At 33.4% G+C, this 72,089-nt stretch overlaps 1 protein-coding gene and 2 long non-coding RNA genes across 7 annotated transcripts; 1 reads left to right on the top strand and 2 right to left on the bottom strand.

The window, feature by feature from the left end:
• Positions 1 to 36,172: 36,172 nt before the first annotated feature.
• On the bottom strand, positions 36,173 to 46,053 carry LOC106797818 (uncharacterized). 5 transcript variants are annotated; one of them, XR_005890227.1, is made up of 5 exons: positions 45,860 to 46,053; positions 45,281 to 45,470; positions 44,979 to 45,104; positions 44,751 to 44,841; positions 36,173 to 36,187 (listed from the first exon to the last, which is right to left on the bottom strand). It is a non-coding gene; the product is annotated as an uncharacterized lncRNA (long non-coding RNA). The 5 variants fall into 5 exon arrangements; XR_001387069.3 differs by lacking the exon at positions 36,173 to 36,187 and adding an exon at positions 43,132 to 43,148; XR_001387070.3 differs by lacking the exon at positions 36,173 to 36,187 and adding an exon at positions 43,516 to 43,534.
• Positions 46,054 to 46,623: 570 nt separating this feature from the next.
• Positions 46,624 to 48,449, bottom strand: LOC100820551 (uncharacterized). Its single transcript, XR_005890229.1, has 2 exons — positions 47,778 to 48,449; positions 46,624 to 46,792 (listed from the first exon to the last, which is right to left on the bottom strand). It is a non-coding gene; the product is annotated as an uncharacterized lncRNA (long non-coding RNA).
• A 4,476-nt stretch (positions 48,450 to 52,925) lies between these two features.
• Positions 52,926 to 53,687, top strand: LOC102670527 (AT-hook motif nuclear-localized protein 16). The gene has a single exon (XM_006606644.1). It carries the CDS (start codon positions 52,926 to 52,928, stop codon positions 53,685 to 53,687), a length of 762 nt encoding a protein of 253 aa, XP_006606707.1.
• Positions 53,688 to 72,089: the final 18,402 nt, after the last annotated feature.

Here is a 72,089-nt window from a genome sequence, read left to right as displayed (position 1 = left end):
GCACTGCCGTCTTGGTCGTTCTTTCTCCCTTTTCTTTTTAACTTTCCCTTGCCTAAGTCATTTTACTTTTTTTTTCTTTTTTCACTTTAAACATCTCCTAAAACATTTCTCCCTTACATTTCTTTGTCCTTCTCTAATTCCATACACCTCTGTGTCACAATAACAAACAATTCCTTTGCAATTTCCCACACCCAAAACTCCTCCTTTAACTCAAGATCAACATCATTTTGGGACAACCACACTGACTCCTCCTCTTAATGCCCCCACCATACACCACCACTTGTTGGTACAAACCAGCCCCAAGAGAATCTCCTTCTCCCAACCCCACCTCCTAAGAAGTGACATGGCAGGCCACCAGGCTCCAAGAACAAGCAAAAGACCATTTCCTTCCTTGTGGCCCAACCTAGTGAGCCATTTGTGAGGATCGTCATCATCAATGTGGACTCGGGTATGAACATCAAGGAGTTCATTCTTGGCGTTGCTTGCCAAGGTCACATCAAGCTCACTATCCTTAGCACCTTTGGCACAGTCACCAAGGTGACCCATCATAACTCGCTCCATGGCGCTGCCGCCCTAACACTCCATGGACCCTTCTCCTTGCTTTCCCTCAATGGCTCATACTTATTCAACAACCACCATAACCTCAACTTGTTTTGCTAATGGACTTGTCTTGATTGTGAAACTGAAAATACTTGTTAGTGTTAGTGGGTTCTTAAGGGCTCAACTAATTTACTATCTCTAATTTCAAAAAGATGATGGTACTCACAAACCGAGAGGGGGGGGGGGGAGGGTGAATTGGTTTTCAAAACAAAATGAACTATTAAATCTACAAGGTAATCGATTAATTGAATGAAGTAATCGATTAAATTATCTTTTTAATCAACTAAAGTGTTCTTCCTAAGAATTACAAACAACTCATGAACAATGTAATCGATTAGATATTAAAAGTAATCGATTAAAGTGTTCTTGTTTACTTCTGAAACACTTATAGAAAGAGAACTAATCGATTATATCACATGGTTTCAGACCCCAATTCTGTTCGCACAAGTTATTCAGATAAATAAATGAAAAACAAAAAACGGAAAAAATAAGAAAATAATAAAAAATGAAAAAAAAATTAACGAAAAAAGAAGAAGAAGAAGAAGAAAAAAATAAAATAGGAAAAAAAGAAAAAAGGAAATAAAAAATAAAAAAGGAAAGAAAGAAAACAAAAAAAAGGGGAATGGAAAAATAAAAAGAAACGGGAAAAAGGAAAAAAAGAAAGGTAACCAAAAAAAGGGAAATAAAGAAAACAAAAAAAAGAAACAAAAAGAAAATGAAAAAAAAAACAAAGAAAGAACATAAAAAAGAAAAGGAAGAACAAAAATAAAACATGAAAAAGGAAAGGAAGAACGAAAATAAAACGAAAAAAATATTAATAAAAAACAAAGAAGAAAAGAATTATACAAAAACACATAGAGAACAGGTAGAAAATAAGAAGAAGAGGCATGAATCCTGAGGATGCAAAAGAAGCTCACAACATCTTGTAGTTTGGCACTACAATCAGGAAAGGGGGAGGGATCTCCAGGTATCCCCTTATTCCTTTCATCTCATCTTTCTTTTTCTTTCCCTCACTCGTTATCCCCTCCATTCTCCTCTTTCTTTTGGTCTCCTACTTGATTTGTTTCAACTCGTCGGTGAACACTTGGCCTCTGGCGAGACTGTTCAATTTTTTTTTTGTAAATATTTGTTGTCCATCTTTTTTTATAACAAAAAGCAAAAAAAAAAAGAAAGAAAAAGAAATAATAAAAACAAAATAAAAATTTCTATTAACACCACCTTTTTCACATATATAGTTTTTCATTCATTTTGGGCCTGGTCCATTTTTTTCAAAAACAATTGTACATAAAATAAATACCACTAGTCATACCTCCATTTACATACACACCTCCACTCCTTTCAGGCATAGCCCAAATGAAGTAAAAACCACTTTTTACACCACCCTTTTTCCAGTTTGGCTCTATTATTCTTCTTTTATTTATCATTGTTTGGTTAGTTTGTTAGGTATTATAAATATTTTGTTGCTTATTTATTTCCCCCATGTTTTAACCCCGCACCCTTAATTACTAAGTGTATTCTCCACTTCTATTCTATCCTTTTTATTCTCATTTGATTTAATTGTGCGTGTCTCGTCTATTGATTACTTAATGCTACGTTAATCATTTTGAAATTCTATGTTAGTACCCTTTAGTACACACTTACATTTCGTGCACTCCATGTTGGGTCTCCGACTTGCTTGGCGGTGTTTTAATAAACATGTGGGAAATTTAGTGAATGTCATGTTGGGTCTCCGACATGCTTGACTTCGCAAAGTTTACCGCAAATCCAAAATCTTTTTTCACATTTTGTGCACTCCATGCTGGCCCTTTGACTTGCTTGGTAGTGTTTCATTAAAGTGTGAGTAAATTTTGTGAATGTCATGTTGAGTCTCCGACTTGCTTGACTTCACAAATTTTACCACAAAACCAAAATCTTTCAAAAAAATAATAAAATAAAATCGACCCAACACAAATTGTTTTCTACCAAAAGAATTATGTAAGTCTAATTTCCTCATTGCACCGGAGGATATGCAGGAGCGAGGGACATCCCCTTGTCGACCTAAAAAACTAAAAAAGACATAAAATTCCCTTTGTTTCCTAAAAATTAAAAATTTGCTTTCTTTCTCTAAATAAACAAAAAATATGATAAACATAACTCATGTTCTCAAGGGAAAATAAATGATTAAAAAGTTGCATTATTTTTAGTACACCCAATTAAAGGTTGTTGTCTACATGATGGACACGTGGGGTGCTAACACTTTCCCTGTGCATAAACAACTCCCGAATCCTTTTTCTCAAACTGTAGACTATTCCTTATCCTTTTTGGTTTTCCCGACATTTTCCTGAAATAAATGTTGGTAGCGATTCCCCTAGTTTTCCTTTTTGGAAGACCTCTTTTTATCTTTTTTTATCGTCGTCCCATCATGGCCCATGTTGCGACACATGGCGGCTCCATCGGGGAAAAATTAGATTTTTGAGCCATTTAATTGAGCATGCAATTTTATCGTGACTTTTTCTTTATTTATTTTTCCTTTTTCTTTTATCTTTTCGTTGAGCTCCCATTCTTTGTCGTTTCATTCTACTACCATTCTTTTCATGGTTTTACTTTGATCTTGTTTCCGTTTTTCTTTGTTTCGCTTATGCTTGTATATAGCCTTCGCTACATTGTTACTTCTTTATGTCTTTTTATCACTTTCGTAGTTAGAAGTAAATTGTGCCATTGAATCCTAGGATAGATGACATGTGCTATATTTGTTGTATCTGCCTTGGAATTTTCTAGTCGTTTTGTAGGTGGGGTTGGGTAGTTCTTAGGTTTTTTTGTTTACATACGACACCTACACATTTTGCACACACTTTGAGATATTGGGCACTATACCCAGGTCTGTGTGAGCCATAGGTAGTGGAGGTTGATCTGTGGTCATGTAGGTTCTCCGACTTGCTTGACGACAGTGAAACCTCATTTAGAGTTTTTCTCTTTTTGTGATGCATTGCCACTAGTAGTCCCTATCACTGCAATGTTGTTACTCAAGAGAATGATATCTCTAGAGGCCAGTGAGGTTACATGAAACTACCCTTGGAAGTTGTCATTTGATAGTGAAATTTTAGACCCTTTTTCGCCAGGTTCCTGAATTAAAAGCATGGTGCAGACTCACCCCACCTTGTTTCCTTGATCACATCATGTGTCTCTTCATAGAATTGCGATGGACATATCATTTACACATTCATCATTCATCATAATCATGCACTGCATTCGCATAAGTCATTGCATTTTCATACATATCCATTTTGCATGTTTTTTTAGACAATCATCATACATTATGTCGTCATCATTCACATGCCATGTTCACTCATATCATACATTTTGTCATCATCATTCACATGCCATGTTCACTCATGCATGATCCTAACATATATTTTCTCATGCCTTGCATTCTCCTCTGTATCTCCAAAGTCACAATGAAGCGCAAAAGATTACACTGCATTCTTGGTTACATGCGTTGGGTACTATGCTGAAAGCTATAAACAAACCATGTTGTGGTTATAAACTCATCTATCCTACAAATGATAAAAAATCATGTGAACATGGTACCCAACACATGGTCTTTCGAGCATCTCGTGTCGATCTCATAAATACATTTGTCATGCATCACGTAAGTATATCTTGCTTATTCATCATATCTCCTTTATGATAGATTGTCAAAGTATTGATGATCAAAATTTCTATTCTTTGGAACATGGGTTTGAACCAAGTGCAGTCTTTTAAGAAAAAGGTTTTACCCAGTCAAGGTCAAAAGTTTGGAAGTAACCACCTTGCAAAAACTTGGGGCAGCGAATGGAGCTAATTGTGGAAGCAATGCTTTCCAAGTTTATTTTGATGATACCAAATACTCAAGTCAAGAATCAAGAGTCAAGCAAGTTTCAAGAATTAAGAGTCGTTCAATCAAGAATCAAGATTCAAGTGAAGATTCAAGAGAAGACTCAAGATATGCAAGAACTTCAAGAAAAGCATCAAGATAAGTATAAAAATATTTTTTCAAAAGAAAAGATTGAATAGCACAATTTTGTTCAAGAGAATTTTTCAAAGAAAAATATTTTACCAAGAGTTTTACCCTCTGGTAATCGATTACCAGAAGGCAGTAATTCATTACCAGTAGCCAACATTCTTTTCAAACTGATTTATAAAGCACTAATCAATTACCAATGTTTTTGAACATTGAGATTTCAAATTTCAAGAGTCACAACTTGTGATAAAACATTTTCAAACTTGTGTAATCGATTACACAATATATGTAATCGATTACCAGCGTTTCTATATGTTTTTGATTTTTAAATTTAAATATGAAGAGTCATATCTGTTGATGTGTAATCGATTACACTATAATGGTAATCGATTACCAGTGACTTATTTTTGAAAATTAAATTACCAAAAGTCACAACTCTTAAAGTGATTAGTTTCTGAAGATTTTTTCAAAAGTGACTTGTTTTCAAAAGAGTCACAATTTTTAAAGTGACTAGTTTTAAAAAAAAAGTCACAACTTTTAGAGTGATTAGTTTTGAAGAAATTGCCAAGAGTCACAAACTTTAACTTGAGTCATCAAATGAATATAAATATGTGACCATTGCACGAATTTAAACAGAGGTTCTTTGAAAGAGATTTCTTTCATTCATTCAAAGCATTCTTCTAAGTTTCTGTTTAATACTTTCTTTATTCAAGAAAATTTCATTGGCAAAAAACTTGTGCTATTCTTCTTCTTTATTCCTTCTCCCTCTTGCCAAAAGAATTTAAAGAACTAACCATCTGAGAATTCTTTTGGTTCTTTCCTTCTCCCTGTTGCCAAAAGAATTCAAAGAACTAACCGTCTCAGAATTCTTTTGATTCCCTAAACAAAGAATTCAAAGAACTAATTGTCTGAGAATTCTTTATCCAAACACTGAATTCAAAGAACTAACCGTCTGAGAATTCTGTGTAAGAAGCGGGTAGCTTATTGATTGTAATAGTGAACACAAGGGAGGGTACATCCCTTGTGGTTCGCTTCAAGTAGAGGATACATCTACTTGGTTGTTCATTTTGGACAAGTGGCCTCAGATATCTAAGAAGGGGGGGTTGAATTAAGATATCACAAACTTTTCCTAATTAAAAAATCTATTTTGATTTTAACCCAAATCCCAAGATTCCTTTCAAAATGAACTCCTAAATAATTATGCAAATTAAACTTACTGAATAGAAGCAATAAGCAATAAACAATAAAAGAGTTTAAGGGAAGAAAGATTGCAAACTCAGATTTATACTAGTTCAGCCACACCCTTGTGCCTACGTCCAGTCCCCAAGCAACCCACTTGAGAGTTCCACTATCTTGCAAAAGCCCTTTACAAGTTCTGAACCACACAAGGACAACCCTTCCTTTGTGTTCAAATTGCTTTACAACAAGAGACCCTCGGTTTCTTAATCCCTTTTCAGAAATAAGATGAAGAGAAGAAGAAATCTCTCTTGAAAGAGATAGATTGAACAATTGAGCACTCAAATAATTCCTTATTCAATTGCAAGTGTATTGGCCAAGGAATTCTTTAAGAGGATAAGATGATTTTGCTTTTGAGAGGATAAGACCTTTTTGTTTTGAAAAACTCTAAGCAAATTCGTGTTCCAAGTCACATATAAATAGACCTTTGATGGCCATTAGAAAATCATTTGAACAGATGTGACTCTTGGAAATTATTTTCTGAAATTCTCCTCTGGTAATCGATTACAAGATTTGTGTAATCGATTATAGGCTTTAAAATTTGAATCAAAGCGTTCAATAACTGCTGGTAATCGATTACCATCCAAGTGTAATCAATTACACATTATAAAATTTGAATTCAAATTTCTAATAGTTGTTATAAATAGTTTTAAATCATTTTGGCCACTGGTAATCGATTACATCCTCTGGTAATCGATTACCAGAGAGTAAATATCTTGAAAAAATATTTTAACTCATATTCTTTGGCCAAACCTCTTGTTGTTTCAACTTGGAATTCCCTTCCTAAGTCTCTAGAGATTTTCTTGATGATGTATCTTGAATTTCTTGGATTCCTGTCTTGAATTAAACTTGAGAAGCACATGATCCTCTGGAATTAATCTTGAGAAGCACATGATCACATGGCATCATCGAAATATCAAAGTCTTTGCTTCTACAATCTCCCCCTTTTTGATGATGACAATTTAATTCCTGAAATCAAGATACAAGATAGAATATATGCAAGATATAACGTTATGTTCACTCATTCCATACTCCCCCTATGTTTTGGAATTAATGATCTCTTGATTTCTAAGCTTTCTAAGCTTCTAAACTACCCCGTTTCTCTCCCCCTTTGGCAAAATCAAAAAGCCAAAGTACGTGGTAAGCAACACAAGGCGAAAGAATAATAATCAAATATAACTAAAGTTCACATAATCATTCATAAGTCAAAACCAAATATAATCTAGTCATAAAAGACTAAGTGCTAAATACTGAAATGTAACTAAAGTTCAGAAAATGATAACTAAAAAGGCATAGCCAAATACACGACTTAAAATAAAAGATAATAATAATCTAAAACTAGGAAGTTGGTGGAAGGTCGAAGCACCGATGAAGATAACTCACATCCTCTTCAAGCTGCGTGATACGGGTATCCATTCCTTCAAAGCGACCATCCAAAGAATCAAAGCATTCGCCAACATAGGTGCGGAGGCCCCGTAATTTCGAAAGAACTTCATTCATAAAGGTTGAGGAATAATCTTGTTGAGGCGGAGGAGAGGGAGTACGCTCGTCTTACAGAGGTTGCATGTCCTTCTTCAGCCACTGTCCATCACGATCCTTATGGTAACCAAATGAATTTATTGCACCAACACCAATGGCAAAAGATCTCTTGACTTGAACGAAAGGTTCACCATCAAGAGGAATTTGAAAATGACGGAGAAAAAGGGTGACCAATTAAGGATACGGAAGATGTGCATTGGCCTGTAATGCCTTATGCATTCAATACCTAACCAAGTGAGCCCAGTTGATCTGAAGATCGGTAAGGAAAGCCCACATCAAAATCAAGTCCTCCTCAAAGGCTTGATATAATGCATGATGCGACAATCAAAGGTTAATGATCCGACCAGCAATCTACCGGTCATATCAGCCTGGTCATTACAGACCATATGACGAGCATCATGACTAGAATAGTCAAACTTCCAGTCATCAACAATGGTGCCCTCAAAAGGTGCACCTTGACTGGGTAATTTAGTTAATGAAAAGAACAGAGATTGATCAATAATCATAGAAATACCATGCACCTCAGAGCGAATTGTACCATCCTAAATTTTTAAATTACTGTAAAAGACTCTAACTAGTTCAGGATAATAAGGCAATTTTAAGGACATAAAATCAACTAATCCAAAGTTTTGAAACACTTGATAACAGTCAAATGTCTCATCGTTAAAGAAGTCTATGTCTAGGTACTTAGGGTCTAAGATGATCCTAGAAGAAAATTGAGAAGTGTACCGTAGACGTTGATCATCTGAAGAAAATATAGTAGATGATAATGGAGATGACAAGGAAGGGGGAAGTGGTGCTGTGGGTGCTTCAGATGGTCTGTGGTGTCGATGGGCGGCAGCGGCGGAGGAAGTGGATGAACCCTTTTTCTTTTTCAATGATTCATCCATTTGAGGAAGTTTTTGCAGATTTCAATCGTTTGAATCAAAGGAGGATTGAAAATGATGAAGTTTGGGCTTTGTGGGACGTGATTTGGTTAAGAATTGAGGGAGTTATGAAGACTTGAAGAATTTAGGAGAAGGGCGCCGTCAAGGTCGAGAATGTCGCAGTTTGCAGCTGCTGAGGCGCAATATATATAGAGGATGACCTGTTGTAATCGATTACAAGGCATGGTAATCGATTACAGGAGTACTTAGCCTTCTGGTAATCGATTATAGGATGTTGTAATCGATTACAGGCTATCTGTTCTTGTGTAATCGATTACACGTAATGGTAATCGATTACCAGAACACTATCTAGGTTGTTTCCTCAATGAATAGCTATGTCTATGCTAAAATCATCTATCTATGTTAATTATCAATACTAATATTCATTTAATTCAATCAAAAAGCATCAATCACACAATAACACTAATCAAACACAATCAAAATCTTAGAATCATATACAATCAATCAATCATTATGCATAAATGTTTCAATCAATCAAACAATCCTTATTTATACAAATTACTAACATCAAAGAGGCCTAATTCTCTTCTAATGGCAAAGAATGTTTCTTTGGGGAGAGGTTTTGTAAAGATATCAGCAAGGTGGTTCTTTGTATCAACAAATTCTAGCACACAATCTCCCTTTAGAACATGATCTCTTAAAAAATGGTGTCTAATTTCTATATGCTTGGTTCTAGAATGTTGAACTGGATTTTTGGAAAGATTGATTGCACTTGTATTATCACACCTAATAGGTATATGGTCAAGAAAGATTCCATAATCAAAGAGTTGTTGCTTCATCCATAAAATCCGTGCACAACAATAGCCAACAGAAATATATTCCGCTTCTGTAGTGGATAAAGCAACACTATTTTGTTTCTTACTATGCCAAGAGACTAGAGCAGATCCAATAAATTGACAAGTTCCACTTGTGCTCTTTCTATCTGTTTTAGAACTGGCAAAGTCTGAATCAGAGTATCCTATTAAGGTGCATGTGGAATTCCTAGGATACCATAAACCTATATTCATAGTGCCTAATAAATATCTCATAATTCTTTTAATGGCACTAAGATGTGATTGTTTAGGATTTGATTGAAATCTAGCACACATACACACACTAAACATTATATCAGGTCTGCTAGCAGATAAGTAAAGAAGAGATCCGATCATACCTCAATATTGCTTAACATCTATTGACTGACCGATTTCATCTTTATCTAAATAACAAGCAGTGCTCATTGGTGTAGCCATGTGCTTAGCATTTTCCATGCCGAATCTGTGAATTAACTCTTTGCAGTACTTAGATTGATTGACAAAAATTCCAGCCTTGGTTTGTTTAATTTGTAATCCAAGAAAAAAATTAAGTTCTCCCATCATTGACATTTCAAACTCACTTTGCATGTCATGAGAGAATTCCTTGCACAATAATTCATTAGTAGATCCAAAAATAATATCATCAACATAAATTTGAACCAATAAAATATCATGTGATTTTCTCTTTATGAAAAGAGTAGTATCTACTTTGCCTCTAGAGAAGTCCTTTTCTAAAAGGAACTTACTCAGACGCTCATACCAAGCCCTAGGGGCTTGCTTTAAGCCATATAAAGCCTTTTTTTAATTTAAAAACATGATTAGGCTTGTCTGAGTTTTCAAATCCAGGGGGTTGATCAACATATACTTCCTCTTGAATAAAGCCATTTAAGAATGCACTTTTTACATCCATTTGATAAAGCTTAAAATTCATTATGTATGCATAGGCTAATAGCATTCTGATAGCTTCTAATCTAGCAACTGGAGCATATGTCTCCTCATAATCTATTTCCTCTTCTTGATTATATCCTTTGGCGACTAATCTAGCCTTATTCCTTATAACTATGCTATTTTCATCTAATTTATTTCTAAAAACCCATTTTGTTCCAATGATAGGGTAGTTTTCAGGTTTCTCAACTAACTCCCAAACATCATTCCTTTCAAATTGGTTTAGTTCTTCCTGCATAGCTATTATCCAATTTTCATCCATTATGGCTTCATTTAAATTTTTAGGTTCTATCATAGATACAAAAGCCATGTTATTGCATAAATATTTGAGAGGGTGTCTAGTTGTTACCCCTTTTGAGATGTCACCATTGATGTTGTCAAGGGGATGATCGCTTGAAGTTTTCCACTCTCTTGGAAAATCATTATTTGCTTTGACTTCTACTGGTGGATCTTCATTGCTTCCTTCTCCTTTTCCTTTAGAATCTTGTCCATGAATGTGCATTTGTTCTAAAGATTCTGCAATATCATCTAAAATATTCTTTCTTGGAGAAATAGCATTAGACTCATCAAAGGAAACATGAATTGATTCTCAATTGTCATTGTTCTCTTATTATATATTCTATAAGCTTTACTATGCAAAGAATATCCAAGGAAAATTCCTTCATCTGACTTAGCATCAAATTTTCCTAAGTTTTCTTTTCCATTGTTTAATACAAAACATTTACAACAAAAAACATGAAGATGTGAGATGTTTGGTTTTCTACCATTGAACAGTTCTTATGGGGTTTTCTTTAAAATGGGTCTTATTAAAGCCTTATTCATGATATAGCATGTAGTATTAACGGCTTCAGCCCAAAAATATTTTGGAAGATGAGAATCATTTAATAAGGTTCTAGCAATTTCTTCCAAAGACCTATTTTTACTTTCAACAACTCCATTTTGTTGAGGGGTTCTAGGTGCAGAAAAGTTATGTTCAATGCCATGCTTTTCACAAAATAAATCAAATTCTTTATTTTATAACTCACCCCCATGATCACTCCTAATAGATATGATTTTGATATTTTTCTTATTTTGAATAACTTTTGCAAGTTTCTTAAATGCTTGAAATGCATCATTCTTATGAGTGATAAATAGTGTCCAAGTATATCTAGAATAATCATCAACAATGACAAGTGAATAATAGCTTCCACCAAAACTCATAATTCTAGAGGGACCAAACAAATCCATATGTAACAATTGTAATGGTTGAGTAGTAGAAACAATGTTTTTGGATTTGAAAGAAACTCTAGTTTGTTTTCCCTTTAGACATGCATCACACAGTCTATCTTTTTCAAATTTCAGTTTAGGCAAACCAACAACTAAATCTTTAGAAATTAATTTATTTAAGTGTTCCATGTTTATGTGAGCAATATGTTTATGCCATAGCCATGGATCATCATCTTTGCTAAGAAAACATTTATTATTATCTAATTTTTGGCTTAAGTCTATCATATAAACATTGTTGACTCAATACCCTATATGCTTTATATTAGTATCATGTTTATGTTCAATGAGACATTTTTGAGAATCAAATGATACTAGATAGCCTTTATCACATAATTGACTAACACTAAGCAAGTTGTGCTTAAGGCCTTCAACAAGTAGAACATTTTCAATGGAGTTTGAAGAATTCATACCTATTTTTCCAACTCCAAGAATTCTACCTTTGTTGTTGTTACCGTAAGTTACATGCCCGCTTTTCTTGGGAGAGATATGTGTGAACTTTGATGAATCTCCCATCATATGTTTTGAACAACCGCTGTCTATGTACCATTTCTTCTTCAAAGATACCTATATGATCAAGTTTGTGACTTAGGTACCCAAACTTTATTGGGTCCTTGTGTGTTAGTGTTAACTAAAGATCCTTTTAGGACCCATATCATTTTGATATTGTTGCAATATTTCTTAAAATAACATGTAGATGTGCCATGCCCTTTTCTTCCACAATAAAAACAAGTGATGAAAGAAGAATTATATTTTTGTGTGGAGGCAAAGAAATTTTTGTAAAATTTTTGTTGTTTTTCAAGTTTATATCCTATTCCTGCCTTATCAAAGACACATCTTTGTTTTCCTGATATGACATCTAGATTATTTTTACCAATAGAAAATTTAGCAAGTGAGTTTTACAAATCTTTAATTTCTTTTTCATACTTGCTACAACATTTACATGAATCAGATATTACTTTTTCATCAGGAATAGTAGAGACATAAACTTTATCATTTGATTTAGAAATTGAAACTTCTATTTTAAGATGATCTAATTCTTTATTTAATTTTGAAATTTCATTTTCTAAATTTGAAATTGTTTTCTTAGAAGATGAAACTAACTTTGCAAGTTTAATTGATTCTCTATGCAAATTAGCAAATGCATCTTGTAATTCATCAAAAGAAATGGATAAATTGTTATTTGAAGATGTTACCTCTTCATCGCTTTTATAAATTTTAGCCATTAGACAAAGGTTTATCTCTTTATTTTCTGAATCCTCAGATGATTCCATATCATTGTCATCCCATGTGATGTAGGCCTTTTTCATCTTCTTTTCACTAAAATTTTTCTTTTCAAATTTCTCCATTCTTTCCTTGAAGATTAGGCAATCGACCCTCAGATGTCCATGTTGATTTCATTCAAAGAATTTTGGAGTAGAGGATGAATCTTCTATCTTTCTTTTAGGTTTAAAATTTGGTCTCCTTTGGTTTCCTCTGAATTTCAAGAACTTGTTGAACCTTTTTACAAAAAGGCTAAGATCATCATCTTCATTCAAATCAATTAAGTCTTCTTTATCACTTTCTTCTTGGATTGAAGATGAAGCTTTAAGAGCAATTCCCTTCTTTTTCTTATCATTTTCTTCGTGTTGATTTAGTCTCAATAGTTCCATTTCGTGTTCTTGTAACTTTCCAAATAGTGTAGCAAGAGACATTTTAGATAAATCCCGTGATTTAGTAATGGCTGTTACCTTAGGTTTCCATTCTCTGCTTAATCATCTCAATACTTTATTTATGAGATCTTCATTTTGAAAATTTTTCCCTAAGGATGCAAGATGATTTACTATGTGTGTGAACCTCTTTTGCATGTATTGTATACTTTCATTTGCAATCATCCTAAATAGTTCATATTCATGAGTTAATGTGTTTATCCTAGATCTTTTAACATTTTTTGTGCCTTCATGTGTTACTTGTAGGGTATCCCACATATCCTTTGCACTTTTACAGTTTGATACCCTAAAGTATTCATCCATTCCTAGGGCAGATGTAATTATGTTTTTGGCTTTTAAGTTGTATTGTACTAGTCTTCTTTCTTCCTCACTCCAATCTTCCCTAGGCTTTTCTATTGTTGTATTCCCAGCAACCATGGTGGGAATATAAGGCCCTACTTCTATTGCATCCCAAACATTTAAATCTATTGCCTCTGTAAAAATTTGCATACGGGTTTTCTAGTAATGGTAACCCACTCCATTAAAAATAGGAGCCCTATTTATTGAATTCCCTTCAGAAAATAAATAGTTTGATGAGGCAATTATTCTTGAAGCTTCTAAACTTTATACAAGAATGAAGCTCTGATACCACTTGTTGGACAAGTGGCCTCAGATATCTTAAGAAGAAGGGGGGTTGAATTAAGATATCACAAACTTTTCCTAATTAAAAATTCTATTTTGATTTTAACCCAAATCCCAAGATTTCTTTCAAAATGAACTCCTAAATAATTATGCAAATTAAACTTATTGAATAGAAGCAATAAGCAATAAACAACAAAAGACTTTAAGGGAAGAAAGATTGCAAACTAAGATTTATACTAGTTCGGCCACATCCTTGTGCCTAAGTCCAGTCCCCAAGCAACCCGCTTGAGAGTTCCACTATCTTGCAAAAGCCCTTTACAAGTTCTGAACCACACAAGGACAACCCTTCCTTGGTGTTCAGATTGCTTTACAACAAGAGACCCTCGGTCTCTTAATCCCTTTTCATAAATAAGATGAAGAGAAGAAGAAATCTCTCTTGAAAGAGATAGATTGAACAATTGAGCACTCAAATAATTCCATATTGAATTGCAAGTGTATTGGCCAAGGAATTCTTTAAGAGGATAAGATGATTTTTCTTTTAAGAGGATAAGACCTTTCTATTCTGAAAAACTCTAAGCAAATTCATGTTCCAAGTCACATATAAATAGACCTTTGATGGCCAATAGAAAATCATTTGAACAGATGTGACTCTTGGAAATTATTTTCTGAAATTCTCCTCTGGTAATCGATTACAAGGTTTGTGTAATCGATTACAGGCTTTAAAATTTGAATCAAAACATTCAATAACTGCTGGTAATCGATTACCATCCAAGTGTAATCGATTACACATTGTAAAATTTGAATTCAAATTTCTAATAGTTGTTATAAATAGTTTTAAATCATTTTGGTCACTGGTAATCGATTACATCCTCTGGTAATCGATTACCAGAGAGTAAATATCTTGAAAAAACATTTTAACTCATATTCTTTGGCCAAACCTCTTGATGTTTCAACTTGGAATTCCCTTCCTAAGTCTCTAGAGATTTTCTTGATGATGTATCTTGAATTTCTTGGATTCCTGTCTTGAATTAAACTTGAGAAACACATGATCCTCTTGAATTAATCTTGAGAAGCACATGATCACATGGCATCATCAAAACATCAAAGTCTTTGCTTCTACAGTTCAAAGAGAACAAGGGAGGGTACATCCCTTGTGGATCTTTGCTTGTAAAGGATTTTACAAGGTTATTGGAAATCTCAAGAACCGTGGGTTGCTTGGGGACTGGACGTAGGCACGGGTTGTGGCCGAACCAGTATAAATCTTGTGTTTGCTTTCTTCTTCCCTACACTCTTTACTTTTCCGCTATGCACTTTTTATTTCCGCTTTACTTTTGTTTAAGTTATTGTTTCTATTCTTTACTTTCTCATAACTTTGTAGTAAAGCCTAATTGAATCTAGTAATATTAAGAAGGATAAATTTTTAATTAGTCAAGACACATTAATAATTAATTCAACCTCCCCCCCTTCTTAATTATTCCGAGGCCACTTGATCCAACACTAATGACTTACATAATCAAGGACTGTTGATGTGCCTGCGTTTTATTTCCATTTGTATTTTGACCTTGACATGATGTGATATTGTTTTAATAAAAATTTGAGTTGATTTGACCTATGTTCTATTGAACTTTCTGTGTAAAACTCGCAATACTTTAGCAACTTATAATTTACATAAATTCATGCATATTTGTTTTGTTGCATTGTTATGCATTGCTCATTACATTCTTTCCTTTATATAAAAAAAGTAATCATTGTGCTAAGAAAGAAAGACTATTCTTTACAACACCCATACCAGATGCATGCCAAGGCTAAGATAATGAATGACTAGAGCAGATAAAGGTCGATATAGAGGACATGAAGGGGCAGATGACAACGATGATGTAAGCAATGATGAGCATGAACAAGATGATGAAGGAGTTGTGTGAGGATTTCAAGATCCAACACCATGATTTGACACCTTATTGACCGAAGATGAATGGTGTAGTTGAGGCTGCCAATAAGAAAATCAAGAAGATCATTCAAAAGATGACAGTGACTTATAGAGACTGGCATGAAATGCTATTGTTCGCATTGCACGATTATCGAACTTATGTGTGCACTTCTACTGGGGAAACCATGTTTTCGTTGGTGTACAGGATGGAAGCTGTCATTACTTTCGAAGTAAAGATTCCTTCTTTGAGGGTTCTTTCGGAAGCGGAGTTGGAGGAAGTGGAATGGGCCCATGCATGTTTTGACCAATTGAATCTTATTGAGGGAAAGAGATTGGATGCTATCAATCATGGGAAGTAAAGAAGAGTGAAGAACATTTTTGACAAAAGGGTGTGCTCGAATAAATTCAACAAGGGAAACCTTGTTTTGAAGAAGGTGTCACATGTTCAGAAAGATCTTCGAGGGAAATATGAAGGACCTTTTATGGTGAAGAAGGCTTTCTCGGATGGAACATTGATACTCACAAAAATGAATTGTGAAAAGCTACCTCCGCTTGTGAATTCTGATGACGTCAAGCGATACTATGCATGATGCTTGGGGCAATTTGAAGGTTCGCTGCTGTACATTCCAGGGACGCATTAGGATTTTCATGTTGATGCTTTGCAACATTGATAATACAAATGAATTTGATGCCATCATCTTTCATTCTCCCATTATTTAACTTTCACTGGAATTGTGATAATAGGGTACATCCAACATCAGTCGCTCACACAGAATCCCTGGGGATCCTTTCAAATCCAAGGGCAACCTTTGTTACATAAATTCTTTCGGGATCAACCCATATCATCAAGCTTCAATGGGATTTCTGAACCCATGGCATCCCTTTATGATCTTAAATCAGGAAAGTTTCATTTGGTCATATACCAAAGTGTAACAATCCATTGCCATCAATGGTTCACGCGGTCGGTCTCAAAGCCTTGCAATTACTTGTTGTGCAGAGTAGTCAAAGTTTTAAACAAAAAGAAAGGGACGAACTCTAGAATCAATATTTTAGTTGATTGGTTATATGTCAAATGGCTCCACTAACGTCATCCAAAATTGCCAAGCAGTTGAATCGAACAAAAGACAAGATGAGGTTGCATGAGTCATCACATCTTTTAGAAAGAGACAGTTAATCTGGGTTTTTCAAAAAAAGAAACCCAGAAAAGTATAACAAGAAATAAAGAATGTCATGAACATTGCATATTTTTCATGACTCAAAACCTTTTGCATTGCATTGTTGGCTACAAAGCCTGCATTCACTACGAAGTTCGCATGCCTGTTTTCATTCATTATAATGCATTCCAAAACTCATATGCTCTATATCAGGCTTTAAAAGCATAGCCTTCTCTACATATGCTAGTTTCCGAGATCCAGTATTTTCCCTTTTGAGTTTGGGATGATTACCCCTTTTAAAGAGTCAACCTCTCACCTTCTTACAAGTTTAAGCCTCTGTGTACCAGTAACCGTTGGCATGTTCATTGGACTCAGTGTCCTCTGTCTTTAGTTTCATAGGACTCAACGTCCTCTACTTTATGTTTCATAGGAGTCAATGCCCTTTGTTTTTAATTTCAAAGGACTCAACATCCTCTATTTTTAATTTCATAGGACTCAACGTCCTCCATTATTATTTTCATAGGACTCAACATCCCCCTTTTAAGTTTCATAGGACTCAACATCCTCTATTTTTTATTTCATAGGACTCAACATCCTTTGTTTTTAATTTCAAAGGACTCAACGTCCTACATTTTTAGTTTCAAAGATCTCAACATCCTCCATTTAAGGTTCATAGGACTCAATGTCCTCCTTTTTAGTTTCATAATACTCAACGCCCTCTACTTTATGTTTCATAGGACTCAACGTCCTTCTTTCTAGTTTTATATGACTCAACGTCCTCTTTTCTAGTTTCATAGGACTCAACGTCCTCCTTTTTACTTCCATATCATAGGACTCAACATCCTCCTTTTTACTTTCATAGGACTCTACCTCCTCCTTTTTAGTTTCGTAGGATTTAACGTCCTCCGTTTTTAGTTTCATAGGACTCAATTTCCTCGTTTTTAGTTTCGTAGGACTCAATGTCCTCCTTTTTAGTTTCATAGGACTAAATGTCCTTTGCTTTATGTTTCATAGGACTCAACGTCCTCTTTTTTGACTTTATGTTTCCTAGGACTCAACGTCCTTTGTTTTTAGTTTCATAAGACTCAATTTCCTCCGTTTTAGTTTCATAGGACTCATCGTCATCTCTTATTTTGTTTCATAGGACTCAACATCCTCTGTTTTATGTTTCATAGGACTCAACGTCCTCTTTTTCGACTTTATGTTTTATAGGACTCAACATCCTTTGTTTTTGTTTCATAGGACTCAACATCCTCCTTTTTAGTTTCATATAGGACACAACGTCCTCTACTTTATGTTTCATAGATTCAAAGTCCTCAATTGTGATCTTTCCGAAGACTCTTCATTCTCATGTTTTGATCTTGCGAAGGATCACTCAAACAAAATTAGTGTCATCGTCTTTACTTGTCTTTTATTTTAATATTTATTTTAGTAAAAGACAAGTAAAGAGGGCTAACTGTCAGACCCTAATTCTGTCTGAACAAGTTATAAAAAAAATAAAAAAAAAAAAAAAAGAAGAAGAAAAACAGAAAAAGAAAATAGGAAAAAAAAATAAAAAAAAGGAAACAAAAAATAAAAGAAGGAAAGAAAGAAAACAAAAAAAGGGGGATGAAGAATAAAAAGAAACGAGAAAAAGAAAAAAAGGAAAACCAAAAAAAAGGGAAAGAAACTAAACAAAAAAACAAATAAAAAGAAAAAAGGAAAAAGAAAAAAGAAAAGAAAGAAAGAACATAAAAAGAAAAAAAGGAAAGAAAGAAAATGAAAAAAAGGAAAAGAAAGAAAAAAATGAAAAAAGGAAACGAAGAACAAAAATTAAATGGAAAAAATAATAATAAAAAGGGAAAGAATAAGGAGAATGAACACAAAGGAGGAAGTACACACACAATTATAGATAAGAAAAGAATTACATAGAAACGCATAGAGAACACGCAGAAAATAAGAAGAGGCACAAATCCTGAGGACGCGAAAGAGGCTCACTGCATCACGTTGTTTAACACTATAGTTAGGAAAAGGGCAAGGACCTACAGGTATCCCCTTATATATTCCTTTCATCTCATCTCATCTCTTTCTTTCTTTCTCTTTAGTTTTTTTTTCCTTCAATCTTCGTCCCTTCCCTTCTCCTATTTTTTTTTTGTCTACTCCTTGATTCGTTTCAACTCGTCGGTGAACCATTGGCCACTGATGAGACTCTTAGAAATTTTTCCTTTTTTTGGTAAATATTTGTTGTCCATATGTTTTTACATATTAATAAAAGAAAAAATAAAAAATAAAAACAAAATAAAAATTGCTATTAACACCACCTGTTCACATATACAGTTTTTATTTCATTTTGGGCCTGCCCCATTTATTTCAAAAAACAATTGTACATAAAATAAATACCACTAGTCACACCTTCATTTACATACATACCTCCACTCCTTTCGGGCATAGCCCAAATGAAGTAAAAATTTCTATTTACCCCACCCTTTTCCGGTTTGGCTCTATTATTCTTTTTTTTTTATCATTGTCTGGTTAGTTCGTAGTGTATTGTAAATATTTTGTCACTTATTTATTTCCCCCATTTTTATCCCCACACCCTTAATTACTAAGTGTATTCCCCACTTCTATTTTATCACTTTCTATTCTCATTCCATTTATTTGTGCATGTCTCGTCTATCGATTATTTAATGGTACGTTAATCATTTTGAAATTCTATGTTAGTACCCTTTAGTTCACACTTACATTCCGTGCACTCCATGCTAGGTCTCCGACTTGCTTGGCGGTGTTTTATTAAATGTGTGGGAAATTTAGCGAATTTCATGTTGTGCTTGACTTCGCAAAGTTTACCGCAAATCCAAAGTCTTTTTTCACATTTTGTGCACTCTGTGTTGGGTCGTGCTAAGTCTTCGACTTGCTTGGTAGTGTTTTAATAAAGTGAGTAAATTTTGTGAATGCCATGTTGAGTCTCCGACTTGCTTGACTTCACAAAGTTTACCACAAAACCAAAATCTTTCAAAAAAAATAATAAAATAAAATAAAATCAACCCAACACACAAATTTTTTTCTACCCAAAGAACTATGTCAGTCTGATTTCCTCATTGCACCTAAGGATATGTAGGAGTGAGCACAAACCCCTTGTCAACCTAAAAAACTAAAAAAACATAAAATTCCCTTTTTTCCTAAAAAATAAAAATTCGCTTTCTTTTTCTAAATAAACAAAAAATATAACGAACATAACTCATGTTATCAAGGGAAAATAAATATTTAAAAAGTCATTTTATTTTTAGCACACTCGATTAAAGGTTGCCGTCTAGTTGACGGGCGTGTGGGGTGCTAACACCTTCCTCGTGCGTAAACGACTCCTGAATCCTTTTTGTCAAACCATAGACCATTCCTTATCCTTTTTGGTTTTTTCAATGTTTTCCTTCAATAAACATTGGTGGTGACTCCCCTAGATTTCCTTTTTGGAAGACCTCTTTTTATCTTTTTTTATCACCTTCCAGTCATGGCCCACGTTGCGACACATGGTAATCGATTAAAGCAGATTCTCTTGAATAAATCAATCATTGTCTAAAAACCAACTGTGTAATCAACTATGATAAGGATGTAATCGATTAAAGCGATACGAGATATAACTTTGTAAACGTAAGACAACTTGTGTAATCGATTACGATAAGGCTGTAATCGAGTAAAACAGAGAGTTTTTCCTTCTGAAGAAATTTTCTAACTTTAGAAATTCTCTTCTCACTCTCATGATGATGCATGATGCACAAAAGATATGATATGGACTAAGATGCAATATTCGATATAACAACCAATACAAATGCCACTCAAAAGAGTTAGGCATGTAAAAGACAAAACTTCTTCAAGCTCTTCTTCAAGCTTCAAGCTTAAGTCTTCATGTTGCTCATGTTGCTCCCCCTATCTCTAACATAATGTTGAGCATGATGACAAATGAAAGAGAAAAAAGCTAAGTCATAAGTACATGGTGGTTTGAAGTTTAATTCAAGTTGTTAATTTCATTATTGGGTTATGGATAGTCCATGGAAATTCTCCTTCATTTTTTCCTTATTTACACACCACTACGTCATTTTTGTTATAAAGTGTCAAGCATTTCATAAATATTCAATTCTATGTTACTTTTATGAATTATTTAATTAATTCCTAATTTATTAATATTCAAATTTATTTTAGTAAAAAATCAGATGCATTTATTAGATTTAATGACATCATTCACAATAAATAGATTTATATATTATAAATTTATGTTGTCGCCTTTCATATACTACATTGATCTGATTAATCAAACTTCGGACACAAATCTCGCATTTCATATATTTTCTAGTTCATGGTCTAATTAGATACCTACACGTTGGTTTCTTGAAATGGGATTTATTTTAATTTATTTTTTGGTTGAAACATTATAAACCATTAGAATAACATTGATCAACGGTTTAGATTTGGTGTAAGTCTAATGAATTACACCTAATGTAAATGGATCTTTTATATATATATATATGGGACTACTAACGTAGACCCACTTAAAATTTATAAGGTGTATATTAGCATCCAACACCATTTCATTTTCACAAAATACTTTTCTTCTTTTGCTTAAATCAATAAATTTGAAGGATAATTATGTAGTTTTAATTTTATTTAAATTTTAAAAAAACTTCAAATCCCTTTTTATTTGAAATTATTTCAAAAAATAAAATACAATAGCATTATGTTAAAATACATTTATGTCATAAAACAAATCAGAACTCCTAATTATTTTGATTATATGCAAATAAATAGAAATGTAAAAAATTAGGTCTTGTGTGCTATCCGATTTTGCTTTGCGAGTCTATGTTTGAACTATCAGACGATAACAAGCTAGAACCATGATTTGATACAACATTGAAGAGTTGGTATTTAAGATTTCATTTATCATTCTGTGTCTGAGATTTATTTTGTAGAGACATTCTCCTAGGATATGTCAAATCCTATGAAGAAAAAATGAAGCTCAAGATCTAAAAGTGTCAAATTTCATCAAAAGATGTGCTCTGTTGTGTAGACATGCTTTGACGAATGAGAACTAACTTTCTGCTGAAGTGCTCAACACAAAACTCAACTAGAATGGACTCTCTATATATGAAGAAAGGACGCACATATAATGCAAGAATTAAATGCTCCGATGACCATTATCATCAAACGAAGAACAAGTGAAGAAATCTACCCGTTGTGAGACAATGTACTCTTGAAGATGAAAGCTATAAATACCATAAGCTTCGAAGAACAAGGACATGAATCTTGCGTGCAAACATTCAATATTTGTTTTTAAGATTATATAACAAAATTTGTTTCCGAGAGTGTGATGTGGTGGTGATAAATTAGTTTCTTGAAGATGAAAAATACAAATATAGTCATTGAATGTGTGAGAAGTGCACCAAATTAGTCATGTCGTTAAATTTGTGAGATCATTTTGTCGGTAGTTTTAATATTCAAATGTTTTTTTTTCACCCAAAAAAATTGAAATGTTGAAAGACAAATTTGACAATAAGTTGTATTTTTCAATGAACAATATGACATTTGTGACACCCTCTACCCCTCACATATATACTAACAAAGGAAAAAAATTCAAATATTAATTAAAAGTATTTTTTTTAAAACATTTTTAAATACAAGCCTTTCAAAGGGATAAAAGGTTTACAATCACTTTCTTCTACATCATATTCAAACTTGTCCAAATAAATAATAAAGTCATCGGCTCAAACAAGGACGTCTGAGACTTCATACAATTAATATAAAATCCTATACCCCAATGTCACATCCTATCAGAGCGTTGTGTCTCGACGTCCTTCAGCACAATATTCCTTAAAGCAGTTCACCTAGTCATCTGCTCCCCCGAACACAGAGTTCAAAATCATCATAGGATCCAAACACAAACAACAAACCGGGAGTGAGTTATCACATTCCTAACTAATAGAGAAATAAGACAACTAGATATACATATCATATAAACCAAATAAAACTTACTTACACGTAATTCCACCACTTTGTCATTCAAAGTTCACTTTTCATCCATCAATCACACTTTTCAATCATCAATCACATTACACAAGAATCACACGCTCTGATCAAGACATAATAACACCTCAATTTCATAATAAGCAATTAGCAAGCGCATGAGACAGTTATGCTAAGACTCAAGCCTATATGTAATGTGGTACCATGTCAGTGAAAAACCACCCTGGGGCACTTAGGAGTACATAACAAGACACACCACATAATGAGTTTGTTAGGTCACTCTCACTAAGTAAGATCATAGGGAGACCAGTCAGGGTCATGATGTTTTGCGAGAATGCTCCAACCATATGGGATCAGCATAGGCTTAAAGGAGCACTCAAACTCGGTGACCCCCAAGGCCTACACTCCGAAGAGTCCGTCAGGGCCTCTCCCTCCTGATTCAGGTCCAACCCCTAAAATCAGTTTAGCACACAGACACTGCTCGTGAATTATACAATACCCACAACCTCACACTCGTGTTTTAAACACGTACAACATATTGCGCTGCAATTTAACACTGGTTCCTAAATAGGAAACCTACACTTTCTCTTTAACACTGCGCATTTACACTTTTCTCAAGATAACACTGGTCAGGTTATTGTACAATTCACAGCTTACAACACAAATAATGTCACATCAAGAGTTAATCACACACTTATTTACAACCAAAACTCATTCACAATTTCACATCTCATAATGTCACAATCCACCATCACATGTTTTCACGTATCTCACAATTCAACACATGTTCTACTTTACACTTTTACTCAATCTCAATAACAATATTATAATCTCAAGGCAACATATTATTCTACAATTCATCACATATTTCATTTATAAGCACTGCTCATGAATTATACAATACCCCCGACCTCACACTCGTGTTTCAAACACCTTTAACACATTGTGCTACAATTTAACACTGGTTTCTGAATAGGAAACCTATTTCTTAAACAATGCTCATCAACGCTTTTCCTCAAGATAACACAGGTCGGGTTATTGTATAATTCATAGCTCACAATATAATTATTGTCACATCAAGTGTCAAACACACACACTTATTCACAATCAAATATCATGCCCACAATTTAACATCTCATAATATCACATCAATCATCTCATTTTTACATGTATCTCGCAAATTGACACATTCAACTTTGTACTACTCAATCTTCACTATAATATTATAATACTATTATAATAACTTATTACACCTTATAACTCATACACATCACACAATAATGATATTTGCATGATACAAAACATATATATGTATATGTATACAGTAAATTAAACTACATTGTTTTTTTTATCAAAGGATTTCTATAACAATTGATTTAATATTACATCCAAAGAAATTACCATTAGACATTAACCTTACAATTTTCTTTAATTTATTATTCTAGTATTACAATAATTATATACGCATAACATGTTGATCATTGTCGTAGAAAAATTAGAACAAGATAATAATTTATATAAAATAAGTCATTGAATAATATTATTTAAAATATAATTTACGTTAATAAAAAGAACTTAATTTTTTTAAGGGATTCACACTCAACACAAAAACACATCAATTTCATAACAATTTCTCATTGGGACATCAACTGATTCATCAAACATATATAATTCACTGTAATAATTAAAAGGATAAAACAAAAATTGCAAAAATACCCCCAAAACTCATTCCAATTGATATCTCTAAGGATCCCTACACATGTTCTCACTAATCCCAAATTGTGAATAACTCATCCCTTACCTCTGAGCGGACTCACGTGTCTTCAGCCAGCGATAGCAGCATCTCTAGCGATTCCCTGAGATTCCTCCAGTTATTCCTCCGACTGCTCCGATAGAATTCCCAAACGTCAGAGAAACGGAGAAGAGATTGAAACCTCCACTTGTACTGTCTTCATGCGATTCCATTTTCTCCCTCCACGAATATTATCGAGCAAATCCCAACGGTGAAAGTGTGCGCAATTGAATTTAGAAGAACATGTCCAATTTTCATGAAAATCCAACGGTTAACGATACCGGGATTGTAGTTTTACCAAGACAGTCATGGGTTTCTGCGGGAAAATAAAAGGCTACAATGCGAAGGGTTTTCCTCTAAGCTCAGATATGATCTTAAAATTCACAACGGTAAGAATGTTTGGAATTGGGTTTCAAATGTGGTATTCAAATTTCACGACGATCCAACGGTGAATGATTTTGCGATCATCGTTTTTCTGAGACAGGTTTTGTGGACTGCGGGAAAAAGAAAGGGTTTTGAGAGGAGAAGGGGAAAAACGAGAATGAGGCCAAAAGGAGGCACCTGACTTAACATAGCTATTTATACCTAGGGTACTCAGCCTATTATTTGCTCTATATTTATTTATTTATTTAATAAAAAACTTTTTAGATTTATTTATGAAAAATTGGGATGTTACAACATTAAGTTATAAAGTATAGGAATCAATTCGTCATTACATTAGCTCCATGACTAATTTGTCGAACTTTTGGCACACTCTGGGATTAAATTAAAAATTTTCATCTTTCATGGACCAATTTATCAACATCTCACACTTTCAAATAATAATTTGTCTATTTACCTATTTTAAAAATTTAAATTATTATGCAAATAGATTTTACCTCTTAAATTTATTTTTAAAATTATAAAATATATAGTAATATTTTTTTCAAGAAATCTTATCTCAATATTATATTTGATCAAAATTTAGTTAGTATATGATCAATTTCTAGAGTGAATAGACATTTTGATCCCTAACTTTGTACCCATTTTGCAAATTAGTCCCTATCTTTTTTAAATGTAAAAAATAGTCCCTATCTTTGCATAAGTGTTGCAAAATAGTCTTTGCCGTTAAATTTGAAAGTAACGCCATTAGTGAGGTGCATTGTTGGCAATTTTAGAAGCTTCTAACAATGGATTCCCTGGAAACTTGGTCAAAGTTTCTCCAAGTAGTAGAAAAGTGACAGATGCAAGTGTTCCATGGGCTTCACTCCCATCATCTATTGCAAATCTTGGGAGGGTAAATCTCTGAAATTATGAAGCAATTGTACTTCAAAATTAAAATAACAAAAAATGCAGTGCATTTTTCACTTCAAAAATGCAGTGCAGTTCTTTCACATTTCTTCAAGATACGTTAGCATTTGCCAACATGAATACACAGTAGTGTTCTTTACACGGCAAAATATTGTTTGTGATTCGATCAATTGTGGAGACTTTTGTGAAAATAATGGCAACTAAAGTTGAATTAATAGTTCAGATGAGTCCTAGTAGATGCATCTGTGTCTGGAGAACTAGTAATATTAATCTTTCATTGTTCATTCACAAAACGTATTGAATAGCTTTGGCGGGAGCTGAAATTTGTAGCCAAAAGCATGTGGCCATGTGCAACTGCGTGAGTTATTTCAAATTATGCAAGAAAAGGGAAAATTTTCAGATTTATGGTTGTACTGTGTATGCAGGATAAAGTTATATAAAGTTTTGCTTTGTTTAAGAGAGTGAAAAGAAAGAAAGTAGGAAAAAATAGGATTTTTTTTAATTTGTTTAGTAGAAGAAGATTTTTTTTTCTTATCTCACGTTTGAATGTGCAATATATATATATATATATATATATATATATATATATATATATATATAAAACATGTACGCAAAAATGAGATAAATACCTTCAAAGGGAAGATAAGCATGACCAAAAAATGTCTACATCGTCTTTGTATAAGAAAAAGTCTTCTTTCCTGCATGTCCAATTTGGGACAGAACCAAAATTATTGTGGAGTTGAGCTAAAGCAGACGAAGAAGACACATTTGCAGCAGAAGCACCCTGGCCCTTGAAGGAGCTGCAAGCAGTAGGACCTGAGGCAAAAGAAGTGGTGGAATCAAGGGCCAAGATCTGTGAGAGGAATGAAGGCCTTTTTCAATTCATTCCAAAGACTTGCCACATGAGTTTGCTTACATGGACAAAGACTTGCCACATAAACATATGACTAATAGTGGAAATTGGATTTTAATGGTAGGGACTTAGTTGCATAATGGATGTTGTAGATGCAATTAGTTTTGATGTTTTGATGATGATCATGATGATGTGTTGCAATTGATGCAAATGGGCTTTTCAAGATTAAAATTCAAGACAATACTTCAAGATTACAAGTCACAACATCAAGATGATCACTAGAATATTAGGAAGGGAATTCCTAATTGAATTAGCAAAGGTTTGGCCAAGTGATTTAAATTAAAAAGTGTTTCCCAAAGGTTTTACTCTCTGGTAATCGATTACCAGAGGATGTAATCGATTACCAGTGGCCAAATACGTTTTATAACAGCTACAAAAATTTGAATTTGAAATTTTAGACTGTGTAATCGATTACACAATTTTGGTAATCGATTACCAGCAGTTAGTAAACGTTTTAATTCAAATTTTAAAAGCTGTAATCGATTACACAATTACTGTAATCGATTACCAGACAGGATTTTCAGAAAAATAATTTCAAGAGTCACAACTTTTCAAAGGCTTTATTCATGACCACCATTGGTCTATATATATGTGACTTAAACACGAAATTGCTTAGAGATTTTCAGAACAACAAAGTGTTTATCCTCTCAAAGAGCAAATTCATTTTATCCTCTTAAGAATTCCTTGGCCAATTCAATTGCAATTCTTTAAGGAATTATTTGAGTGCTCAATCTGTAAAATCCATCTCTTTCTAGAGAGATTTGTTCTTCTTCTTCTTCTCATTCTCTAAGGGATTAAGAGACTGTGAGTCTCTTGTTGTAAAGGAATTCTAAACACAAAGGAAGGATTGTCCTTGTGTGTTTAGAACTTGTAAAAGGAATTTACAAGATAGTGGAACTCTCAAGCGGGTTGCTTGGGGACTGGACGTAGGCACAAGGGTGTGGCCGAACCAGTATAAAACTGAGTTTGCATTTTCTCTTCCCTTAATCTCCTTTATTTATTATTGCTTTATATTCATATTCAAATTGTTTCATTTGAATTAATATTTAAGAAGATTGTCATTAAGGGAATTCATAACTTGAGTAAAAAGTGAAATAGATTTTTAATTAGGGGAAACAGTTTGGAATATCTTAATTCAACCCCCCCTTCTTAAGATATCTGAGGCCACTTGTCTAACAGATGTAAAGATAGAGACTATTTTTTACATTTGAAAAAGATAGGGACTAATTTACAAAATGGATACAAAGTCAGGGACCAAAATGCCTATTCACTCTCAGTTTCTATCTCCTAAACTTTTTAAACTATAAAGTTAATAGTACTTTTATCCTTTTTAGGAAAATTTATCTAAATATTATATTTCATTATATTTTAGTTATTATATAGTGAGTTTTTTTTTTCATTTGTTAATATCTACTTGTTAATTTTTATTTTTTTTTGCAATTGAAGGAGTTCTTGTTTTCAAATCTCATATAAACAAGTGTCATTATAATGATGGAAGATTTTTGTAATTTCCAAATTATGAAAACCCATAATAACAATTATTTGTAATCACAAGTTGCAACATCAACAAGTCTAAAAGACATCGCACCACAAAAAAGAAAGTTTCTTTATTTTTTATATTTTAATTTAATGTTTAGTAACAAGACTAAACTTCGTAATAAGATGAAAGATAGATTTTTTATTTAAAACTTATTAGTATATATCGAAATGAAAATTGTTGAAATTAGTAATTATTGATTATTTTTGTAACATATAAGAAAGACACTATGTGTGCTTTCTTTAGTGATATGATGTTAAGCGTTTTAATAGACTAATAATATAATTTAACATATTGAAACATCAAATTTTGAATATTTTTTTTATCAAAATTAATGATATATAGTTGTTGGATGTATTTATTCAGTAAAAAACAAAAGTTATTAGATGTATTTTTATTTTTTGTGATCAGTCCTCCCTCTCTTCTCAGTCTAGATTTGCCTCAAAAACATGCCATTGTCCAATTCCGTGTTTAATATCTCTTAATGTAATTATTCTTATAAATTGTAGAAGAAAGTAATGGATCAAGGTTAATGAAGTTCAGTAGCTAAGACATGAAACTTTAAGTCTATAAAATAACTAAGGTACGTGGATTCATATATCTTGTGCAAGCTACATAACAATGCTAAAGATGGTGTATATGTACAAACCCATTTAGCACTATCTCTTGTTATAGTTTACAATGATTAACTTCACTCAAGCATACACAAGTCTTACACATAGGAAGGACTAAATTAGGACACTCCCAAGGTGTAGGAAAATAAGCAGTATAGTTACAATCAATAAGTCAACTTGACATATCTGAAATTGATACAAAACAGTAGATATACAAAACCTACCTAGTACCTTAATATACCTTAGCCCAAAGCCACATTAGGATGAAACCAAGCTCATTTGAAACATAATACATAATTCTAGAAGACCACAAAAGGATTTAAACTAGTTCATTCTAGATTAGTACCACTTTTCAACAACTAAAGCTTCTGAGTGCTACTTAGCTCAAATTCTCCTCACGCCATCTGGTATTTGGAAAAACATGGTTTGATACAGTTATTATACACTTAAGTAAGTAGATGCAAACAGGATTCTTGGACTCTAATTCACTACACAACTTTCTTCCAACAGATTCATATCATACTCCACACTTAACTCATAGTAGTTGCCTAGTTTTAAATTTTCACTGTCAACCACATAATGATTTGTTGAACGTCCACTATATTCAAAATCATTTAAGCAAATCGTTGGCTCATTAAACAAGGAATAGTTGCAGATATCACACCTGTCACATGTACAACATATTCCCAACATACATGCACTAACCAAGTTATATATTCCCTTCAAAATCAACAGTCTAACAATGCACTAGTCAAAGAATCACTTAGAAAAATTTAGGCAAACAAATGGTATATTTGCTCAAGGTCATGTTTTCACACTTAGGGTTAATAGAGAGGTTGGGACATTTAAACATATAAGAATTTAACTTGTCATATACTATCCTTTTCTATATATGCTATAAACATCTTTATTTTTATGAATTCATTTTTTAACAACCAAATAGTTTATATCAATAACCTCAAACTTGGTTGAACTCCTGTAGTTGTTGGAGTATGACACTATTGAGTTGCTGTCATAGTAAATAATTAATGGCCTCTAAATGTTCGTAACAACAGGCAAGTCAATGACAAAATTTAGCAGTCATATCATATGGCTTGATGCCTCAAAGCAAGACATTAACTCCACCATCATGGTTAAAGATGTATCCTAATATGGAGTCTTTACTATTTCGGCATCTCACAAAATTGGAGTGAAAATACTTTATGGTCTCTAGACTTTTAGACTTCATATATGCAAACATGTAATTTTTTTTTGTTTTCTTCAAATAGCACATTACACGGTTTATTTCTGTCTTATGCCATATAACATGATTACTCATATACCTCCATAGGACTACCACTAAAAAGCTATGTTAGGATGAAAACAAACGTAAGCATATATAAGACTCCCCACAGTTAAAGCATAAGGAATCCTTTGCATCTATTTTTTTTAAGATTACTAACGAGAACTATTTGAGACTAATTTGTCTCCTTTAACAATGAGTGTATCTTTTGGTTTACTATCTTTAATGTTAAATCTATCCAAAATTTTATTTGTATAAATATTTTGTGATAATTAAACTATATCACACTACTAAAAAAAATTCTTTTACGACGCTGGAACAACGGTGGTTCTACCAAAATCGTCATTACAGTATTGCTGGTGGAATTTTAGTAAATAAGTGGATGCATTAACGACTATTTTAGGTGAAACCGTCATAATAAAACTCAGATTAAAGACAGTAACCGTCATAGTTGGGGCAACTTTAAAGACGGTTGTACCTAAACCCGTCGTCAAATTGCATGTAAAAATTAAAATTGTTGATCGAGTGAAGCACTCCAGCTCTCACGCGTTTGAAACACTCGAGCTCTTGTGCCAAAGTCCTTAAACCTCTCTTTCTCTTGTCATTGTGGGGCAGTCATCACCGTTGTGTTCTCATCACCATCGTGCTACCGTCAACATCAAAGCTGTGAACCCCTCCAGCAATGTGCTCTCATCATTAGAAGGTATGAACCCTTTTCTTGCATTTTCCTTGGGACTTCATATGAATTTCGTTGGGGCTAGAGTGGGCATGGCCATTGATGACATTGGGGTTTGGGGTGTAGTGAAAGGAGCATTGGGGTTTAGAGTTGTTGTCTAGGCCACAACGGAGGAGCGTTGGGGTTTGGGGTTCTTCGTTAAGGATTTGTCTTCATTCATGTGGCTTTCTTGAAATAATTATGTGAAAAATATTTCAATTTTAAAAATCTAGATCCTTAACTTTATTCAAATAGTTATAGCCATTTACCATCAGATCATGATAAAATTGTCCTTTTATGCCTCAAGGAATGCAAAATATTTTGTATCACACCTCAGCTTGTCAAGTCACATCAGTACAATTAATAATTGTATCACGAAGTTTAACAGAGGCATCTTAATGAAATTCATATTGATCAACAATTGTTACACCACTACCAGCTTAGTGACAACTCAGAGGCATAATTATGGAAGTGTAAAAGTGGAAGGAAGAATTTATTAGATAACATTTACTAAAATCACCTTATTTATTGACAATGTTTGACTTTTTGAGTATGTATGTAGATTCTTGGTCTAATAATTGGTGTAGTTCCTCCATTCAAAAAGATGTTCGTTGGAGATGATGCTCCTTTACGTGTGATTGATGACTTTCCATCCATGTTGGGGTAAGTAAGTTGCCTTTTATTGCTAACCGTGGCATAATGTGGGTATCAGGTACTTGTGAGTTTCTTTGTGTCATTGATTAACCAATATTAGAATCATAATACTATAGAAGCATAGAATTCATTTCTTCACTTCCAATATAAAATAAAACTCACAAATGATAAATAACTAATATAATTGTCTAATAATATTAGCCACATTAATTATTGGAATAGAAAACTCCAACAATATTAATATGTTATTTTTTTCTTTTTTGATGATAATAATAATAATAATAATAATAATAATAATAATAATAATAATAATAATAATAATAATAATAATAAAGGTGTCATATATATCTTTATCATATTTATGACATTAATTTAAGAATATGTTATTAGAGATATTTGGAATATATAATATTTTCCTTTTTCCTTTTATTTTTGTTCTAGGAAGTTTTATTTTATCTTATAGATAGAGAAAGCATATGTACTCAAAAGAGGAAGATTATTATTGAATTAAAAATTTAGGTTTTCTCATTTTCTCAACCATTGGTATTCTCTTGAATCAACAAGCTAGCAATTGAATAATATCTTAACCTCTTAGCATTCTTATGAATCAACGATTTACCCTCAGTATTCTTACAAATCAATGAGTTATTAAAACTCTCATCTTTCCCATCATGTTTGTTGCATCAATAGGTATCAGAAGTCAATACAACCATATATGCACCATGTTTCCATGGAGACGTGCTAGTCATGCTTACCTAGAGAATGTGATTCGATGGATCAAGATCACACAATTGCAATTGCAAGTGGCCCACTTGACAGAACAATTGGCTTCTCTTCATCTGCAACCACAACACCATGTTCATGTAGTCGTGGATGACAATCATCCAACCTAGGATGATGATTGCTATGACATTGACAAATATCACTTTGACGTTCCCCCTTAATTAGATCATTGTTGGGAAGCAGGATTTGAGGTCGATATGTCTAATTTTAATGTTGATAGTCAACCTATTTATGACACTGATGATGGGTTTGATGTTTTTAAAGAAAACCTTGATTACCATTGCTAGGAAGTGGGATTTAAGGTCAATATGCTTGATTTTGATGTTGACATTGGACCTATTATTGTAGCTGATGATGAAATTGTTATGGATGCTAATGAAGAACCTGATGGGTTGTTGATAGTTCGCTATTAATGCTTTGTTGTACCTTTCCTAGCTCTTATTCGCTAGAAGATGGTTTGCATCATACTGGTAATTTAACCTTCTAGTGCACGATTGTAGATTCAAGGATGAACCTCTACGAGGAAGTAGGGAATGATGTAGAAATTTGGTGCAACCATGGGCTAAGAAGGGATCAAAGAGGATGTCAGGGCTCTAGTATAGAAATCCACCTTCCCAAGAGATCTGTATAGAGTTCAAATCGAAGAAATCACTCAAAGACTATATCCTTCCAGAATTAGTTATGACTTATTAGGGAAATTAGGAATATTAATATATTGCTTTTTCCTTTTTAAGAAAGATATCATATATTTATATATATAATAAAGATTTCATATATCCTTATGATGTTTATAGCATTAATTTAGGAATAAGTTAATTAGTGATATTAAGAATATATAATATTTTCTTGTTTCCTTTTATTTTTTCTTAAATAAAGTAAGCATATGTACTTAAAAGAGGAAGATTATTATTGAATTAAAAATTGAGGTTTGGTATTCTCTTGAAACAATGAGGTATTGAACCCTATCTCAACCTCTTGGATTTTTTTATGAATCAACAAGTTATCATTGGTATTCTTACGAATCAACGAGTTCTTGAAACCCTCATCTTTTCCATCACGTTTGTTGCATGAGTTGGTCTTCCCTAGAATCAATGTACCTAAGACTTTTCCAAATGGCTTGCCCTGATATTTTCAACTTCTCTCTATATAAGCAAGTTATTATAGTTAGCTTTAATATATTTAGGTTTAAAAATATTTTTCATCCTCGTAAAGTTAGAAATGTATGTTTTTCGTTATTGCAAAAGTTTTAGTAATGCTCTAATAATGCTAGCCATTGATCGGGTCTAATTTTCGGCATGCCAAAGTCAATTACTAGCCATTGATCGGGTCTAATAATGCTCTTTGCCTTAAACAATACTCAATTCATTGTTGATATTTAATTTAAGCCAAATAATTAAGTTTGAAGATGAGGGTGATCAATCAGTTTCCCAATTGATCACCAGAGATTATCCAATTAGTTTGGTGGTGCAGTTTGGTATAAAACGCTTCCTTCCTAGATATACCAATTACAAGAAAATGATCACTACTATGCAATCTATTATGTATTAGAATAACCTTTCCAAAATAAGAGTTAAAGCATAAGGAAGAAAATCAAATGACAAAAATGTTAGGTCTGGATGAGCACTCATCTAATCCACCTTGGACTTTGATGTATAATAATAAGTATAAATTATTGATCTTTTAATGAATTTTTGACAATTGGACAAGACCATTATGTTAAAGGAATTTACAATATTTAGTATCATCCACAATCGAAGAAAGTATGCTCTGTTCTATCTAGCATCCAACATGCTATATCTATAGAGCATCCACTGATCCACCCTTATGAAAATGAGTATAACACGCTGTCTTTCAGTTAACTAGCATGCCTCGTCTCAATAAACTCAAAAAGATTAAGTATGACGAAAAAGGGAAGTGCACGTGTTCTGTTTTATACGAATTCTATTTGTCTCTCTTTATTTTGAATTACTAACATTTGAATTTAAGAAAAGGACAATATAGAATAGAATAGAAAGTTTTCATGATATATTCCCTTCAAGGTCGCTTCCACTACGGACAAAAAGCACATGGCTATTTGTACTATGGATCATTCCTCTCTACAATATTTATTTATGTTCAAGCATATATACACAAAAGCGCACTACACTCTTTTGTTATTGAGCTTAGCATCTACTTGATCACACCACTATAGGTTAATTACAATCTCCTCTATTTATTACAATCATACATGCCCAAACCATATGTTGTTCATAGTGATATATTACACTGCAAAGCATATCAAATGAAGGCAAGCACTGTAACACTATAATTTCTATAATGCTTGATTAAGTGTTTTAATTAGATTACAAGAGTAATTAAATTTAATTGAAGTACTATTGTTAATTACTTAATTAATTTTGATTTGATGTTGTGTGATGCTTGTATATATGAATATGATTATGTATGTGAAATCCTTGTTTTAGGTGTGAATAATAAGTCATAGAGTGGCTAGGCCGAGATGAGTGGGCCTTGAGTAATAGGGATGAAGTGGGTGAGTTTAGGAAGGGGGTGTGATTAGAAGGAAGTGAGAGAGTCACAAATACTTGTAAATCTAAACCATACTAAAAAAACACTCATTTCACTCTCTTCTTCCTCTGCAAGACCACCCTCCATTGGAAAGCTTGAGACCTTGAATTCCTTTGCTCAAGGGACCTTGTAGTAGTGCTTTATTTAAGTATGATGGCTAATTTGCTAATCATGAAGACTTTTGGAAGTTAATAAAAGTGTTCATTTTCATGGTTTTGCTAGGGTTGTTGTTGGCTTTTGCGGTTTGAGTGGTGTGTATGGTGTGGAGTTGCTAGTGGAGTTGAAGAAAACTTCTTTCTTGGACCCAAAGTTCCTTCCTTTCCTTCTTCTTCTTCTTCACAAAGTCATCATTTGAGTTTGAAAAGGTAAGGGAAGCTTTATTCTTTTTCTATGTTCAGGTTGTTATGGATTGGGTTTAGCTTTGCCTTAAAATGAATCATGTTGTTTAAAAATGAAAGTTTGAGCATTTCAGGTTTTGAATTTTGAAGTTGAGATTTTTGATTATTTGATGAATATTGGTGAAAATTGCCTATTTGTAAATATTTTTTTATGTTGTTTATGTATTTAAATTAATAGAAAACGGTTTGGGTTGGTTTTACAATTGATTTCAAAGTCTTTAACTTCTCCTTCACTTCATATGCCTTCCATCCATGTACTTCTAAAGACAAGCACCTGTCTTACAAACATGTTGAATTCATCTTCCTTTAACCATGCATTGAGTACCCTAAATGGTTGAGGCCCCCAATAGATCACCTTGTGCTTCAAGATCAAGGGACAAAGGTCCAAGATATCTCAATTTAGAACAAATTAATTGAGTTTGGCTATGGATCAAGCCAATCCATAGAGACAACCATTCTATCCAACTGGATTTTGGCATAATTAACCTCCCGCCCTATACCAGGTGAATGTCCTACCAATGATAGGAATAGCTATAAATTCCATTGTTTCTAGAAAAGGATTAAATTAATCTATTTCCCTATATCTGCCCACTCTTAGTCTGCTTACACCACTCCGTACCTCCAAGCACCTTATGGTGTGACACCCTCTACCCCGACATATATATAAATAAATAAAATATATTGGTAAACAAAAATCAAATGGGTAAAAGGTTCACATTCATTTCAATTACCAAATAAACTCATTAAAAATATATTCGGCTCAAAATAAGGCCGTCAAATTTACAAAAAATATTTTGTTAAATCAGTGAGGTGAAATAAAATAGACTAACATCATAAAATTAACATAAAAACTTATATCCCAATGTCACATCTTATCAGAGCGTTGTGTCCCGACGTCCTTCAGCACAATATTCCTTAAAGCAGTTCACCTAGTCATCTGCTTCCCTGAACACAAAGTTCAAGATCATCACAGGATCCAAACACAAACAACAAACTGAGAGTGAGTTATCACATTCCTAACTAATAGAGAAACAAGACAACTAGATATACATATCATATAAACCAAATAAAACTTACTTACATGTAATTCACGTAATTCCACCACTTTGTCATTCAAAGTTCACTTTTCATCCATCAATCACACTTTTCAATCATCAATCACATTACACAAGAATCACACGCTCTGATCAAGACATAATAACACCTCAATTTCATAATAAATAATTAGCAAGCGCATGAGACAATTATGCCAAGACTCAAGCCTACATGCAATGTGGTAACATGTCAGTGAAAAACCACCCTGGGGCGCTTAGGAGTACATAACAAGACACACCACACAATGGGTTTGCCAGGTCAATCTCACTAAGTAAAATCATAGGGAGACCAGTCAGGGTCACGATGTTTTGCGAGAATGCTCCAACCATATGGGATCAGCATAGGCTTAAAGGAACACTCAAACCCGATGACCCCCAAGGCCTACACTCCGCAGAGTCCGTCAAGGCCTCTCCCTCCTGATTCAGGTCCAACCCCTAAAATCATTTTAGCACACAGACACTGCTAGTGAATTATACAATACCCTCGACCTCACACACGTGTCTTAAACACGTACAACATATTGCGCTATAATTTAACACTGGTTCCTAAATAGGAACCTACACTTTCTCTTTAACACTGGTTCCTAAATAGGAACCTACAATTTCTCTTTAACGCTGGTTCCTAAATAGGAAACCTACACTTTCTCTTTAACACTGCGCATTTACACTTTTCTCAAGATAACACTGGTCAGGTTATTGTATAATTCATAGCTCACGATATAATTAATGTAACATCAAGTGTTAAACACATTCACTTATTTACAATCGAATATCATGTCCACACTTTAACATCTCATAACATCACATCAACCATCTCATAACATTCCTAATGATATTCATAAGATACAACATACACATGTTCATCAAATTTAACCATAATATTCTCAAACTCCAACACTTAATAATTTTTGGAATCATACTATAACACTCTACAATATTATTTACATAAATTATTAATATAAATAACAACCTTTATATATATATAAGCTAGCATACATCATATTGAATCACAAATTACAAAGTAAGCTTTCAATGCACAAATTCTAAATAATTATATGAACACTTTGGTCAATTTCAATTATGATATTAACTTTTTAAATTATATATACAAAAACCTAAACAACAAGAAAAAGAGAAAATACAAAATCAATATCTCTCTCTAAATTTCTCCTTTATTTCATCAATTCATATTAATTAGAAAAAGTACTCGATTTATAGGGTTCACGCTCAACACAATAGCATATCAATTCCACAACAATTGGTCTGTCAAACATATATAATTCACTGTAATAATTATAAGGATAAAATGAAAATTGCAAAAACACCCCAAAACTCTTCCAATTGATATCTCTAAGGATCCCTACACATGTTCTCACTAATTCCCAATTGTGAATAACTCATCCCTTACCTCTAAGCGGACTCACGTGTCTTCAGCCAGCGATAGCAGCATCTCTAGCGGTTCTCTGAGATTCCTCCAATTTTTTTCCTCTAGCTGCTCCGATAGAATTCCTAAACGTCAAAGAGACAGAGAAGGGATTGAAGCCTCCACTTGTACTGTCACCATGCTATTTATTTTTCTCCCTCCACAAATATTATCTCGAAATCCCAACGGTGAAAGCGTGCAAAATTAAATTTCGAACAACATATCCAAATTTCATAAAAATCCAGCGGTTAATGAAACCAGGATCGTAGTTTTACCGAGACAGCTCTGGATTTCTGCGGGAAAGGAAAATGCTATAATGCGAGGGGTATTTCTCTTAGCTCAGACATAATATCCAAATTCCCAACGGTGAGAATGCTCGTAATTGGAGTGAAAATGTGGTGCTCAAATTTCACGACGATCCAACGGTGAACGAGTCCGAGATCATCGTTTTTCTGAGACAGGTTAGGTGGCCTGCGGGAAAAAGAGAGGGTTTTGGGAGAAGAGAGAAGAAACAACATTGGGAGGCAGAGGAGTCAGTCTGAAAATTGACCTAGCATGTTGTTATTTATAGCTAGGGGCATTTGCAACCTATTGTTTACTCTATTTATTTATTTATTATTTTATAAAAACAAACTTTATTTTATTCTCTATCAAACAATTAAATAAAATACCCTTTTTATTTTCTCTCAAATCATTATTTTAATTAATAATTATATCTCCTTATTTATTTATTTATAAAATCTCATCATTTTTTTTAAACTCTATTTATTTATAAATAACAATCCTTTTTAATCTAGTTTATGAAAATTGGGATGTTACAATTTCATCCCTCTTAAAAGAAGTTTCGTCCCCGAAACTTGCCGAAAGATCAAGAAAAAAATATTACACATATAGTTCTCAATATCAAGTTGTGTGCTCTGTTGAAACACTTATCTGTGACTTTGATCATAAGAGTCTTCTACACCTGACGATAAATCTGGTGATTCTCGTTCCCTCAATGATAGTTTTTCATGAGTTAAGTTGTGTCGCAAGAGTAACATCTCAATGATAATAGAATGTGAATGACATACTATTTGGAGTATAATAATACTATAGGAGACGCTAATGACAATTTGAAACAAACAAACAAACACAAGGAGACGGAACTGATTACATGGTCAACTCTTTTTCGAACATCGGACGGTTCAAGAAAAATAATGAGTTTCGAGTCTCTCATGCTCTACCAATCCTAATTCACAGTGACTATCGAGAATACATGATTTGCCTACCCTCGAGTCTAAGCCTCTTCCTTCAACATGATCTTTCTCACTTTCGTATACTTGACTCATAAGTCTTGCTTCAAGAAATCGTAGCGGTTCAACTATAATACTAACTGAATAAGCAAAACAAATCACTTCTCACTTCTATAAAATTGTTCAAACTTAAGTTTTACTCCTTATATAAATTTCACTAGAAAGCATAAACTCACTCGAGTCATCTTTAACAAGGGTTAGGGTTGATCCAATGGATCCTAAAATAACCTTTTTGTTCGACTACTAGTTAAGAGCATTTCATCTTAATCTTAGGTTTCCTCTCATCTCAAAACAACTTCTGCCCAAGAAGGATTTGTAGTTATCTTTCACCTAGATGTAGCATACTCTAAGGGTCATCTTCATCTAACTAAAATGCATACGAAATTCTTAGTACGAACATGATTCCCAAGGGTCTATAACAACCTTAAGGTATACCCCATAATTCAACTTAACTGGAAATATACTAAACACTAATCATTGAAACCACAACATTCAGGGTAGGAGATCCTGTCACGCATTCCACGAACACATAGTGGTCATGACCAGGTACACATAGAGGCCACAATAGGTACTAAGGTATTCCTTGAAGCATCCACAAACTTTTCTAGATTAAGGTAAAAAGAACTAAGATTTATCTTGCTAATCATGTAACTATCATCCATAATCCTTTAGGTCACCTACCTTACACAAGAACACTCACTCTCAAACCTTTTCATGCGTAACAATTAATGCCTTACTAACTACCTTACACTTTTCTTAAGGTTTCACATTAAACCTCTTAATTATTCTTCACAACTTTTCCAATTACATTATGTTCTCGAACAACTCTATACTAGATATTTCTCACGAACTACGGTTACAAGTTTCTATGGGTACTACACTTATAAGATTCTCAATCTTGCACTTAGGTGGTAACTAAGCATATCTTCAAGGAACACAAGTACATGACTTACTAAGTTTGACTTTCGTATATGGGTAACAAGGAAAATGCATACTCAAGTGTTTCCCCTCAAAACACCTTAACATGATTAACAAGGGCGAAGTCTCTCTCTATTCATAACAGAAGTAGCACATGACAACAAATCGAGCAGTTTAACAAGACATGATTGGAAGATGAGCAACTAATGACAAGATGAACACTCGATTGATTAGGAGACAATAATTTTGAATAAAAAAATGATCACTTATTCAGAATCAACAACAATATCTCAAAGAATTCTAGAAACGAAAACATGACCACTATGTACACCCATATGAAGCCGTTAACAATCGCTTGATTGTGACAGAAACATCAGTAATCCAATTGTTTGATGTAGGCTCATAACACAACGAATGAATTAAACTCAAGCTTTCAAGTGTAATCAAATTACTTGACTTAAGCATGCAACACAAAGAATAGGTTGCACTAAAATTAGAAGGTACGATCAAAAGAGTATTCCTTATGAAATATAACTTGATATGAGTCTTCCAACTATAGAATATTAGCATCACTAAGAACAAAAAATCACAAACAATCATACTATCTATGAAATTAAGGCAAAACACCATACTACAACTATATATACTTAGAATTATAAGGTTCCTATAACAAGTATAACACGTACATTTAAGAGTAAGAATTAAACAATTAATAAGGATGTATTAAAGAATCACGAGCTTCAATAACTACATTCACGACTACACACAAAATAAAGGGAGTTAAGTAGTCATGCATTTACACATCAAGAAAGACACACTCATCCAAGATATGTATATGGTCCAAAAGGTTCTTGCAACACTAATCCACACATCAAGGGAGAAACAAACTAACTAACAACATACACACACAATGATAAAGGTTCATTAACACATTATCAATCAATATCAAGACTACTTGAATCACCCAATGGCTTGCCATAATGTCCAACCGCACTTCGCAAATTATAGAGATGGCCAGTCTCATAACTCATGACTCAAAAGTGGATTTATGGTATAGCAAACATTAAGGATGCAAGACACATACAAACATTATTATTAAGTCTCATTTAATCATGTAGGAGAAAATAAAAATAATAATTCAAGCATGTTCAACAAAACTAGTCATAAGTAACCACACAGAGTGCACACCAGAATATGATAAGCACATAACACACTGGCTGAAAGGTTCAACCAGGCTCTGATACCACTAAATGTGACACCCTCTACCCCGACATATATATAAATAAATAAAATATATTGGTAAACAAAAATCAAATGGGTAAAAGGTTCACATTCATTTCAATTACCAAATAAACTCATTAAAAATATATTCGGCTCAAAATAAGACCGTCAAATTTACAAAAATATTTTGTTAAATCAGTAAGGTGAAATAACATAGACTAACATCATAAAATTAACACAAAAACTTATATCCCAATGTCACATCTTATCAGAGCGTTGTGTCCCGACGTCCTTCAGCACAATATTCCTTAAAGCAGTTCACCTAGTCATCTGCTCCCTCGAACACAAAGTTCAAGATCATCACAGGATCCAAACACAAACAGCAAATTGGGAGTGAGTTATCACATTCCTAACTAATAGAGAAATAAGACAACTAGATACACATATCATATAAACCAAATAAAACTTACTTACACGTAATTCACGTAATTCCACCACTTTGACATTCAAAGTTCACTTTTCATCCATCAATCACACTTTTCAATCATCAATCACATTACACAAGAATCACACACTCTGATCAAGACATAATAACACCTCAATTTCATAATAAACAATTAGCAAGCGCATGAGACAATTATGCTAAGACTCAAGCCTACATGCAATGTGGTACCATGTTAGTGAAAAACCACCCTGGGGCGCTTAGGAGTACATAACAAGACACACCACACAATGGGTTTGCCAGGGCACTCTCACTATGTAAGATCATAGGGAGACCAGTCAGGGTCACGATGTTTTGTGAGAATGCTCCAACCATATGGGATCAGTATAAGCTTAAAGGAGCACTCAAACCCGGTGACCCCCAAGGCCTACACTCCGAAGAGTCCGTCAAGGCCTCTCCCTCCTGATTCAGGTCCAACCCCTAAAATCATTTTAGCACACAGACACTGCTAGTGAATTATACAATACCCACGACCTCATACTCGTGTCTTAAACACGTACAACATATTGCGCTACAATTTAACACTGGTTCCTAAATAGGAACCTACACTTTCTCTTTAACACTGGTTCCTAAATAGGAAACCTACACTTTCTCTTTAACACTGCGCATTTACACTTTTCTCAAGATAACACTGGTCAGGTTATTTTATAATTCATAGCTCACGATATAATTAATGTAACATCAAGTGTTAAACACATTCACTTATTTACAATCGATTATCATGTCCACACTTTAACATCTCATAACATCACATCAACCATCTCATAACATTCCTAATGATATTCATAAGGTACAACATACACATGTTCATCAAATTTAACCATAATATTCTCAAACTCCAACACTTAATAATTTTTGGAATCATACTATAACACTCTACAATATTATTTACATAAATTATTAATATAAATAACAACCTCTATATATATATAAGCTAGCATACATCATATTGAATCACAAATTACAAAGTAAGCTTTCAATGCACAAATTCTAAATAATTATATGAACACTTTGGTCAATTTCAATTATGATATTAACTTTTTAAATTATATATATAAAAACCTAAACAACAAGAAAAAGAGAAAATACAAAATCAGTATCTCTCTCTAAATTTCTCCTTTATTTCATCAATTCATATTAATTAGAAAAAGTACTCAATTTATAGGGTTCACGCTCAACACAATAGCATATCAATTCCACAACAATTGGTCTGTCAAACATATATAATTCACTGTAATAATTATAAGGATAAAATGAAAATTGCAAAAACACCCCAAAACTCTTCCAATTGATATCTCTAAGGATCCCTACACATGTTCTCACTAATTCCCAATTGTGAATAACTCATCCCTTACCTCTAAGCGGACTCACGTGTCTTCAGCCAGCGATAGCAGCATCTCTAGCGGTTCTCTGAGATTCCTCCAATTTTTTTCCTCTAGCTGCTCCGATAGAATTCCTAAACGTCAAAGAGACAGAGAAGGGATTGAAGCCTCCACTTGTACTGTCACCATGCGATTTATTTTTATCCTTCCACAAATATTATCTCGTAAATCCCAACGGTAAAAGCGTGCAAAATTGAATTTCGAACAACATATCCAAATTTCTTAAAAATCCAACGGTTAACGAAACCGGGATCGTAGTTTTACCGAGACAGCGCTGGGTTTCTGCGGGAAAGGAAAATGCTACAATGCGAGGGGTATTTCTCTTAGCTCAGATATGATATCAAAATTCCCAATGGTGAGAATGCTCGTAATTGGATTCCGAACGTGGTTCTCAAATTTCACGATGATCCAACGGTGAGCGAGTCCAAGATCGTCGTTTTTCTGAGACAGGTTAGGTGGCCTGCGGGAAAAAGAGAGGGTTTTGGGAGAAGAGAGAAGAAACAATATTGTGAGGCAGAGGAGGCTAAGGAGTCAGTCTGAAAATTGACCTAGCATGTTGTTATTTATAGCTAGGGGCATTTGCGACCTATTCTTTATTCTATTTTTTTATTTATTATTTTATAAAAACAAACTTTATTTTATTCTCTATCAAACAATTAAATAAAATACCCTTTTTATTTTCTCTCAAATCATTATTTTAATTAATAATTATGTCTCCTTATTTATTTATTTATAAAATCTCATCATTTTTTAAACTCTATTTATTTATAAATAACAATCATTTTTAATCTAGTTTACGAAAATTGGGATGTTACATATGGTACTAAAGTCACCCACAGCGCACTATAGATTGTCCCCATAGTTGCTTTTTTTCCCTCGCAATAAAATCGTCCCATAATTTCCTTTTTCTCCCCTAAATCTCATGAAGAGTAAACATTAACAATGACTGTGGGCGCTTCTCCACTCCATTCCACCTCTTTTCAAAAACTCTTTGTTAAAACTCAAGCCCTTGTTGAAAACCCTTCTTTGTTAAAACTTTTTTCAAAAACAAAAATTAAATTCAAGCCCTTATTAGTTAAATCTGAATATGACAAGGATATAAGATGCATAGAGTTTTATACTGGTTTGTCTCTATCACTAAGAATAGGTTAGGTTCTTTTTTTTTAAAAAAAAAATAGTGTGTTAGAGTGTGTTGCTAACACTACTCTCTTATCATTGACTTCAATTTCTCAATTAATTAACCCTACCCAAATAATTATTTAGAAAGAATTAATGCTTTGTAAATATAGTTGTAAATAAAATTAACCATTAGATTATTATTGGTACATTTATGGCATAATTTCTATATTAGAGTTTTTTGGTGTCACTAAGAGGTATCAGAGGTTTCTATTACTACAAGAAAAATGACATATACCTACGCATAAAAACTGTCACTATAAATAAAAAATCCGTAGGTAAATGTATGATAGACTTTGTCCTACGGACGTTTTCTCTGTCAACTTTGAGGGGGGGTATAGTGACGGCTAATTGTCTGTCACTATAGGTTTTACCTACTATGTATAATGTGTAGGTAAAAGTCATTAACTTCTACTTACATTTCCTAACTGTAGGTAAAAAGTCTTTAATATGTATCTATCATCTTCAATTGTAGGTAAAAGTCATTAACTTCTACTTACATTTCCTAACTGTAGGTAAAAGTCTTTAATATGAACATCACTTGAGACCGCAAGAACCTTCTTTCCCATTAACCGATGCCACAAAACTGCACTGTTTAGAAACAAGGCCAGAACCTAGGATTAGATATGTTCAAACATGATGTAATAATCACTAGAAATCTTCAAGTAATCTTCAAGGAAAAAAAAGTATTCTCTTTTTGTTTGTTGCAATTTTCAATTAGTACTTACCTGTAGTAGTCAGGATTGGGAGCAAAGGTGGTGGTATTGAGAAGGCCATAGTTCCCTCCAATTAAAGTTTGCCTGCAATAGACTTTAGTGCTGTAGCAGGATGCTATTCCAAGTTGATCTAAGTACCTGAGCCATTTAAATTTCAAAACTTACAATAAATCACAACCAATTTAAAAAAGAACCAATTTTATATTTAGCAACATGTTTTGCTAAATATAACAGAAAAAACATCATAACCCATCCTTTAGAAATTAAAAAAGAACAAAAACTGATGTAAGGAATGGACAACCAATTTTACCCACCAAAAGCTGTTTAGAAATCTGTTAGAAACATGATTGCCACCACTGTTGTATGCCCCTCCAGCTTCTCCTACCCATGCAGAAGACCAAGGACCATATATTTTAATGGTTTCTGAAAGATTGCCGAAAATTGATTCCACCCTGCTCAAGCGCTCAGGATCTAGAATCTTCCTTTCAAGATGCTCATCACTATCTGAAAGAGAAATCAACTTAGAAACACTGATCAGGAATGACAGACAATAGTATTTTTCAAGCAAGTGAACAAAGTATATCACCCTTGGTACAAGATAAGCTGATAAGGTTAAATATTGAAATGAATATATTATATATCAGTTGCCAGTGCATATCTTTCAATGCAAGGAAAAAGTAAGCACTTATGAGAAAAACAAATTAAACAGAAATGATCAGTATTATAAAATTACCACTCATTCCCACAAAATATATTATGCGTGCAATTGTACATATCTAATAAGAGAAACCCTTGTCTGACCTTAGGGAATCATGAACATTTAAAATTTGTACATTGACCTGAATCAATCAACATAATTACTTACAAAGATATGTTATAACTCAGTAACTCACCGTAGAGCGTTCAACGTTATAGGGAAAAAGAATCTGCTGCCAAACGATGCCACGAAACATTTATGCAGTTATCTTCAACGACACAAAAACAAATATATGAGGCACCAGCTAGGCAAGCAAACAGGCCGATGCCGAAACCGTGCAAGTGCTAATAGATCTATTGATTTTGCAAAGACATTAGCAGTGGGATCTAAGAAAGCTCTTCCGCATTGAACTTGGTGTAAGCTTCCTGTTTTTAAGGTCAGAAGAATAAATATAAGTGTAGTAGTTTAACCTTCATATAGTATAAAACCATTTACACTGTCAAGCAATTAAAGATCACATTGAAATGACTTAAAGTAATTATTACAAAGTTAACAATAATTTTTTATTGGATGACAATGATGATGTCTATACTCTATACATTCTAATTAAATTCTATAAATAATTAGTGTCAACAAATTTGGTTGGAGATGTATTAAAAAATTATGGATATGTTAATGTTTTCAGCATTTCTTGTTGGGCGTGGGAATTTTCCAAAATAAATATCTATTATCCGGCACTTGAATTCTATAGAGAAGTAAAAGGGAAGATATATATGTTCAGCTTAATGGTGTGATTAAAGCAAATCCAGCTAGCAGTAGCTCAATAAAATTAAGTAGACTTATATCTGGTAAAAGTAAAATATAATCGTGACAATTAACCAAAGGGATAAAAATGGGTTTATACTTTTATGTAAAGTAGTATATTATTTCTACATGACTATTAATAAGGTACCTTAAGAATGTCAAAAACCTTCTCCGCTGTGTATTTCTGTTCAAGAGTAGCACCTTTCTGTTGAACTTTATCTGGGTGAATACATAAATTTGCTTTTCTATACACTTTTTTAACTGCAGAAGAGGTAATCATATCTGTCAGAGACACTGGCTGCCAACCACATTCTGGCCAAAGAACCTGCATATAAACTCAATGGTAAGACAGAGTCATGGAATAAAACAAATTGTTGTAAGATGGGATAAAAGGTAAAAGCTTAATTTATTAACTATCATATTATTTTACCACCAAAAGGAAATAAAAGACACGAGAAAAGTCCATCATCTTCCTGTTAAATAAGATCCTGGAGATGGCTGAGGAGAGTTTTGGCAGAGCCTTCACTTAACCAAAGGCATATATACTACACAAATAGTGAAATAGCCCAATCAATGGTACCTTTAATTTCAAATAGTTATTTATATATATCGTGTGTCTGAGTTTAATTTCAAATAGACTAAGTTTCTATCCTCCTTACCAAAAGAAACTTACATAATGTTTGGTAAACAGGCTAGAATGAAAAAGAACACAAGTTCTGCTATGTTAGTTCATTTTTAAAAATACAAAAGAATTGAAAATGAGGTTAGAAAATAAGTACAATTTTGTTCCACCAATGGAATACTTTGAGCAATTCTATTTTATCTGCAATTCTGCAAGCCAAATGCTACTTTGTAGGCAAATCTTAACCATTATGTATGGACTTTTAGTCAACAACTCAAAATATTCCATTTGGACCACCATGTTGTCATGTTGGTTTACGCAAAATTACAAACAATTTAAACACACAAAAAAAAGGCAGAACATTTGATATGACAAGAGTTAACAATAGCAGAACAATTTAAACTAAATTCTATTATTCTTATTTCTTCCATTATTTTTCGTATACATGTAAATATATTATTGATGTTGTATTAAGAATTGAGCTAGCAGTTAGAGAAATAAAGTTATTAGTTACTTTTGTTTGTTTGCTCAAGTTAGCTAGTCAGTTGCCAAATTGGCCACTGATGACTGATATATAAACAATGTATCTCTCTCGATATATATTTCCATCAATTTAAGCTCAGAATCCCAAATTCAGGCACTCTCAGAATCCTACATATCAAAAGAAGAAGCAATGTCCGTTAATAACCTTCCTTCTTGGGTCTCCAGAATTTTTCCAAGCAGGTACAAATGCATTTGGAGTAGCAAATGAACCTTCTTGAAGTGGTTCTCTACCTCAATATGCGAAAACTGCTGCACCAATAGCTGTGAGATTCGTGAAGCTTTTTAAGAGTTGAAAATATCTACACCCATTTTCCTTTTACCTAATTAATTAATATCATAGAAATCACACAATCTTAATATATATGGCTACTTATTTTTCATTGAAAGTCTTTTAATAAGTTTACACTGAAGAATTAATGCATAAAATTCGTACGTACTCTAGAGTTAAAAAACAGAGAAAAATAGTAATTAATAAAAAAATATTATAATCAAATTGAAGTAAAAGAATACATTAGTCCTCTAAGCCAACACATAATCCAATTCAATTTGATTATAATATTTTTTTATTAATTAGCTCTGTAGTGAACGACACATAATCCAAGCAGGTACAAATGCATTTGGAGTAGCACCTTTCTTCAGTTAAGAATGTTGGGACAAGTATGCAACGAAGGAAGCCAACACATAATCCAATTCAATTTAATGTGAAAGGTGATAGGTATTGTGGCAGGTGCATAAAGACAGTCTTTGACTTGCTCTAAACTTCGTAGGAGGAATCTAAAAGGTTTTCGAAAACAACAAAAATATAAAATAGAGTAAAAGAAACCTTTGTGCCAGGAACATCAGCTTCTTGGTAAGATTATAAAGTCCAGGAACATCAGCTTCTTGGTAAGCCTTTGTGCCCTTCAAATCATTGTTTGCAGAAGCATATGTGGCTTGCTCATTCTCAGCCAACTGAGCTTCTGGAGAAACATCTTGAGTAATTTCTGTGCTATTAAGATCTCCAGAACTTGAACCATCATCTTTACCCCCATTAGGAACCTGACTTTCTCCATGAACTGGAATGGAATCTTTATCAGAAGAACTTTGCAAAGAGCTGGAGCTCCAAGATTTTGAATTAGCATCCACAAGTTTCTTTGAGAGCTTCTCAAGGTCAGCATCAATAGCAAAACTAAAGAATATATTGTTGTGCACATACCTATCACATAAATTACAGCAATGAGCGAAAAGGCATTCCAAGTACAAAGGAAAACTCGTGGGTAAAGAGGCAATATCAAAGATACCAACAAAGTATATGAACATGCTTTTCACTAGTAATATTTCTGGGCCAATGAATGATTGTATTCAGTTCCTCTAGACATGCAACTTCCTCTAGACATTACTTTTCAACATTTTAAAATAATATACTAGTAAAATGCAGGAATAACTATTTAGAATTTCAAGAAAAAAGTTTCAGGTTTAAAAGACACTAACATGTGAAAGCATTCAGGGTTAGTCGGGTTTATCGGAGGAATGCAACCACTGATCACTCCAATAGCACCATTAATAGCTACATCAACAAAGTCTGATGTCACTTTATAAAGTGCCCTATCCCGCAAAATCCTACAGCAATAAATAAATCACACAAGAAACAAAGATAATCAATAATAATAAGTTATTGCTGACCAACCAAACTAAAGAACAGGCCTAGTTCCAAATCCATTTATACGAATGAGAGATAATAAAGGCACCTCTCCTGAGGAGATGTACAAGGAAATTCTCTACAAGACTGCAGCTCTTCATTCCAGTCTCTTTGCATGCCAATTGGCTCATTGCTATAAGGAAGAGTCAAAGCATTCTCAGCCCTGGCTGCATCATGTCTGTGGTCTGCTAACACATGAAACCAAATTAAGAATACATCAAGCCATTAAACCATAAACAAGTACGAGAAATCAGATACTTGAAATGTATCTGCAATAAGTCAATAATCACAAACTATAATCAATATACAACTTTATACAATTTCGGCAATGAAACGCGATCGTATTCCTCGATGAGGTTTTGTGAGATCCTCGTCGGAGGTGATGGAGACAAGAGCGTCGAGGTCTTCAGAAGGTAATTGGCAGCGGAGGTGCCGCACAGAGGCACCGCAGAGCTCCTCTAGCTTCAGCAATAGCTCTGTAGTGAACGACACACACGCGATTAGGGTTTATGATTATAAAACGCAAAACACAAAACCCAAACGAGATCGTCGGTTAAACTACGAGAAATTGAAAATTCAGTTAGTGAGCGAGTGAGTGTGCGAGAGAGAGAACTGACCGGAGAATGGAATGGAGCGATCGACGGCGAGGACGCAGGTATGGCCGCCGAGGTAACGGAGCTTGCCATCGGGGTAACGAAGGAGAATTTTGCCGCCGTAGCTACAGAGGAATTTGAGAGTGGATTTCGGAGGTTTGGAAGCGGTTCGGGTTGAAGAGAGTGAAGGTGCCTTGAAGTTTGGACTTGCGCCTTCAAGCCTATGAGTGGTGGCATTTGTCCCCTAGTTTTTCTTAATTTGTTTAATTAAAAAATAGATCTTGAAAATTAATCCTTTTTTTAGCCTGAACATTAATCCTTAGTCAAATATATAAATATAAATTTCACTAAAATATTTTAAAATTATAATATTGTTAATTTACTTTAAAACAGATGTCAGCATAGACCATGGTGCACAACTTTTAATTAGCATTAGATTAGATTCTTTATTTCAGGATAATTTTTTTGGGATAATTTTCAAGCCTCCACAATCCCCCACAATATTTTATAGGTATAAGTTTTTTTTATAAGATTTTACCTACACTACATAGTTGTAGGTAATTTTTTTTTTTACCAAGATTTACTTATACTAAAAACTGTAAGTATAAGTCTTTAAATTTAACTACATTGAATAATGGTAGGTAATAAAGTATTTTTAAATTTTACCTACACTAATTTATGTGTGTAGGTAAAGGTGTTTGTAGGTATAAGATAATTTTCTTTTAAATTTTTGTTTTTGTTTAAATGGTGTGTATCTTTTATTAAATGTAATCTTATTTGAATTAAATAGAATTATTATAAATAGAATTGTTGTACGGGCAAGAAACTTTTATTTTATATTTTGAATATTTCATATTAAATAATTTAGAAATCTATATATTTTCTCACTATTTTATTTTTATCTTCATTTTTTTAAAAGCTTCTCTCTTTCTATTTTTTAAATCAAACAAATACTAATATTGCCACATCATTTAAATGTCTTTCGCGATTTTTTTTGCCTATACCGTGCTTTTGTCTACATCAAATAATAATTGGTACAAGTGGTTGAGTTTTACATACATTAGTCAGTTGTAGGTAAAAGTATTTTTGAGATTTACCTATACTAATTCATGTCTATAGGAAAAGAGCGTTTGTAAGCATAGATTATTTTTCTTGTAGTGACACCAATGGACTGTAGGTACAAGTTTTATAGGATTTTACCAACACCAAGTAATTGTAGGTATAAATTTTTTGAAATTTTACCAACACTAAGCATTTGTAAGTAGAAGTTATTTTGACTTTTACCTACACCAAATAATAATAAGTACATATTTTTGAATTTTACCTATGACAAACAACTGTAGGTATACGTATTTTTTGACTTTTACCTACACTAATTCATGTATGTAGGCAAAAGCCTCCGTAGGCATATGTCATTTTTCTTGTAGTATAGCACCCAACCAATCCTACTCCTTCCGAGTTGGCCTAATTTGGGATCAAGTCTTCACTTCAAATTTAGAGATTGAATCCTAGACCTTGATTAATTAAAAGACACATGTATTGAATCACATGTGTCAATGATTTCTGATTTTCTATATTAGATAACTTTGATTATAAATTTCAACATATCCTAAGTCGTTATTCGTATCAATAATTTTACAAATAAACTAGAAGAAAAAAATAAAAAATAATTTTCAACTACTTTACTGATAATATCTTATCATATACTTTTTTTATTTAATTACATTAGAAAATGTTAAACAATGTATTTTGAATACATTTTTCTTCATATACACTTTATCATTGAATAAAATTCATATAAAGTTTACATAAAAATATGTGTTTCACTGAATTGTTTTTATCAGTGAATAGGTGTTAATTGATTTTCACCCAACTAAAAATTTATTTTAAAATAATAAATATATTAAAAGAATTATATTTTAAAAAATACATTCCTAAGATGTGTCATTATTGTTACAAATATATTTATAACATAACTTATTCCTAATTAGAAAAAGTAAATTTTAATTATTAATCTTTTTTAGAGAAATGAGACAAAAAAAATATAAATGTATAGTAAAAATAATTATTTGTTGAGCTCAACTATTTTACTATACCTAAATAAAACTATTTTACTATTGTTTTCTCATTATATATTTTTTTCATAATTTATGTAGAAAAGTTTAATTAATACAACTTTTAATATATTTATCTTAACATACATTTTATAATTGAGTAAAATACATATAAAATTGTCGTGATATTGAGAATTTAATTGAACTCTATTTCTCGTGACACATATCTTTATTTTTTGTTTATTCCTGAATAAAATGCATATAAAAAAACGTGTCTCATTGAATTTTATTAATCAATTAATGAGTCTAACTTTTTTCTTTCTAGAGACCACTTTTTACCTTTCATGAATGGAAATCTTGTTTGATTTGGATAATATCACTCTAGATAATAAAACATTTTCTCTAAGTATTTTACATAATAGTATTTCCATGATTTGAACTATAGACAACATATTAAGTTTGAATAATTTCATGCTAACTGATCAACACACTTGAAAGTAATCAATGAGTCTTATGTAACTTTGACCTAATTAAATAATACATTCAAAAGTAATACATTAAATAATAACATCCTTTAATTATATTGCCTTTTTATAAAAAAATTCTGCAAGACTTAAAATCTTTTGTTGCATTGTGAATAAAAAGAAACCACACTTTCAAAACCACATCCCTCGTACTACTATGCCCACTTTCCATACTTGAAACCTTTCTCAAAATGCCCCTTGATTATTATCTCATCCACTCTTTAGGGAAGTCCCTGCTACCACCATTCTATAAATTAATCCCCCCCCCCCCTCCCCACCAAACAAAGCATCACACCATCACAACCAAGTCTTCTTGCCCTATCTAACTATAACTTTCCCTTGCCCAAGTAATTTTACTTTTTTTTTTCACTTTAAACATCTTATAAAACATTTCACCCATACATTTCTTTGTGCTTCTCTCATTCCATACACCTCCGTGTCACAATGACAAACAATTCCTTTGCAATTTCCCACTCCCAAAACTTCTCCTTTGACTCAAGATCGACATTCTTTTGGGACAACCACACCGGCTCCTCCTCTCAATGCCCCCACCATCCACCACCACTTGCTGGTACAAACCAGCCCCAAGAGAATCTCCTTCTCCCAACCCCACATCCTAGGAAGCCACGTGGCAGGCCACCAGGCTCCAAGAACAAGCAAAAGATCATTTCCTTCCCTGTGGCCCAACCCAGTGAGCCATTTGTGAGGATCGTCATCATCAATGTGGACCCAGGTAGGGACATCATGGAGTCCATTCTTGATGTTGCTCGCCAAGGTCACGTCAACCTCACTGTCCTTAGCACCTCTGGCACAGTCACCAAGGTGACCCTTCAAAACTCACTCCATGGGGCTGCTGCCCTAACACTCCATGGGCCCTTCACCTTGCTTTCCCTCAATGGCTCATACTTAATCAACAACCACCACAACCATAACTCTGGAGCCACCCTTCCTCCTCCTTCATCCTTTGGAATCCACCTCTCCACCTCTGGAGGCCAAGCCATTGGTGGTGCCATTGGCGGCCAAGTCATTGCCGGTGACAATGTTAAGATAACGGTCTCCACCTTTTGGAATCCTGAGATGTACAAGTATATTCCTGAAGGAAACAAAGGTGGCAATGACGATAACAACGATAGGGAAAATAATTATAACAATAACCCTATTGATTGCAATGGGGGGTGGAAACCAATTGGGGTTCAATATGGTTAGTTGCGGAATCCGTGGGTGGTGAATGATGTGAAAGGGATGAAATAGGGGCAAGAGGCACAACTAATAACTGAACCCAACAAAGATCTCTCTAAATGTATCAGGTTTTATTGTTTTTATTGTTTTGTTTTATTTATGTTCTAGGTCTAAGTTGAAGTCTGATATTAGTTATAGTGTATCATCATAATGGTGGAATAAAAGGATGGTTCTCTACAATTGTTTTAATTCTTGGAGTGTTTTTTTGGGTGAAGCATTATGAATTAGCATGTTGGTTTCCATTTATCTATTTTAAATGAATTTCTTCAATTAATCAATGCCTCTATTTATAAACCAGTTCAATTTGTGTTCATGAGATTTGTCGTCGTGGGATAACTGTGAGTTCATGTAAAATCAAAGATCTTCTACGCAATGCATCATTGTTTTTAGAATTCATGTTGATGGCTTAGATGATGTATGTACTGGAAATGAATATTGCCAATAAATGCTAGTCAACACCAGAACAAAAAAAGAAAATGAAGAGAGAGAAGTGGTAATATGATAAGTGGTATAGTATAATAAAAAGAGGTATTAAATGGGTTATTTATATTAAAAGAGTTTTTACTTTGTTGAAGTGTGGTTATTAAATCATGTTAAGTGGAAATTGTAGTTTCTGTGTGCGTGGAAAGTTCAACTTGTTTTGCTAATGGACTTGTCTTGATTGTGAAACTGAAAATACTTGTTTGTGTTAGTGGGTACTTAAGGGCTCAACTAATTTAATGTCTCTAATGTTGAGCATGAAGACAAACGAAAGAGTAAAAAGCTAAGTCATAAGTACATGGTGGTTTGAAAGAATGGGCTATGGATGTCTCATTGGACAACACCAAGTTCAATTCAAGTTGTTAATTTCATTATTCGGTTATGGATAGTTCATGAAAATTCTCCTTCAATTTTTTCCTTATTTACACACCAATACATCATTTCTGTTATAAAGTGTCATGCATTTCATAATTATTCAATTCTATGTTACTTTTATGAATTATTTAATTAATTCCTCATTTATTAAGATTCAAATTTATTTTAGTAAAAAATCAGATGCATTTATGAGATTTAATGACATCATTCACAATAAATAGATTTATATATTATAAATTTATGTTGTCGCCTTTCATATGCTACATTGATTTGATTGTTTGAGCTTTGGACACACATCTCACATTTCATATATTTTCGAGTTCATGGTCTAATTAGATACCTACAGGTTGGTTTCTTGAAATGGGATTTATTTTATTTTGTTTTTGGGTTGAAATATTATAAACCATTAGATAAGCATCGATCACACACACACACACACACACATATATGGGACTGCTTACATAGACCCACTTAAAATTTATAAGGTGTATGTTAGCATCCAACACCATTTCATTTGCACAAAAAAGTTTTCTTCTTTTACATAAATCAATAAATTTGAAGGATAATTATGTGGTTTTAATTTTATTTTAATTTTAAAAAAAAACTTCAAATCCCTTTTTTATTTGAAATTATTTCAAAACATAAAATAAAATAGTGTTAAGTTAAAAGACGTTTATGTCATAAAAAAATCAGAACTCTTAATTATTTTGATTTTATATAAATAAATATAAATAGTATTTTATTTTTTGTGATTGGTCCTCCCTCTCTTCTCAGTCTAGGTCTGCCCCAGCAACATGTCGTTGTCCAATTCCGTGTTTTATGTTTTAATGTAATTATTCTTATAAATTGTAGAAGAAAGTAATGGAACAAGGTTAATTAAGTTCAGTAGCTAAGACATAAAACTTTAATTCTATAAAATAACTAAGGTAGATTCATATATCTTGTGCAAGCTACATAACAACATTAAAGATAATGTATATGGACAAACCCATTTAGCACTATCTCTTGTTATGGTTTAGAATGATTAACTTCACTCAAGCATACACAAAGTTTACACTTAGGAAGGACTAAATTAGGACGCTTCCAAGGTGTAGGAAAATAAGTAGTATAGTTACAATCAATAAGTCAACTTGACATATCTGAAATTGATAAGAAATAGTAGATATACAAAGCCTACCTTGTACCTTAATACACCTTAACTAGAATCCACATTAGGATGAAACCAAGGTAATTTGAAAGATAAGACATAATTCTAGAAGACCACAAAAGGATTTAAACTAGTTCATTCCAGATTAGCACCGGTTTTCAACAACCAAAGCTTGTGAGTGCTACTTAGCTCAAATTCTCCTGATGTCATCTAGTATTTAGAAAAATATTGTTTGATACAATTATTATACTCATAAGTAAGTAGATGCAAATAGAATTCTTGGACTCCAATTCACTACACAATTCCATTCAATAGATTCATATCATAGTCCACACTTAACTCATAGTAGTTGCCTAGTTTCAAATTTTCACTCTCAACCATGTAATGATTTGTTGAACGTCCACTATATTCAAAATCATTTAAGCAAATCATTGGCTCATTAAACAAGGAATAGTTGGAGATATCACACCTGTCAAATGTACAACACATTCCCAACATACCTGCACTTGCCAAGTTATATATTCCCTTCAAAATCAACAGTCTAACAATGCACTGATCAACCAATCACTTAAAAAATATAGGCAAACAAGTGGTATATTTGCTCAAGGTGATGTTTTCACACTTAGGGTTAATAGAGTGGTTGCCGCATTTAAACATATATGAATTTAATAGTCACTACAATTAACTTGTCACACACTATCTTTTTCTATATATTCATTAAGCATCTTTATTTTTCTGAATTCTTTCTTTAACAACCAAATACTTTTTGTCAGTAACCTTTGACTTGGTTGAACTCCTGTTGTTGTTGGAGTATAACACTACTGAGTTACTATCACAATAAATATTTAATGGCCACTTAATGATCGTAGCAACCGACAAGCCAATGACAAAATTTAGCAGCCATATCATATGATTTGATGCCTCAAAGCAAGACATTAACTCCATCATCACAGTTAAAAATGTATCCTAATATGGAGTCTTTACTATTTAGGCATCTCACAAAATTGGAGAGGAAATACTTTATGATCTCTGAACTTTCAGACTTTCGATATGGAAACATGTAGTTATTTTTTGTTTTCTTCAAATAGCACATTACACTCTTTGTTTTTGTCTTATGCCGCTTAACATGATTACTCATATATCTCCCCAGGACTCCCACTAAAAAGCTATGTTAGGATGAAAACAAACATAAGCATATATAAGACTCCCCACAGTTGAAGCATAAGGAATCCTTTGCATCTATTTTTTTTTTAGGATTACTAATGGGACACTACTTGAGGCTAACTTGTATCCTTTAACAATGAGTGTATCTTTTGGTTTAGTATCTTTAATGTTAAAGGTATCCAAAATTGTATTGGTCTAAATATTTTGTGATAATAAAACTATATCACACAACCAAAAATAAGCCTTTTACGACGTTAGAACAACAATGGTTCTACCAAAACTGTCTTTAAAAAATCATTGGTGGAATTTTTGTAAATATGTGGACACATTAACGACCATTTTAGGTAAAACCATCATAGATGGGGCAATTTTAAAGATGGTTGTACCTAAAATCGTTGTCGTGATGCATGTAAAGATTAAAATTGGCGATCAAATGAAACACTCTAGCTCTCACGCACTTGAAAAACTCGAGCTCATGTGCTTAAATCCTTAAACATCTCTTCCCCTCATCATTGTCGTGTAGTCATCACCATCATGCTCTCATCACCATCGTGTTGCCATCAACATCAAAGCTGTGAAACCCTCCAGCAATATGCTCTCATCCTTAAAAGGTATGAACCCCCCCCCCCCCCTCTTGCATTTTCCTTGGGGCTTTGTATGAATTTCGTTGGGGCTAGAGTGGGCATGGACATTGATGATATTGGGGTTTGGGGTGTGGCAAAAGGAGCGTTGGGGTTTAGGTTGTTGTCTAGGCCGCGACGGAGGAGCGTTGGGGTTTGGGGTTGTGGTCCAAGCTGCAGTGGAGGAACGTTGGGGTTTGGGATTCTTCGTTAAGGATTTGTCTTCATTCATGTGGCCTTCTTGAAATAATTACGTGAAAAATATTTCGATTTTTAAAATCTAGATCCTTAACTTTATTCAAATAGTTATAGCTATTTACCATCAGACCATGATAAAATGTCTTTTTATGCGTCAAGGAATGTAAAATAAGTTGCATTTTTTTCTAAATATGGATGGTTTCTTTGTGAATCAACTAAATGACTCTTTTTTTCTTGTACAAATTGCATACTTTGTATTTGTAGGATTTAAAGTATAAGAGACAAGAGGATGAAAGGGAAACTGATGATTTTATTGAGCATAAACAGCAAATATTTATACTACAAATTAAAAACAGAAATGTAAACAAACTTGAGAGATATCTACTAAGCTAATTAACTAAACCATGCATAAAATCCTCCCAAGAAATAGCATAGGAGCATGTCTTTATTTAACTAATTTGACTCCTTCAACCAAATTCTGTTGGAGTCACAAAATCCCAACAATCTCTTCCTTGACTCAACGACAACATACACCAAGTTTTTATCGAAGATACTCAAATCTTGCTTGAGGAAGTGATTTTGTTAAAAAATCAGCAAGTTGATTTTCAATTTTGCAATACAGCAGCTGCACGTCTCCTTGCTCTTGCACCTCCCTTAGGAAATACAACTTTATCTTAAAATGTTTTGTTTTCCCATGAAACACAGGGTTCTTAGAAGTTAAAATTACATCTTGATTATCAACACGAACCTATGTACTCTCCTTTTGCTCCATGTGTATATCAACCATAAGTTTTCTTAGCCAAATTGCTTGATTTGCAGCTGTAACAGCTGCTACGTATTCAGCTTTAACGACAGATTGTGCTATGGCATCTTGCTTCTTTGAACGCCATGAAAAAACTCCAGAACCAAATGCGAAACAGTAGCCTGAAGTGCTTTTCATGTCATCATTACTCCCGGCCCAATCACTATCTGAATATCCATAAAGACTGAAATCTTTTACTGGCTAAAACTTCACTCCATAACCAATAGTACCCTTGATATATCTCAGGATTCTTTTAGCTGCCTCAAAATGAATCTCACTAGCACAGTGCATATATCGTGACAACAAGCTTACTGCATAGGTAATGTCTGGCCTGGTTGCAGTCAAATACATCAGACATCCTATTAAGCTTTTCTACAGTTTTTCATCAACCTTTTCAGCTCCATCTTCATTGCTGAATTTCTCCTTTTGATTCATTGGTGTTGCAATTGGCTTGCATTCCTCCATCTTGAACTTTCTAAGAATTTCCTTTGCATATTTTTCTTGACTTACAAAGACTTCACCTATATCTTGTTGCACCTGTATACCAAGGAAAAAGGACATTTTTCCAAGATTAGTCATTTCAAAGGCTTCTTTCATTCCTCCTTTAAACTCTTCAATCAGCTTCGAACTTCCTGTCATAAGTAAGTCATCAACATACAAAGAAACAATGACTATTTCAACATCCGTCTTCTTGACATACAAGGTAAACTTACTTAGACTTTTTTCGAAGCCTAAGCTTATCAAATATGCATCAATTCTGCCGTACCAAGACCTTGGGGCCTGCTTTAAGCCATACAAGGTCTTTTTCAGTCGATAGACTTTCTCCTCCTGTCCATGAACTACAAATCCTTCAGGCTGCTCTACAAAAATTTCTTCTTCCAAGTGCCCATTCAAAAAGGCCGATTTAACATCCATGTGATGTATAATCCAACCTTTTTGTGCAGCAAGAGCTAACAACAGCCTTATGGCATCCAACCTAGCAACCGAAGAAAAAGTTTCTGAGAAGTCTACCCCGAACATCTACACATATCCCTTCACGACAAGCCTCGCCTTATGTTTGTTTATAGAACCATCAGCATTAAGCTTGGTTCTATAAGCCCATTTCACTCCAATGACATTTTTATCTTTAGGTTTCTCGTGAGCTCCCATGTTTGATGTTTTTCAATCATATCAAGCTCCTCCTTCATTGCACTTACCCACTTCAAATCAGTTGCAGCTTCATTGTAGTCTACAGGTGATGCAATCCTACCCCGCAAGGGCATTGGATAAAAGACTCCAAGAAAATTGGACCGGAGATGCAAGAGAAGGCCCTAGGGTTCTCATGAGCCTTAGGGTAGATTTCGGGCCCATGGGCTAAGTATGAGCCCGCTTATCTTTGTACATATTAGATTGAGGTTTCATTATTTTTTGGCCTTGTACTTAGGGCTCCATAATATAGGTAAGGTACCCTAGAAATGTAGGATTTTTCAGCCCTTGTATTTCAGGGCATCTAGACTAGTTTTTGTATTAGGGGTAGTTTGGTAATTTCACATGCATTAAGTGAATATTTGATGTCTGTGGTTGAAAATAAATTTAATTGAATTGGAAGAAGTCTAATCCAATTAAATTTTAGAGGGGGAGGTGAGCATTTGCTTGCTACACCCCATTGCTGCATCATATAGTCACACTTTGTGCATGTCCTTCATGCTTTACATGCCTCATGACACCTAAGCACATTTAGTGGAGAATCTTGGACTTGATCTTGGATTAGTGGGCTGAACCATAGCTAAATTCACTAATCATAATTACTGAAATTTTGGCTCCACAAATTCAATTTAAAATTCAAGTGAAATTTGAATAGAAATTCAAATTTCCTTCCAATTTTGTGTGACACCTGGGCTATAAATAGAGGCCATGTGTGTGCATTTTTTTGAACTTTGAACATTTGAATATTAACTTCAGATTTCAGAGCTCTTTTAGAGCACAAAATTTCGTGGTCTTCTCTCCCTCTCCCTTCATTCATCTCCTTCTTCCTCCAAGCTCTTATCCATGGCCTCCTATGGTGGTGAGCTTCTTCTAGACTCATCTTCTCCTTGAAGTGGCATCTCCTCTCTCTTTTCCTTCTCCATTCCACTGCCATTTATGTTCCAAGAAGCAAAGGAATCCATTGATGAAGAAGATCCTAGGCCTACAAGCTCCAATGGAGCTTACATCAACAGGCTCTATTACAACAACATTACATCTTTGATAAATATCAGAGAGAGATCTAGTTCCTCTAACTGGCTGGTCATCCATATCTTCTTCGCTCTCCTCCTGAACTTGAAGCTTCTCACTTTCCTTGCTCCATTTTTCTTCTTCAAAGAATATCACATCTCTTCTAACAATAACTTTATTACTTTGTGGCAAGAATATTCTATAGGCTTTTGATGATGAGCTATAGCCTACAAAGATTCCCGCTTCCGCCTTTTTATCAAGTTTGTCTCTCTTAAACTGTGGAATATAAGAGAAACACAAGTAGCCAAAGACTTTCAAGTTCATCAATTTTGGTTTGAAACCATACCAAGCTTCAAATAGGGTCGATTTTGAAAGAGCTTTTGTTGGCAATCTGTTCAGCAAAAATATAGAAGTGCTTGCAGCCTCTACCCAGAATTTTTTTGGAAATGAAGTAAACATCTCGCCATTTCCAAGACCGTTCTATTTTTGCGCTCCACAACCCCATTTTGCAGTGGGGTATACGGTGCTGTCAATTGATGTTCTGTCCTGCCATTCAGAGATGGGGTTTTCTGAGGTCCTCCGACATCCGTATGTACTAACTGTAGCTTGCTTGTTGCTCTCCAAGATTTGCCTTTTGGAAAAGGAAACCTCGTTTGTTTTCCATATGACAAGCAACCCATACGGGTGATTTCTCTTCCAATTCAGGCAGCCCTTGTACAAGATCATTCTTCCTCAAATATAGCAAAGTGCCATGATGAAAATGACCCATCCTTTTATGCCAAACCAGCATGTTATCTTCAACCTTGTGCACAACAAGCTGCTCTTCATCAATCAAATTCAAGACAAAGCTTTTGCCTTTCATTTGAACTCTGAATAATTCTTTATTATCTGAATCTTTAATCATGCAACTTTTATCTTCAAATAGAACTTTATAGCCTTTCTCTAGAAGTTGACCAATACTCAACAAGTTTTGGTTAATTTCAGGAACGTATAGAACATCAGGAATTAATTTCAGACCTGTGCAACCTTTGATCACGATGGTTCCTTTGCCCTTCACTGCTATTTTTGCTCCGTTTCCAATTCTGACTTTTGTGTTGTAGGTTGCATCAAGATCTTTGAATAATTCTTGATCGTAAGTCATGTGGTGCATGCAACCACTATCAATTAGCCAACTTTCTGTTGATCTTGTGGTAGCAAAGCAAGAAACAACAAAAAGTTCTTCTTCATCCACTTCTTCAACAGCAGCTTGTACATTCTCTTGTTTTTGTGATGACTTGCAGATTTTCTCCACATGCCCTAATTGTCCACATTTATGGCATTTCACATATAGCCTCCACCAACACTTCATCTGTGGATGATTGTTTTTTTTTTTTTTACAAAAGGGACATGATGGAAAATCATGAGAGGATTTGCTACCATTTTTGTGGTTGAAACTTCCTGACTTGCCCTTCTTTTTTTTGTCCTGTGATTTAGCTACCAAATCCCCTTCAGTAGTACCTTCTTGTCTCATGAGTCTTCTTTGTTCCAAAGCCTGAAGTGCGGTCAAAAGCTCTGCCAAGGTGATAGTAGAAAGATCTTTTGAGTTCTCCAAGGAAGTTAATGTGGCTTCTTATTTTTCTAGAATTGTTACAAGTATTTTTTGAACAATTCGAGAGTTAGGAATGTCAGTGCCAAGAAGACATATTTTGTTTGCAATGCTGAGAAGCTTGTCCACATAATCTTTGACTGTATCCGAATCTTTCATCCTTTGCATCTCAAGTTCTCGAATCAGATTCAAAGCTTGCATTCCTTTGATTTTCTCACTGCCTTCATACTCTTCCTTCAAAAAATTATAGATTTTGGAGTCGTTTTCATCATCATTATTCTGTTGAAAATGACTAGAGATACAACTGTGAACAAAATTGATTTGGCTTTGGACTTTCGAAGCCTCCTTTCTTTGTGACTTTTCATTTGGGCAACAGTGGGATTATTTGGCAAAGGAGGAACTTCGTAGTCCTCTTCTACTACTTCCCATACATCATTAGCATCAAGATATGCTTCCATTTTGACAACCCACATTTGATAGTTTAGTCCATCAAATACGGGTACAGAAATGGTGGTAAAGGAGGTTTCAGATTCCATCTTATGTGTGGTGGTTATTTGGTGGTTGTAGGTGTTTGTGGCTTATACCACAAATCCCGTAAGATACCTTATTGCTCTAGACACCAATTTGTAGGATTTAAAGTATAAGAGACAAGAGGATGAAAGGGAAACTGATGATTTTATTGAGCATAAACAGAAAATATTTATACTACAAATTAAAAATAGAAATGTAAACAAACTTGAGAGATATCTGCTAAGCTAATTAACTAAACCATGCATAAAATCCTCCTAAGAAATAGTGTAGGAACATGTCTTTATTTAACTGATTTAACTCCTTCAACCAAATGCTGTTGGAGTCACAAAATCCCAACAGTATTCACTTCGACTCTTGTTTGCAGCATCCTGGCTAAAACTATAGCATTCAAGAGCCTAGTAGCAGTGTATGTTGTTTTCTTGCTATTCTGCTTCATTTTCAATTTTTACCCTTTTTTTTCCATCTCTTTCTTTCCTTAATTGGTTTAGCTTACATGATTTTATGCATTATGAAGGTGGTTCATGCCATTGAATATTCTTCTCACATTTATCATTGGGACAACACTAGGATGGTTGTTCATGAAAATAACTAAAGCACCTCCTGATATGCAAGGCCTTGTGTTGGGGTGTTGTGCTGCAGGTAATTCACTTACAGATTTTAAATAGTTATTTTAATAAATCAGATCAAGCCATTGTTCAGTCAATAATTTTTCTTTAGGATATATTAGTCACAACACAAGGGATATCACATCCCTCTCTTTATCAAATTTACTAATTTATTTGGGACTTAAAACCTGACAGTTTTGAATTAAGATTTTCCAATTTCTAATTTTGGTTTACCAGGTAAGACACATCTACATTTGGACTTTAGTGTACAACATTATCCGCATATATTGATGCCAGATTTTTAATGTGAACAAGATTGATGATTCCACAGTTGGTCGAGTGTCAGAAAAAGAAACAGATCTTGAAAACCATTCAACTGGCCCAGTGATTATTGCAGAGGATCTTTCACAGACCAATGATCATGTGAGTCAATTTGGAAGTGAATGTACATTGCCTGGTGGAAGAGATATGATGAGTCTGCGTTCTAATATATTTGGAAATTGAATGTGGATACATTATGTGCACTTGTACTTCAAGTATGATACTCTTGTTTGCACTCTTTCACCAATGATGTCTAACACAATTTTGTGAATATCACACTTCTTTGTTCACTTTTCTCATATCAGTACTTCAAGATTTTTGTCTTATGATTTTCTGAATCACTAGGTTCTTTACTTATGATCTCAACGGATAAATGAGAATGGCCAATGGCTAAGGCAATTCGTAATCTTAAAACTATTTTATGTATAAAGCAACCAAAATAATTACATTGAAGTTCAATTTGACATGCCACATGTTGCCATTCAGATTTTTCTACATCAAATAAAAATTCTTACATTTTCCAATTGTTTTACAAGTACCAAAACAAAAGAAGATTATGAAACCAATGAAAACATTAGTACAGAAGCTCAATCTAAAGGTTATATTAGCACATGCAACAATCAGACCGGTATGCCAATTATTCTCTTACATTAGCTACAATTATATTTTCTATTGCTAATGTAATGCAAACAAGGAAAAAAAATCATGAATTAGAAGGCATGTTAGACGTGTCAACATAATTAACTAGTCAAAATGTTTTGAATAACACCTCAGCTTGTCAAGTCACATCAGCATAATTAATAATTGTATCGTGAAGTTTAACAGAGGCATCTTAATGAAATTCATTTTGATCAACAATTGTTTCCGCACTACCACTTTAGTGACAACTCAAAGGAATAATTATGGAAGTGGAAAAGTGGAAGGAGGTGAACAAGGAAGGAAGAATTTATTAGATACGTTTACTGAAATCACCTTATTTATGGACAACGTTTGTCTTTTTGCGTATGTATGTAGATTCTTGGTCTAATAATTTGCGTAGTTCGTCCATTCCAAAAGATGTTTGTTGGAGATGATGTTCCTTTAGGTGTGATTGAAGACTCTTCATCCTTGTTGGGGTAAGTAAGTTGCCTTTTATTGCTAACCGTGGCATAATATGGGTATCAGGTACTTGAAAGTTTCTTTGTTTGATTGATTAACCAATATTAGAATCATAATACTATAGAAGCATAGAATTCATTTCTTCACTTCCTCAACAAATAGGCTGAGCCCGTATCATCTTATTTAGTAGTCTAACGAGCTTACTTAATTTGACCACAAAAAATAAAAGTCACTAATGATAAATAACTAATATAATTGTCTTATAATATTAGCCCACATTAATTATTGAAATACAAATCTCCAACAATATTAATATATCGTTTTTTATTTTTTGATAAAAATATTATATAATAATAATAATAATAACAATAATAATAATAATAAAGGTATCATATATATATATCTTTATCATATTTATGACATTAATTTAGGAATAAGTTATTAGAGATATTTGGAATATATAATATTTTCCTTTTTCCTTTTATTTTTGTTCTAGGAAGTTTTATTTTATCTTATATATAGAGAAAGCATATGTACTCAAAAGAGGAAGATTATTATTGAATTAAAAATTTAGGTTTTCTCATTTTCTCAACCATTGGTATTCTCTTGAATCAACAAGCTAGCAATTGAATAATATATTAACCTCTTAGCATTCTTACGAATCAACGATTTACCCTCAGTATTCTTACAAATCAACGAGTTATTGAAACTCTCATCTTTCCCATCATGTTTGTTTCATCAATAGGTATCAAAAGTCGATACAACCATATATACACCATGTTGCCATGGAGACGTGCTAGTCATGCTTGCCTAGAGAATGTGATTCGATGGATCAAGATCACACAGTTGCAATTGCAAGTGTCCCACTTGACAGAACAATTGGCTTCTCTTCATCTGCAACCACAACACCATGTTCATGTAGTTGTGGACGACAATCATCCAACCTAGGATGATGATTGTTATGACATTGACAAATATCACTTTGACGTTCCCCCTTAAGTAGATCATTGTTGGGAAGCAGGATTTGAGGTCGATATGTCTAATTTTAATGTTGATAGTCAACCTATTTATGACACTGATGATGGGTTTGATGTTTTTAAAGAAAACCTTGATTACCATTGCTAGGAAGTGGGATTTAAGGTCAATATGCTTGATTTTGATGTTGACATTGGACCTATTATTGTAGCTGATGATGAAATTGTTATGGATGCTAATGAAGAACCTGATGGGTTGTTGATAGTTCGCTATTAATGCTTTGTTGTACCTTTCCTAGCTCTTATTCGCCAGAAGATGATCATATTGGTAATTTAACCTTCCAGTGCACGATTATAGATTTGAGGATGAACCTCTACGAGGAAGTAGGGAATGATGTAGAAATTTGGTGCAACCATGGGCTAAGAAGGGATCAAAGAGGATGTCAGGGCTTTAGTATAGAAATCCAACGTCCCAAGAGATCTGTATAGAGTTCAAATCGAAGAAATCACTCAAAGACTGTGTCCTTCCAGAATTAGTTACGACTTATTAGGGAAATTAGGAATATTAATATATTGGTTTTTTACTTTTTAAGAAAGATATCATATATTTATATATATAATAAAAATTTCATATATCCTTATGATGTTTATAGCATTAATTTAGGAATAAGTTAATTAGTGATATTAGGAATATATGATATTTTCTTGTTTCCTTTTATTTTTTTCTTAAATAGAGTAAGCATATGTACTTAAAAGAGGAAGATTATTATTGAATTAAAAATTGAGGTTTTCTCATTTTCTCAACCCTCGGTATTCTCTTGAAACAATGAGGTATTGAACCCTATCTCAACCTCTTGGATTTTTTATGAATCAACTAGTTATCGTTGGTATTCTTACGAATCAACAAGTTCTTGAAACCCTCATCTTTTCCATCAGATTTGTTGGATGAGTTGGTCTTCCCTAGAATCAATGCACCTAAGACTTTTCCAAATGGCTTGACCTGATATTTTCAACTTCTCTCTATATAAGCAAGTTATTATAGTTAGCTTTAATATATTTAGGTTTAAAAATATTTTTCATCCTCGTAAAGTTAGAAATGTATGTTTTTCGTTATTGCAAAAGTTTTAGTAAAGCTCTAATATACATCACCTGGCGCTATTTGTACTATGGATCGTTCCTCTCCATTCAGAGCATGACACATCACCATATTCTTTAGTGTGAGACAATGGTTTTCTCAAGGAATCGACGTTGATCCCGTAACAAATCCTGCACTTAAGTCTATAAAGGGCTTTCTCCATTGAGGAAGCAATTGACGAAAAACATTACAAGAGAGAGAAAAAGTAAATCGTTAGGCAATTGATATAGTTTTTCATTAGTTTATCCTTTTTGTAGCAAAGTTATTTTGTATTTTGATCTTAATTGTTTATTCAATCATTGAGTGTAGAAAATACTTGTATTCAATCAAAATTTTATTTGTGAAAGCCAGGAGCAGCTTAGTATTAAACAATGCTTGAGTTTCTTAAATTGAGTGGAAGTCTAAGAAGGTACCAGAAGTGGTATTAAAAATACTTGTAAAGTCAGGAGCGGCACGTTAGAATACTTGTTTTGTAATCATGTTTTGATTAGTGGAACCCTTTACTAGTGAGTGAAGGAGAATTAGTTGTAGCTCAAGTTAAGTGAACCAGCATAAATCAAGTGATTCTACTTGTATCCATAACATTTTACTTAGCATTCTTATAACACTTCCGATAAGCATTTTTACACCAAGTGTTTATTTGAAATATTATTTTAAGAACTCTCTTGTTTACTAATCACTAGATGACTATATTAATCTTCACTATATATCAACTTTATCTTTAGTGCATGATCTGTCACGTTTTATATTGCTATCTATATTCGCTCATACATTGCAAAAGTTTATATTTTTTATCTACACACTATTCAACACCCCCCCCCCTTTTAGCGTGTTTCTTGTTATTTTCATGAAAAGCATTGAGAAAAATATTAAAATCAAGAAAGGGTTCAAGATATGGTTACATCATAATCCCCAAACTAGGGAGACTAGCCGTTCATGGCCATGAATGAATTAGAAATCTCAAGAACAAAAGCAAACACACCAAGAGGGTTGGAATCCAACGGGGAACTTTCTCAATTGTGATATCCACGTTGCTGGTCATCAGCCACTTGAGCTACAAACTCAGCAGTGTCCATAGGAATTCCCCAAGAACTCATAGACCAAGAGAAAGTAGACATGTGATGATTAAATGCTTTTCTGACAGTCACCCTAATTTTACCCCTTTTAGGCCTAATAAGGTAAGTATCAGGTTGCCCAACTAAGATAGCTAAAGCTATAAGGTAGGGAGGTGTGGGATCCCTAAACTGGTATGTATTCTTATCAATAGGATTGAAATTGATAGGATCACATCATACTAGACTACAATGTCACGCCTAAAATCAGTATCCCAAATGCATTGTATGACATGGTAACTACTTGTGAGGATGCTTTTATTTCTCACCCCATCCACCTATTCTCGAAGATCTATACATTCCCTTTCCTCCAAGGTAATTCACTTATTTTGATGTTCACCCATTCTCTACTTGGCGACAAGTAGGGCCATAACCAAGAAACAAACAAGAAGGGGAGGGTGGGGGTGGGGGGTGAGACACATTTAAAAACGAGTACAAAATTATAATATCAAACATCAAGTTTAGGGAGTGGTTACATTTCACAGTGATACTTGCATTACTACATACAATATTTATTTATGTTCAAGCATTTATACACAAAAGCGCACTACACTCTTTTGTTATTGAGCTTAGCATCTACTTGATCACACTATAGTTTAATTACTTTCTCCTCCATTTATTACAATCATACATGCCCAAACCATATGTCGTTCACAGTGATATATTACACTGTAAAGCATATCAGATGAAGGCAAGCACTGCAACACTATAATTTCTATAATGCTTGATTAAGTGTTTTAATTAGATTACAAGAGTAACTAAATTTAATTGAAGTACTATAGTTAATTACTTAATTAATTTTGATTTGATGTTGTGTGATGTTTGTATATATGATTATGATTATGTATGGGAAAACCTTGTTTTAGGTGTGAATAATAAGTCATAGAGTGGCTAGGCCGAGATGAGTGGGCCTTGAGTAATAGGAATGAAGTGGGTGAGTTTAGGAAGTAAGGGGGTGTGATTAGAAGGAAGTGAGAGAGTCACAAATACCTTTAAATCTGAAGCATACTAAAAAACACTCATTTCACTCTCTTCTTCCTCGACAAGACCACCCTCCATTGGAAAGCTTGAGACCTTGAAGTCCTTTGCTCAAGGGACCTTGTAGTAGTGCTTTATTTAAGTATGATGGCTAATTTGCTAATCATGAAGACTTTTGGAAGTTAATAAAAGTGTTCATTTTCATGGTTTTTCTATGTTTGTTGTTGGCTTTTGGGGTTTTAGTGGTGTGGATGGTGTGGAGTTGCTAGTGGAGTTGAAGAAAACTTCTTTCTTGGACCCAAAGTTCCTTCCTTTCCTTCTTCTTCTTCTTCTTCACAAAGTCATCATTTGAGTTTGAAAAGGTAAGGGAAGCTTTATTCTTTTTCTATGTTCAGGTTGTTATGGATTGGGTTTAGTTTTGCCTTAAAATGAATCATGTTGTTCAAAAATGAAAGTTTGAGCATTTCAGGTTTTGAGTTTTGCAGTTGAGGTTTTTGATTATTTGATGAAAATTGCCTATTTGTAAATATTTTTTATGTTGTTTATGTATTTAAATTAATAGAAAATGGTTTGGGTTGGTTTTACAATTGATTTCAAAGTCTTTAACTTCTCCTTCACTTCATATGCCTTCCATCCATGTACTTCTAAAGACAAACACCTGTCTTACAAACATGTTGAATTCGTGTTCCTTTATCCATGCATTGAGTACCCTAAATGGTTGAGGGTCCCAATAGATCACCTTGTGCTTCAAGATCAAGGGACAAAGGTCCAAGATATCTCAATTTAGAACAAATTAATTGAGTTTGGCTATGGATCAAGCCAATCCATAGAGACAACCATTCTATCCAACTGGATTTTGGCATAATTAACCTCCCGTCCTATACCAGGTGAATGTCCTACCAACGATAGGAATAGCTATAAACTCCATTGTTTCTAGAAAAAGATTAAATTAATCTATTTCCCTATATCTGCCCACTCTAAGCCTCCTTACACCACTCTATACCTCCAAGCACCTTATGGTACTAAAGTCACCCACAGCGCACTATAGATTGTCCCCATAGTTGCTTTTTTTCCCTCACAATAAAATCATCCCATAATTTCCTTTTCTCCCCCTAAATCTCATGAAGAGTAAACATTAACAATGACTGTGGGCGCTCCTCCACTCCATTCCACCTCTTTTCAAAAACTCTTTGTTAAAACTCAAGCCCTTGTTAAAAACCCTTCTTTGTTAAAACTTTTTTCAAAAACAAAAATTAAATTCAAGTCCTTATTAGTTAAATCCGAATATCATAAAGATATAAGATGCATAGAGTTTTATACTGGTTTGTCTCTATCACTAAGATTAGGTTAGGTTCTTTTTTTAAAAAAAAAAATAGTGTGTTAGAGTGTGTTGCTAACACTACTCTCTTATCATTGACTTCATTTTCTCAATTAATTGACCCTACCCAAATAATTATTTAGAAAGAATTAATGCTTTGTAAATATAGTTGTAAATAAAATTAACCATTAGATTATTATTGATACATTTATGGCATAATTTCTATATTAGAGTTTTTTGGTGTCACTAAGAGGTATCAGAGGTTTCTATTTAGCACCCAACCAATCCTACTCCTAAGTTGGCCTAATTTGGGATCAAGTCTTTGTTTTAAATTTTGAGATTGAATCCTAGACCTTGGTTAATTAAAAGACACATGTATTGAATCACATGTGTCGATGATTTTTTATTTACTATATTAGATAACTTTGATTATAAATTTGAACATATCCTAAGTTGATTATTCGTATCAGTAATTTTAAAAATAAACTAGAAGAAAAAAATAAAAAATAAATTTCAACAACTTTATTTAACGAATTCAACTACTTTACTGATAATATCTTATCGTATATTTTTTTATCTAATTACATTAGAAAATGTTAAACAATGTATTTTGAATATATTTTTCTTCATATACACTTTATTATTGAATAAAATTCATATAAAGTTTACATAAAAATATGTGTTTCACTGAAATGTTTTTATCAGTGAATAGGTCTTAATTGATTTTCACCCAACTAAATATTTATTTTAAAATAATAAATATATTAAAAGAATTATATTTTAAAAAATGCATTCCTAATATGTGTCATTTTTGTTACAAATATATTTATAACATAACTTATTCCTAATTAGAAAAATAAATATTAATTATTAATCTTTTTAGAGAAATGAGACAAAAAAATATAAATGTATAGTAAAAATAATTATTTGCTGAGCTCAACTATTTTACTATACCTAAAAAAACTATTTTACTATTGTTTTCTCATTATATTTTTTTTCATAATTTATGTAGAAAAGTTTAATTAATACAACTTTTAATATATTTATCTTAGCGTACATTTTATAATTGAATAAAATGCATATAAAATTGTCATGATATTGAGAATTTAATTGAACTTTATTTCTCATGAAACATATCTTTATTTTTTGTTTATTCCTGAATAAAATGCATATAAAAAAACGTGTCTCATTGAATTTTATTAATCAATTAATGAGTCTATCTTTTTTCTTTTTAGAGACCACTTTTTACCTTGCATGAATGGAAATCTTGTTTGATTTGGATAAAATCACTATAGGTAATAAAACATTTTCTCTAAGTATTTTACATAATAGTATTTCCATGATTTGAACTATAGACAACATATTAAGTTTGAATAATCTCATGCTAACTGATTAACACACTTGAAAGTAATCAATGAGTCTTATGTAACTTTGACCTAATTAAATAATACATTTAAAAGTAATACATTAAATAATACCATCCTTAAATTATATTACCTTTTTATAAAAAAATTCTGCATGACTTAAAATCTTTTGTTGCATTGTGAATAAAATGAAACCACACTTCCAAAACCACATCCCTCGTACTATGCCCACTTTCCATACTTGAAACCTTTCTCAAAATGCCCCTTGATTATTATCTCAACCACTCTTTAGGGAAGTCCCTGCCACCACCATTCTATAAATTAATCCCCCCCTCCCCACCAAACAAAGCATCACACCATCACAACCAA

Source organism: Glycine max, chromosome 20 (genome assembly GCF_000004515.6).
Source record: "Glycine max cultivar Williams 82 chromosome 20, Glycine_max_v4.0, whole genome shotgun sequence".
NCBI lineage: Eukaryota > Viridiplantae > Streptophyta > Magnoliopsida > Fabales > Fabaceae > Glycine > Glycine max.
This window is presented reverse-complemented; position numbering and strand designations above follow the sequence as displayed.

What these genes read in the sequence shown, in the direction of transcription:
- LOC102670527 (XM_006606644.1), top strand. Translation starts at nt 52,926, where the DNA reads ATGACAAACAATTCCTTTGCAATTTCCCACTCCCAAAACTTCTCCTTT.